This window comes from Sinohyriopsis cumingii, chromosome 17, assembly GCF_028554795.1.
Source record: "Sinohyriopsis cumingii isolate HCF-2022 chromosome 17, ASM2855479v2, whole genome shotgun sequence".
Classification (NCBI taxonomy): domain Eukaryota; kingdom Metazoa; phylum Mollusca; class Bivalvia; order Unionida; family Unionidae; genus Sinohyriopsis; species Sinohyriopsis cumingii.
Window position 1 is genome coordinate 23,242,133 of NC_142977.1, and position 72,089 is coordinate 23,314,221.

At 35.7% G+C, this 72,089-nt stretch overlaps 2 protein-coding genes across 2 annotated transcripts in view; one reads left to right on the plus strand and one right to left on the minus strand.

Annotated features, from left to right (window-relative positions):
• Window positions 1-26,014: 26,014 nt before the first annotated feature.
• LOC149777934 (uncharacterized) lies at window positions 26,015-26,410 on the minus strand. Its single transcript, XM_089940543.1, has one exon. The coding sequence runs from the start codon at window positions 26,408-26,410 to the stop codon at window positions 26,015-26,017; it is 396 nt and encodes a 131-aa protein (XP_089796669.1).
• A 42,172-nt stretch (window positions 26,411-68,582) lies between these two features.
• The window catches only part of LOC149777935 (asialoglycoprotein receptor 1-like), a 6,709-nt gene continuing 3,202 nt past the window's right edge, over window positions 68,583-72,089 (plus strand). Inside the window, exon 1 of the mRNA XM_089939047.1 lies at window positions 68,583-69,332. Within this exon, the coding sequence (XP_089795173.1) occupies window positions 68,681-69,332 (652 nt within the window). The 5' untranslated portion in view covers window positions 68,583-68,680. The remainder of the gene's footprint in view (window positions 69,333-72,089) is intronic.

The following is a 72,089-nucleotide window of genomic DNA, read 5'->3' on the forward strand; positions in this document are numbered from 1 at the left end:
CTCAGCACGAACATGATGTAGAAGAAAGAGCATAACGGAAATTTCAGTCAAAAGCCGTAAGGCAAAATAAATCAAATGGACAGAGATAACGATTATTGTATCATCTATTTATTCAAACTGTATAAAAGATACAAAAGTAGCACAAAGTCCATATTTAGCAATTATCTCGCCAATGTATCCTTCAAAATACCTCTCTTTTACATACATACATACATATTAACATAGATACATACATGCATACATTGATACATACATACATACTGTTACATATATTTTATATAATTTATATTTGATTTAAGTTGTGTTTGATTTGATTTGATTGTTTGTGGGTTTTGGAATCTTTGTATTTTCTTTACATGTCAATGTAATGCAATTTTCTTTACCAGGAATTTGATATTTTCCAGAAAATTCAGTTTTACTGAGATTTCCTAATAATGGAAACACTTGTTTTTATTTTTGACTTAGTTCCTGGCCTTGATTGAGGGTCAAGTAAAGAACTTTTTCTAGAAGTAAAATGATTAGTTCTTATCAAGGACACACAGGAGCTATGTGACTTTTACATGTAAACATGATCACGTCATCCTTTATTTCGCAATATATTTCGCATTTAGGCAGTTCCAAAATTGCTAAATACTTAGTAATAATAATGATGTTTAGAGAGAGAGAGAGAGAGAGAGAGAGAGAGAGAGAGATCAGATTCCAGGGCTTTTAAACACTTGATGTCAAATTGTTTTCTGTTGTAACCGGAATTGAAGTTTGAGTTTTTGTTAATTTTTCTTCAGAGTATTAGGAGTCTAGAAAATTAATTCGTTTCTCTAGAAATATTATTTTTTTTTCATACAGAATTTTTGAACAAGGACATTTATTGAAAATTCTGTTTCGATTTCCAAGACCGAAGGATAATTATTGTGTTTGTACAAGGAACTGTAGACGTCAACACAGTACGGGCTACAGCATACGTCATCGCATTCCATCTTGGATTCTTCTTCGTGTTTCAAACTTGAAATCATTAGAACATTTCAATATTAGGACTGCAAAACCTGTATTCTTGTATTAATGTTGGATTTGATTCTGGAAACCTTAAGTTCTCATATTTTGTCATTTTTACAGTATTTTGCCAGGGAAATAAATTATTTGTTATATTGTCCAAAGTTTGTTGTTTTTACTCTTCCTTGTGTTACTATTTATTCCAGCCTAAACATGTAAAAATAGATACATACATGCATGCATGCATACATACATACATACATACATACATACATACATACATACACACACATACATACATACATGTGCAAGCATGCATGCATAAACACATAACGACAGATAGAAAAAAAGAAAAGATGTCAAATAGGTAGGTAGTCAGTGAGAGAATAAAGACCGGAAATAAATCCATATCCAGTTTCTTGCCCTGGTGGTCCTGGGAATATCAATCTTCCGTAAATGAAGTTAGTTACTGGATAAGTGCTGAGTAACCCAAGCACTACCAAGACGATGATCGAGTATCTCATGATTTGTTGTTACCTGTATGATAAAGTAGATTTGTTTTAATCGTCTTATCTATCTATCTATCTATCTATCTATCTATCTATCTATCTATCTATCTATCTATCTATCTATCTATCGTCTTGTGGCATGATCATTGCAATGTAAAGGGATTCAGAGGAGGTGGGTACACTTCTGTTTGAAACAATTGCCTCACAATGGGTAAATTATGTAGGTTACTGGAATGTGTTTCTTTTTCCGATTTATCCACCTTGTAACTGACCGAATTTAACCACTTAAACATTCATTCTATCTCAGAGTAATATGTGGTAGTACCATCACTCTTTTTGGCTGCTATTTACATGAAGTATATCAAAAGCTTTCGAAAGTAGAAGATGAGGAGCATATTGTATGAATCATTACCATAGTTGTGTTTGCTTACTGTTGTTGATTCATTACATAGCTATCACTTATCGCAGCAGCTGTGGACGTTTAGATTACCCTTTTGGTTATCTAAACTTCATAGTAACTTAACATTCCCCCTTTTATCTCCTTGTACTCCAAACCCGTTATTTAAGGCATGGCTTAAGTTATTTTAAATGTCAAAATTTCATTCAACTTTTATGGTATTAAATCTCAGCCCTGTAATATTGTAAAATTTAGTTTGAACAATCTGGTACCATTCCTCTTCCCTCATTCCGTTTTCTTGTCTGCAATCCAAATCAAATGAGTGCCATAGTTACAGATTGCTCGTGTCAAAGTACCTATGTGGCATTGAAAAAGTGTTTTTAAAATAAATTATTCTGAAAATACTTTGTGTGCTTTATGGCCTGTTGAATATTTATGTAGTAATTGTATCTGGTTTTGTTTTGGCATTTCCATCCCTTTCCCTATTTCTATATAACTGTGCACAGATACGGTATTTAAATATAATGTCGACTTTCACAACGGAAAATTTCCTTTTCAAATGTTAAAATAGCGTATAAAATGCCATAAAAACAAGCAGACCTTACGCCGCAAATTATTGTGGAAATACGAAAACTCTACGGTTCATTCCTGCAAACGAATTCGAAATATTTTATGGATTCTGCTCAACAAAATAACATCAGATATAGAATACTCGCAAATGATAAAACCCAGCTTTCAACCAAGAAGCTATACAAACCATAATTATCAGTATTAATTTGGTAAAAACATCTTATATCGACAAAAGCGATCTACAGTCCATAAATGTAAATAGTCAGTTACCACTGCTTGAAATCGATGATGTCGAAGACAAAATATCATCGCTGGATAAAATAATATCAGCAAGATAAGCTTTCAGGGTCATGATATAAGCTTTTACTCCTTGCCACGACTTCATCAGTATCCGGACGCTTTATCGTGATATTCACAGAGTATTTTATAGAATAACATTTTACAATAAGAGGCAAACAGATGATAGAAGACATGATAAATGAAATCCGGCAAAAATGCGGGATGAGTAGGATTCATGTTTGGTCAGCAGAGCCGCGATCAGTATAACATCTAGGCGCCCGTAGGAGACAATCACAGAGATATTTTCGATCAGCGCTGTGTATGCGACCATGTTTACCTATCACGGACCTTTAATTGCATTATCTTATAATTGATCTTATACATTCCATAAGAACTGTCTTTATCTTTAATTGCATAATGCAAAGTAATATCGCAATTAAGTCATTTCAAAAGAAGCTAGTGTGACTAAGTGTGATGAAACGTAGTATGCAGAAATTAAATTAATAATATATCAACTTACCGTGCCGTATAAAAACTAACTAAATGCCAACTGATGTAATAGGCGCGTAGGATTCAACTCGAGTGAGTCAATAAGGTGCATCTGTCTTTAAATGAAAACAAAAACCGCAATGTAGGTAACTTTTCCTCTTCATTTAGGTTTTTCTTTCAAAGCGATACCTAGCTATAGGAATTTTCCGAGGAAGAATCATAAAAAGAACACTTAGGAAGAAGATAAATGCATAAAAATGGATCCAAATATCTCGAGTTTGAATTGATTTTTGAATGTTTTCTTCTTATTTAATTTTGATAACATAAGTTGAGTAACCGAATCAACATTTTGCTTCTTTCATTTAAATATGTTACTAACTTGTAACCTCTTTTATTTTAATATTGGTTGTAATTTTGATTATTCTATTTAATTTGTCGATGCGTATCCCAGGATTGCATACCTTCCATTATTCGTTGCCACGACTGTACGCTTAAGCAAATTATACTATTATCCAATGTAAACAAACATTATTGTATCATTATGAAGAGATTGTGACGATTATCCTATATTTGATAATTCTGTAATGGATTATCTGTTTGTTTAGAGAAAAGTGAGATCGTGGCAGAAAGTCTATTCTTTCCACAAACAAAAACAAAGTATTATTTGTTTCACAATGGAATGCATCTGTGCGATGTAACCTAAAAAGCAGTGTCAATGGACTCAAAATGATCTTAAAGGCACTTCAAATTCACTTTAGAATTACATTTGTGTCTAAAATCGAAAACAAACTTCTATACAAATCAAAAAGGCAACTGCAGTATAGTAAAGGCATTAGATGGATTTAATTTAAGAATATTTATTTGTTTTCTCCATGTCTTCATATATAGGGCAGAATAGTATATACCTATATTCCAATGGTTTTGTAAAGTTGCAGTTTTTCTCGCGACCTAGTCCACTGATTTAATCCCCATACAATTAACCTTAGTGATGTCTGAATACTGACAACTTATAGCTCATTCATTTTCTTCCGTGATAATAAAATGTAGGCTTTTGCACCGAGACTTGCAAGGACGTATATAATGGAGAGCAAGATGCAAAATAAATTAGTATTATCATAGATATTGATGTAACGACAGAGAACTTACTGATAGAAAAATATTCATTAAAGTGCAGGGTAGCACAATTAGACTTACCTTCTCATGCACTGACACCGAGGCACCTGACTAAGAAGAGAAGCAGTCAACCTTTATTTATAGAAATCACTATAATACAAGACGGGTGGTACCAATTGATCAGTGATTTCTCTTTATAGTCCCGCCTTCCCGATCACTAGATGGAAAATAACCAATCAATGAAAATGTTATAGTTTAAAGGCTTTGAAGTCATGCGAGAGATAAACATTTTTATTGCCAATTTTCCCTGCAGGAAAGGTGATAGATTGTAAATATCGATATAGGTCAGTATTTTAGTCACGACGTTCTGCATTTATATTGCAGTTAATTATATATATATATATAGAGAGAGAGAGAGAGAGAGAGAGAGAGAGAGAGGCAGACAGACAGACAGATAGACAGACAGAGAGGCAGACAGAGAGGCAGTCAGACAGACAGACAATGAACGAAGGGGCGAGAACATGACGTGACCATGATTATTTGAATATTAACAAGAAGGCAAAATATCTCCCCTCGAGTGATTGTAAAATGTTTAGAGAAAATAATTCCTACTTTATTATTACCGGTTACAGTGTGTGTTTTAAATATTTTACATGACTCTAAATGAAGTAATGCGATGATTTGCAGTTTGTTTCAAAATTATTAATTAATAATACAAGACTGTTCATTTTTACAAAAATAATTTTTGGCATATGGGTTATAGATTAGATTCAAAATTGTTAAGATATTGTGAATGGAATTGTTTTAGATGGACTTTTATTTTTTTTTACTGAAAGGTTGAAATTATGATGACTTTCACTGATTTGCCAGCCATAGATTAAAGGCGTTAGTGCGATGGAACTTGGTTTAAAAATCCTTTACATTGTATTGATATGCTAATTGTTTCCTTATTAGAGACCTTCTGTTTTCCAAAATTTTTTAAAACTTTATGCATGCTGCTGGTCATATGAAACAGTTGTGTTTTTCAGAAGTTGCCGAAGATGAAAGGAATAAGGTAAGTTCGAAAATATAGTTGCTTGAACTGTTTGCCCTGTATAATGAGATAAATCAGATGTTGTTCATTTTCTATGGAAACAAGAAAAGGAAAGATCGGTAAGACATCTGTGTATATTTATTTTCTGGAATGAAAACAAAATTCCAGTTTCAACAGGCCTTGGCTTAGTTTAAGTGGTAAAATGTATCGCAGAATTACTTTTAACATTTAAATAGAGGCACCATATTTAGTATGCCTTTAAAGCATGATGCACAACAAAATGTATAATACAATTATGATTTAATAATTACTTTCTGTTTTAAAATTAGTCCAGAAGAAAAATATAGGAATAATATTATTTGCAGTTTACATCCTACTCCTTCCTTATCGTCATCTATAAGTCTATACAACAAAATGAGATGCAAGAAACTCCAGATACACGATTCATAATAGGTAAGAAAGATGCCTGCAATTTTGACTTCGCACGATTTTTAAAAATCTGTTTTCATTATCTTTCATCTGAATGAGTCTGCTTAAGATTGGTTGAAAATTATTTAACATATCGAAGCTACGGGAAGAGCTACGAATGTGAAATTTGAAAGAAGAAAAACAAAAGAAAGATAACATGTACTCTGCACTTCGCAGTAAAATCTAACATCTATCAATATAATCTTCATAGAAACCGACGTAAAGGTCTTCGACGATTGATAATATACAGGTCATGAGTTTTCCTTCCAATTAATACGAAGTAGAATGGTTTACTACAGTGATGTGGAAACATGCATATATATGAGAGATAAATGCAATATAAATTATAATCATCATAGAGATGTCCTATGAGACCGACAAGTCAATGTGGTCAACAATTATTCAGTAATATGCAGGGTAGCAGAAGTAGACTTAGAGTGGTATGCTCCGACACTATCACACCTGACTAAGATGACAAGCAACCCTATATGTATTGAAAATAATGCAGTATATGACAGCCGGTACCATATTTTCACCATTGACTGCGTTTGCGCAAAATCACCACTGATATGTCTATATATCTCAGCTGTCTCCTTCCCTAATTATTGCTTACTCTAAAGTTGAAATTAACATTTTTAAAGCTTTGTTTACTTAACTCATCCTTTGGTCAATTCAATCTTGATAAACAAATGAAAAAGAGAAACGTATCTGAATAAAACACTTATTCGACATCATCATTAAATAATTGGTCTTTAGATGCTGGGGAGAGACAAAGAGGACAAATAAAACATTTAAACTTTCTTCTATGTTGGATTACAAATCAGCAATTACATATTTTACCAACACCCCGAGCATACCGACATAACACCATTACTACTATACGGCTCAAGGCAAAATATATAAATCATTTCTCTACAAACTACAGAGTTTATCTGAACACATTTCATTTAATATAACCTAATTTTCTTTATTCTAAATAATGACACCAAAAAATCTTTTTAAAGTATCTGAAAAAGGATCTGAAAAGTATTTATGTATCAGTCATATATAACATCAAACCAGTAAAAGAAGATAATGCACGGAAGTGTGAGAATGGTTAACTCAACATTAAACCTCAATATTAATGAATAAATCCAAAGGTAGCTAGGCAAAAGGGTATATGTAAATGACGTCGATTCTCATGAGCAGTCAGATACTGTTGGCATTCAGCCTAAAGGATAAGGGCTATCATGTGGATGGAAATTTGTGCCCAGAACGAGCAGTGGCAGATGCATTGCAATAGCTAATCCAGTGATATATTAACACTTGCTATAGATTCACAGATATAACCCAATTTGAAGCAGTCAAAAAAAAAAAAAAAACAAACATATACAGTCTGTATCAATTTGTGTTTTACGCAGCATCCTTTACCTGTGGAAATACATACTATAAGATAAGTCAGATGAAAATGTTCCAAATCAGACAGGTAATATTAGGTGAACACGTTGTGTATATCTGGGACGTAATAGGATTGAATATTGAGGGAACATATTACGTGACTGAGTAGTGGACAAGTATACAACTATGAAACGAATAAACGGTATATGTTGCTGACAAGGAGTTGGATGCCATCTGAAAACATTATTTTATATTGGAATAAAAAATAATATATTAAAGAAGAGATTTTATAAAATTTTGTAAATTATATTAATCCGTTAAAACAACGTATTAAAGATTGCGAGTACAACAATAAAATTTCGATGATGCATACAATTTTCAGCTATCGCCAATAGCGAAATAACGATAATTCTGCTAACACGTTGATAAATTGGAAAAGGACGTAATGAATACTGTTCTAAAGAGACTAACATCTTTGTAGTTTATTTCTTTAACAAATCTGAACAGACCCAAAACAATGGAACCATGAATGACTTCAAACCTGGCGTGTTGTGTATAGCACAATGTTTAGGTACCAAATACACCATCAGAGTCGTGTATTACAAAATGCATGCAGAGAATAAATAGGTAATATTGCACGTTATAAATGCAAGAAAGCAATTCAATCAACCATATTCAATGGATCAACACAAAACGTAATTGCTTTGTACTAGATAAAAATATTCCCAAACTGTAATCCGAATGTTTTGACAGTGTAATGATAGATGATAGATCGAACGTCTTAGAGCGGAACAAACAGATAAAATGGACAATAATATGTAAGTGACTGGGAGTCAGGTGGTATTCTATATTTATTTCCTTACAATATAGACTATAAGTTTTGCGCTTGTTTTGTGCTTATTATCATTTCATGATCTCCATTTTATGAATTCATCATTCAATATACCTTGCTCTGGTATCGTTCTCTCACAAAAGGTAAGAAAATGACAAAAAGACACCGGTTGAAAGGATCGAACTAAAATGGTTAATTCATTTTCACCTCTACATCAAGCGCTATATAAAGGATCCGGTTACAATAAAAACATCCGGCCGAAAAAAATAGATTTCCTTTTACAAATTTTATGATGGCTTAATATTACTGGACGTGTTTGTAATAATATATTTAATAATATATTCCTGTATCAGGTCACGTTGGTCAACAGCCAATGCGGCTTGCTCTTCAATGTGATGAACTATAAAGAAACGTTTTATCAACAAAAACACAAGCACTCTTTACAAATGGCAATAAAAATAAATTCAGATTTAACCGGTTCTTCAAGTGAATGGTATTCGTACGTAAGGAGTAAGGTTCTTTAAAGCCTCCATTGCAAAATTAATATTGGGTAGTGATTCTTGCTTTTTTTTTTTTGTTGTTTTTTTTTTGTTTTCTGTTGTTTTTTTTGTTTTTTTTTTGGGGGGGGGGTGCATTTTCTGTTGTTGTTTCTTTTACCATTAATTATGGTAAAGCTCAATGCATTCCCTATAAGCAATGTATCAGTTAATATAAAACTCTTCACAAAACTTTTTGTTTGTTTTATTTTTCATTTTCATACCGCAACTTTGAATGGACAAGTAAAACTTATATGAAGGTTCTTGACTGACCAAAGTTAAAATAATTTCAACTAATCTGCATTGAAGTTTCCAACATTAAAACATTCCTCAACCAATGTTTAAGTAAACTGCAAGTCCATCTGACAGACAATATATCTCTGCTTAATCCTCATAGCGATACAATTTGGAAACTCGAAACTAGGTTGTTTAGCAAGATTCAAATGGCGCTATGCAGCCAAATATTAGCTTCATTTTCTCTTCAAAGTCACACACAACACACGCACAAATACACGCACAGAGATTATCTTTCCACTGTTAATATAACCGCTGTTTATTAGTTATAGATTTGTCTCGCTTTCATGCACAAAAATCACGCTTAATGATGAACAAGTCAAGCCTCTGCCTCACATGTATATCGCAAAATCTAATTTCCTACCACCTAAGGTAATTCAGGTGAGTTACACGGAAGTAATTATCAATTGGCAGTTAAAATCATACATACATACATGCATACATACATACATACATACATACATACATACATACATACATACGTAGGTATGTACGTACGTACGTCCGTCCGTTCGTACATACATACATACATACATACATGCATACATACTCAGGATTTTCCGAATGATCTTGAACACGAGCCGTCTATCGGTTGTTTACACAGGTAAATATGTAAAGCCGTATCCAGAGAGGATGCAAATCTGTCAGATCAAAATTACCTAAAAGATGTCAGAATTTTGGGTAATTATACATTGAAAAGCAATGAACATCATTTCTTTGTAAACTACATGCGATTATACTGTTCATCGTATAAAAAGCTCGATTAAGAAATATACTCAGTGTATTGTCTGCAGTTTGATGATTATAGGTCATATACAGGACTTAGAGTACATTTAATTCCAAGGCTGCGCTTGGAATTGCATTCCAGAGTAGCCAATATGGACCTAAACTGATTAAATGTTGCTTATGATCCTACTTATTCTACATACATATGAAAGCAATAATAGTTTAAAAAATTGAAAATCAGTCATATGTCAGTAATAATAATAATACATTCATTTACATAGATTTATTTGTCCACATTGCCCTTAAAATTCAGGCAATTACGTGACATTAGTGTATTCAAATCGATGTTTTACAAGATTCAAATGGCGCTATGCAGCCAAATATTAGCTTCATTTTCTCTTCAAAGTCACACACAACACACGCACAAATACACGCACAGAGATTATCTTTCCACTGTTAATATAACCGCTGTTTATTAGTTATAGATTTGTCTCGATTTCAAGCACAAAAAATCACGCTTAATGATGAACAAGGCTAGCCTCTGCCTCACATGTATATCGCAAAATCTAATTTTCTACCACCTAAGGTAATTCAGGTGAGTTACACGGAAGTAATTATCAATTGGCAGTTAAAATCATACATACATACATACATGCATACATACATACATCCATACATACATACGTACGTACGTACATACGTCCTTCCGTCCGTCCGTACATACATGCATGCATACATACATACATACATACATACATACATACACAGGATTTTCTGAATGATCTTGAACACGTGCCGTCTATCTGTTAAACTGACTAAATGTTGCTTATGATCCTACTTATTCTACGTACATATGAAAACAATAATAGTTAAAACAGTTGAAAATCAGTCATATGTCAGTAATAATAATAATACATTCATTTACATAGATTTATTTGTCCACATTCCACTTAAAATTCAGACAATTACGTGACATTAGTCTATTCAAATTGATGATTGGATCTTTTAGTTTTGTGGAACTATTCAATCAGTGCAAGCGTTGACATTCCATCTTATCGGAACGTTGAAACAAAGAGGCTCACAATATTTGCTTTGCTTATTCTGTTGTTTTTTTTTTTAAAGACTATTTCTCTCAGGTGATAACAACGGCGATTTATTGTCTTCCTTCCAAACCTATTTCATTCCTCCAGGTCTCATTTCTTTGCATAATTTGTTGATAGTAACTGCAACGATAAAACTGGATTTAAATAAGCTGTATTCTATACTTTACGTTTTGTACTAATTCAACCGTTTTCAGGATTAAATTTCTACAACGGACTTAGATTTATTTGGTAAGTTTCCAATTTTGGCTAAAATTACGTTGTTATAATTTAACCGACACATCGATTGGATTCCACAGCAGACGCCTCGCGGAAGACTTGATCTAGTAACATTTACAGTTAGTAATGGCAAATAACAGAACCCCTTAAACATAAGCTTTGCAAAGTAGATATAGGCATGGTGCCATATAAATACTTAATAACATTGCGACGGAAAGAAAACTAAAACTAGTTGTGTATGTATGTATCTATGTAGTGACGATAGGCTACTCAACTCCTACGTGATACTCAGTGTTTTTTGTTATTTTGTTACTTCCGTAAAATGTGAATGACATATTTAAATTCACCTGCTTAATAACCAAGGTTATCAGATTTCCTCTTTCATTCCATTTTTACATTAAACATGTTTTATCCCGATTTCATACGAGCGATTTAAGGATGAGCAAAATTAAAATCATACAAATCAGACAAAATTCTGGACACATACATGTATATTTGTTTCCGTAATAATATTTAAACATTTCATTACAATATATTTTAGATTCCGTTTTAAAACTATTTAGTTAAGCTAGGAACAACTCGATAACTGCCTGCGTTCATTGCTTGACAAGCATGCACCAGCTACCAAGTGCAGAGTATCAATTCAAAAGTGTTCTCCATGGCATAGCAGTGTTAGGGACCAGCTTCGCACTGCTAAAAGAGACCGCCGTAAAGCTGAGAGGCTTTGGCGTTCCGCCAGACTCACTATTATAAACAAATGTATGAAGCCGCTAAGAAGAATGTCACAAATATAGTCCATGCAGCGAAATCAGCCCACTACACTACTAACATCACAGAAAGTTCCAGCTGCAAAGAGCTCTTCGAGATTAATAACAAGCTAATGTCAAGGAACAAATCTACACCACTTCCAACTACTTTCTCTCCAGTCGACCTTCCGGACATGTTTGCAAATGTCTTCAGTGACAAAGTACAAACCATTAGAGATAAGCTTGACACCACAATTTCAATTGACTCGTCGTCACCATGCAATTGGGATACAGAATTTGAGCGACAACCATTAGCAGCATTTGAACCTGTCTCTATGGATTTCGTACGTACAATCCTGATGAAGAGTGCACCAAAGTCATATGAACTAGATCCAATTCCAACATCTCTGCAGCTTGAGTGCTTAGATCCAGTATTGCCTTCACTAACTGATGTTATTAATACCTCTCTCTCATCCGGGGAATTCCCATCATTTTTCAAAACTGCCATTGTAAAGCCTTTGCTGAAGAAACCAACACTAGACCATAACGATTTAAAGAACTACCTCCCAGTTTCTAATCTCCCATTCATATAAAAAATCTTAGGAAAGGTTGTTCTATCCCAGCTTGTATCTCATCAAAATTCAAACAGTCTTTTTAGCAATGTACAATCTGCATATCGCCTTGCCACAGTACTGAAACTACTCTTCTAAAAATAGTTAATAACATTCTTTCTGCGTAGGATTGCGAAAAGATTACAGTCCTCACCCTCCATGACTTGTCTGCAACATTTGACACAATAGACCATGATATATTACTTCACCGTCTCCAGCATGTATTTGTCATACATGATACAGCCTTACTGTGGTTCAAGTCCTACTTGGTCAACAGGACACAAATTGTATCTGTAAATGGAATACACTCCTACCCAGTTGATCTATGTTGTGGTGTTCCACAAGGGTCTGTTCTTGGACCTGTTCTCTTCATTCTGTACACTCAGTCGCTCTCAAGTGTCATAGATCATCATCCAGTGTCTCACCAATTGTACGCTGATGACACCCAAAGATACAAATCTAGCCACCCAACTGAAGTTGATGCTACCATCCAATGTGTAGAGAGGCGCATTTCTGATGTGAAATCATGGATGACATGTAACAAGCTGCAGATGAATGATGATAAAACTGGGGCCATTCTGATTACAACGCAAAGACTTTCTCATTCACATCCTTTACCTCAAACAATAAATATCAGCAACACCAACATTAAATTCACACAATCAGTACGACACCTATGTGTTACTCTGGACAGTCCTCTCACATTGCACCAAAATGACATGAACATATGCAAGGCTGCATATCTTGAGCTGAGACGCATCAGCTCCATTCGCAAATATCATTCAGTTGATGCCACTAAAACACTTGTGTGTTTATTAATACTTTCAAGGCTGGACTATTGTAACTCAGTTCTGTATGGTTCATCTCAATATCTGCTCCAGAAACATCAAAAAGTTCAAAAGACAGCTGCTCGGATCATACTTAGAGTACCACGATCAGACCACAGCTCCCCCTTGCTCTGTACCCTACACTGGCTATCCATTCGATCTAGAATCAAACACAAAATTTGTTCTCTGTGCTACGTTTCACTGTCGGACTCTAATCCAACATACCTATCCGACCTCACCCATGTGTACACACCAGCAAGATATTTATGCTCCTCTTCTGACAAACGTATACTCATTATTCCCACTATGAATACAAAGTCATATGGACAGCGTTCTTTTGCATACCAGGGCCCAGCAACGTAGAATGAATTGCCCACTGAACTTAGACACAAAGACAGTGATCACATTCTAGAGGGCTCTCAAAACTCATTTATTTCGACTGCAAGAACAAACTTAAGGACTGAATAAGTTTCCTACCTTAAATATTCTCAGCATATTTTTTGATGTTTTCTAATTTCATGCTGTTTTCGTAATCATATTATTATGGGTTTTTTATCTTATAGGTGTTGTCTAATGTTGTAAAGAGCTTAGAGATTCTAAAGATTAGGCGCTATACAAAGTCATCATCATTATTATTATTATTATTATTATTATTATTTTTCTAAAGAAATTTTGGAAAAGTTAGGTATCGGGTATATTCTCTATTTCTCTGCCAACAAACTTTAACTTTTTTAATTGAAATAATAGGGCAATACTCAATTTGCATAAGGTAATGTTTATCAACAATGACAATTTAATAATAAACACCGTGGATTAATTTAAATATAAAACACTATTCATTGTTTAAATATCAAACACTGTGTATCTATTTAGATGTCTGCAAACAAGTATTGAAAATAAAGACGAAACAAAATTGTTTCATATTGATACATATTTCTCTCTCGCTCTCTCTCTGATTTGCTCCTAATGTTTTGCATGTTAGGACTTAATTTAAAAAATAAACAAACGTTGAAGGTCTTCATTTTAGAAACTTTCGACAATTCATCGCTTGGTTTCAGCAAAATGACATTATAGGCAAGATTGACACCAGTCATTTTAACGTTAGAAAGGAGCATATAGAACAGTGAGGGGGCCTGTGTGTGCATGTAGGAGAAATGTCTCCCTCCCCTATCTCAATATCTCTAAGTTTCGAAGTTTTTAACACCTGTGGTTGTTGCATTCACGCATTGGTGTTGCTTTTAAGACATGCGGTTGCTGTATATATATATATATATATATATATATATATATATATATATATATATATATATATATATATATATATATATATATTTGCACGTTACAACCATTTGCCTTTGGACTAAGCTACACATCTTTCTTAGCGCATGCTCACTGTCACCTATGTTTAAGTAGCATGTTTTTGTGAGTCGTACATAAATTAATCAGCAGACAGCTTTGTATGAGTTAAAAAGACATTCCTAGTGTGGTTATGGTTTCTTTATTCTAAATAATATTTGTTCGTTTGCATGAAGGCACACACTGTTATTCATCCAACGGTAGAGACGTCAACAGCTGTAAATAAATCTGAGACACGCGACTTTCATTCGTCACGTATCATACAGACGAAGGTACATCGGATTTAAAGTAATTCAGCAGTACAATGATACAAATTCAAAACTATGTCTTATTTACCCATGGGCAAGCATAAAGAAATATAATTGGTACCTTGACTGAGGCAATAAACTTTAGGCTTAGGTATCGACTTTGTTTTTATATTATGACTGAGAGAAAAGAATACTTATTTTATAAACATCTTCATAGGCTTCTTCGTTATTCGATCAACTCATTATTCACATTTTCATTTGCGAACTCTTTACGATAATGATACCCGGAAAACAAGAATCTTATAGAAGGTCGGTTTATAAAAGTATATGCTAAAACCGTTTACTTCTTTGATCTTTTCTCACCGTGAAGTTGTTAACATCTGCAACGAACGGAATGTGGTTATTATTTCCAAACAAACTCGTTTTTCTGGAATGATACAACCAATCAGTTTACCAAAGTAAAGTGATTCGTTAAATTTCAGCGTAACGATCATTTTGTTAATGTGTCCATGAATGAATTTGTCTCCGCTACCTTCAAAATTTAGACTACCAAGTTAATTTTTATACTATTTATATAGCGCAAATTATTTCAAATAAAATTATTTCGTCTCTTTTGTCCACTATTTTCCAGCAATATAACTACTGTGAAATTCATTGTTTATATAGGTCCTTCAGCCTCTTGTCAAAGTTTGTCCACATATAGCATAAAGGTGGTTCACTTTTATATAATGTCAATTTTTACATATGAGTAATATGACAAGAGTGATGCTTCATTTGCTCCAGGCTGCCAACCACTAAAAGTTGTATTATATCCTTTCCATTTTAAATTTCTGTCCTCTATTTTTTGTGTCTTTGTTTTTGAACAATCTTGAAGACGTTATCTTGTTTGCCATGTTGAGACAACTCTACCGTGTAAAATAGTATCTCGATATGCTCTAAAAATAACCAAACAGGTGCGTATCCAAAAATAATGTTCGGAGATGGGGAGGCGCGTAAGAAGGCAGGTGGTCTTTGGGATGGATCCTGCTTAACAATGGGTTTGATCAGCTTATTCAAGATCACTCATACTTACGGTAGATGTGTTAACTATGGTTTGAATAAATGACAAAGAAAATTTCGGAATTCGCAACTCCAGCCGTAATTGACTGTTATGACGTCGGAGTTGAAAGGTTCGTCTTCTACTTTACATCTTTAAATGAACATGGTCCAGATAAATTTGACGCTTACATCGATTGCGTCATCATTTACAACGACACCTGCAAATATCACCTTGAAACGAGTCGGTAATTCTTTGATGAAATCAGTGATGCAAATTTAACCATTAATTTAAGTAAATGTAAGTTTCGCATGCTCAAGAAACAACAATCAGCTTTTTAGAAAACACAATAATGTCTAACCTTTATTAAGATCCACACCAGAGTGTCCCGCACCATCTACTTGTGCAAATCTGAAACAGTAATCAATTCTAGACCCTTTGCATCACGACGATGGATTTTATCGATCTGATCCACAATATTTGCCCTTGGGGACCCAGGAAAATATACTCATCAAGATTGTCTATAACACAATTAGTAACGGAAGTTTTGTTGATACCTTCCCATTTTAGAATCTGATGTACTTTCTTACTCAAAAATAAAACGAATCAGTATGTTGCGTATAAAAATGATTTCATAGTGTTGAAACCTTCAGCTCATGCAAACTGATATTATTGAATATCGCTGTAATTCATGTCAAATGAAGAAAAGAGAAGAGAAGCAGCCAACCTATGTTCATCCGATCACAGCAATTCATCACGTTCCGTACCAAACTGACCAATGATTTTTATTTATAGTCTTAGAATCGTTGGGTATGCGATAGGTTAGAAAGTAAACAGATTTTTATTGGCAATTTTCCATGCAGACATGGCAACGCCTAGTGAGTCTAAAGTAGGTCAAAGGCTTAAATACATTCCACTCGTCACTATCACGCATATCAGGAAGTACTACATATTTATTGGAATGAAATCGCTAATGATGTGTATACATTAGAGTCACCTTTTCGAAAATGGAACAATCCATACTTATTTCCTTCATATGCTTATATATATATATATATATATATATATATATATATATATATATATATATATATATATATATATATATATATATATATATCTGTGTGTGTGTGTGTGTGTGTGTGTGTGTAGATAGATAAATATGTAGAGAAAGACAGAAAGAGAAAAAGGGAGGATGGGAGGGCAGGAAGAAAAAACTAGCCGGAGTTAAGGATGGAGAATGAAAAAAAAGACGGAGAGAACAAATATGAGAATGCATGTGTGCATGTAAGTATGTTGCCTTAATATATTTGTTTTCTAAATGCTGCTTTCGGTTGAAATGAAAGCCGAGATGCTTTTCCTTTTTCTAACAAAAGTAAAACTATGATTACTTTTTAGTAGCATTGATTGGCTGTCATACGCAAAAGTACATTGTCCGTATGACTTCGTTGATAACAGTGGGATCTAAGAGAATACAAGTATCGGAATAGAAGCATAAGTGTTTAGGTGTAGTATATACATGGATAAGGTCAGGCACGTATATTGGCCTATAGCCAATCAACCTAATTCACTGATTTTATGACTGAATCTGGATAGAACTGTTAGCTAGTAGAGGTTACAGAGCACGGAAGTGTGCTCAGCTCTTCGCATTCTATGGATAATCTGGGATGCAGTGTTTTGAACTTTCTGAAAGTTCTATAGTATATACTGAGACAAACTAAACAGAAGTGAATTACCATAGACCAGTCTTAAAAGAACTAAGAAGAACATATGTGATCAGTTGCAACAATGGAAATAAAATTGCGAATGGAGGTGATGAGTCTCAGATCAAGATATGCCGCCTTGTATATGTCCATGACATGTTGCTGTAGTGAAAGTACTGTAGAGAGAGACACCTAGGTTTCGAACTGGTTGATTGAAGTTACTGTTGATGAACATATTTTTGAGGTAAACTATGTAATGAGAAAGTCTTTGCGTTGTGATCAGGTAGGCTTCAATGTAATCATTATTCATCTGCAATTTGTCTTTCATACGTTCCCATGAGAAATACACCTCTCTACGTCTTTGATGCTAGTCTCAACTTTAGTTGGGCAACTCGATTTGCATATCTCAGTGTGATAAGCGTAAAAATGGTAAGACACTATATGTCGATCTATGACAATTGAGATCGGCGAAGTGTATACGGTTACTTGCGAGTCAATATATACTACATTTCACATTACCGTAAGATCGAACTAAACCCATCTTTTACAAATGTTGAAAGTGACAATTGCCAAGTTTGCATGCTGAAACTTAATTGAAAACGAAACATAATATATAAATGTTGGATACGATGACAAATGTGAAGAAGAGAATAGTCTTATGATAGATGAAAATTGCAAGATGAATTAAGCAGCAAGGAATACAAAATCAAGTACAATCTTAAACTATTCTAAATCTTGAACACTTTATTTGCAAAGAAACAGTTCATCAATAAAACGACAGCATCTGCATGGTTTTGGTTTCTTTATTCTAAATCATATCTGTTCAGCTGCATGCAGGTATGCAAGTTTATTCATCTTACATGGAGATGTCAGACATTGTACGTAAATCTAAGGCAAGAAGATTTCACGACCGTAATTAACTCTGGTCAACAAAAATCTAATAAAAGGAAAAATTGCATTTCTTGTATATGTAGATCAATGACTGAATTGTATGTATGTATGTATGTATGTATGTATGTATGTATGTATGTATGTATGCATGCATGCATGCATGCATGCGTGTGTGTGTGTGTGTGTGTGTGTGTGTGTGTATGTATGTCTGACTGACTGACTGACTGAAATGCTACTTGAGGAACGAAACGTTTTCTTTGAGAGAGTGATTGACTCTTTAGAGGTGAGAGACGGGGTTAACTTATTCAATCAAGAAGACGATATATTGTTGGAGACACTTCTTCGAAGCAGGGTTGACTGCATGTTGTCTATTGACGATGATGTGTGGGATAGACTCAGGGTGGTGACGGCGAACAGCATAGCTTCATTCTACAATAAAATGTATGCCCTACTATCAACCAGAGTGTCCAAACATAACAGCAATAATAAGTAGTAAATTATCATTAAAAATATTAAAGACCAACGTCTTCTTGTATATGTATGTGTATATGTATATTTGTGAGTGTTTTTGCGTTTACGTATTTGTTTATGTATTTGGTTATGCATATTTCCTAGAAATTTCTGTATGGCTTTTTGTATTTATATATCTCATCTTGTAAATGCAACAATTGACGATGTATTTCTCTTGCTTGTCTTCTCGTCTATGCTGTGTCTCATACTCTTATGATATGTATAATCCGTAGCTTCTTAACCTGACATATTCTTTGTTGAAGAGGTAACGAAGTCCTTTAGACAGTCAGTCATAGATAAATGCATCACGCACGCATACGCGCAAACAAGTATATATATGCATAAATACATGTGGCATATCATTTGTATCGTTTATATATAAAAACTGTTTATCAGCCAATGGGTTTACTTTATAAATCTTTCTATCAGGCATAACGCCTTGTCTCAGCAAGCAATTGGAAACACTAGGCGATCCTGGAGGAGATTTTAGTGGCATAATCAAGGTTTCTACAAGTTTGCGAATGTTAGAAAGTAAATAATAGTAACTTGGTGCTCAATTATTTTAAAACAATTAATCTACTTTCCTTTTGTCCAAAAACCATCTTCACGTACTTGCCCATGTTCATGCCAAAGGTCCAATGTTATATCACTATAAATTATTTTTCAAAAGAGAGGATAATGTACAAAATTAATTGCTTATCGTTCCGCTTCAAAAACGTACACATCGTGGTCCATGACATCATAGGCTGACTGATTTATTTTTAAAGTTTGATTCGTTAGTGTTGCTTATTCAGTTTCGTAGTTTCCGAAAAGGCGGAATGCAGTTGTTATCAACAAACACTGGTCAAAATCAGTTTTCCCGGTTTCTTTCTCCACCATTAATACTGGCCGCCATATATAGCCTATCGTGTGCTTAAAAATGGCGTTAAACCCCACAAGAATAACAACAACCAAGTGGCATTGTCCTTGTCGTCTTAAGTGTTAAGTGCGAATTATTAATCGCCACTACGTTAATTTAGACAGGGGTCATTATTTACATTTTTGCTGTGGTTTAATGTGCGTCCTCAATGTTGTGTTGTTGCTTGCTCTAATTCTAGTAATTGGATGGATAGGTCCAGTAATGTCGCCATTCAGTTGAAATGGGTGCTTGGGTGCATACATATGATTTGTCATATCTCTGAGACTTAGAAGTACTATGCGTCGGTTCTGTCAACGGAAACGCGCAAGGGGAGGTAACAACAACAGACGGACTAGCTTTCGGAGAGGAGTTCCTTATACATTTACTTCTTGCCGAGTAGTAAGAAAATGATTCCTTAGTAACATACCTCGCCAAGGAAAATGCAGATGGGTCGGTAAATGAAACGTGGTTGGACATTATAGGCGGTGGCTAGTAAGTCTGGTAAAATATCTTTCTATCGGTGTTTGCATGGCCGTTTGAGGAGGAGAGAACGCTGCGTCTGTTCCCGAGTACATTATGTTCAGATGTATGTATGTATGTATGTATGTATGTATGTATGTATGTATGCATGTATGTATGTCATTGTCTGTACACACACACACACACACACACACACGAGCACGTAACCAGCATTAGGGCTACATAAGTTACAGAGCAGCATTATGGTGACAGAATGACATTATGTTGTGTTATGAAACAGTAGCACATATTTGTATATCAATTCATCAAAATAAATTATAAATCCTATTATCATGCTTCAATATTCATGTTCAAAACAACAAAATTTATTTTTGAACATAAACACACATTTGTCTCCTTATTACTGCGTCGCCTTAATGCCTACACATAACTGTGATAGTAAAAACATCCTTATGGCGACAGCCTCTTCACACACATATTCTGTCTATCCCAGCATTAAGGCGGCAGTGTTTATAATGTCCCTATCGCCATACCAAGCACAAGAAATTAGAATTATATTTTAGGATGATCAGAATCTTAAAGATATGCATTTTAAAACTATTACGTATGTGCATCCATATCCTTAAGGCGACATAATCTTCACACACATATTTTGTCTAACCCAGCATTAAGGCAACAGTGTTTCTAAGGGACCTATTGCCATACCAAACAAAACAAAGAAATAAAATTATATTTGTAAGGTGATCAAAATCATAAATATATTCCTTTTAAAACTGTATTACAACGTCTGCTTATGCATTTGCAAAAATTTTTATGTTTAACTTTTTGAAATGTTGTTGTTTTGCCCCCGCCCTTGCCGAAAAATAAGAAAAGGCTTTTATATGTATGTGTGAGGTGCCTAGGCGGGTTCCTCTATCTAATGGGGGTTGTTCATCCGACTAAATACCATTGCCTATGGCGGATTCCCTCCCCCTGTTGTTTATGTGATTGCTTATGTCTTATGTCCCCTGGTTTTATACTTGTTGTTTTTTTAACAAATAGGAACATTTTCGTTATTGTGGTTATTTTTGGTTCTTTGCTGCTTTTAAATTTCTTTAAGAATGAGAGACGTTTATGTATTGTATCAAAAGGTACAAGATACAAACGAAAATCTAAACTGAATGTTTCTGTTTTCATGTTGTAAGTTTCTCGCTCATTCTTTTAATATTATTCGAGGGCACTTTGCCTAGCCTGATATAAAGGGCTACACTACCTTTATTTGATAATCATGCTGCTTCTTATTTTGGGGCATAGTCTGTGGTGCCCCGAGTTTTCCTAAAGCTGGAAAAGATGTTAATTAAGAAAATCAAAACGAAAAGTAAAAAAAATGTGATAAACTTGTCCATGTGCGTCTGTATGTTTATTTGTGTGTGTGTGTTTGTTATTGTGAGGGAAACCATGCTGTTAGTGTTGTGTTCGTGTATCCCTTATGTTTTTGTGTATATGTCCATGTGATGTGTCCGGGTTTTCATGAACTACCCCACAGCCCTGTTCACTTTGTGCTATCTACGCTCATTCCTTCCTCCGGTACACTGGTTCCCTGTTCCCTGTCTGAAGGGCCTGGTGTACCTATCTAAAGAGATTGTTAATGTTATGTTAGGTTGGTGGGTTTCCCTTTTTCTAATGTGTGTTTAAATGCTAGATTATGCTAATGAGCGAAAATAAAAAGAACAAATTAGGGAGATACCGTTAAAAAAGGAAAAAATAATCAAGGATTTAAAAATTCCATTCCAGCACCCCTGTGTACTTGTGACATGTGAGACAGGAGACCCAGCCCGCGCACGGGCGGGAACCGCCCCCTAAGCGGGGCGATGAACTGGGGCCGATCCCCCACAGTGGTCGTGTACAAGGGTGCAGGAAAAATGTTATTTTAGTCAAGCACTTATAGATTAATATTAACTACATGATAACATTTTAAGATTGTTTTAAAATTATGATCAGTTATATTTTGTACACTTTTTATCATATATTCCGTCTAGATAAATTAAATTATTTCTTCGGTATCTCCCTTGTTTGAAAATCTGCATTATGAAATTAATTCTTTCTACTTTATTATTCGCACATTGAGCTATTGCATGGTAGTTTGCAAAGTGTTTGCTTCTTTATCTTAGGCATTTGGGTTTTCCATTTACAATATGGTGTTTGAAAGCCACTTTGCCGGTATGCCATACACCTAAATCTAAAGATCATACTTTGAACTTGTGAGGACTTTAATTTCCGCCTGTGTCTTCCACACATTTTACCAGTTATTCTTCCTAAGTTCTAATTTACATTTGACAGTTTTCGTTGTTTTCCTCCGATCCATTTAAATGTTCTCTCTCTCTCTCTCTTTGTTCACCATAGTTCCTTTTTCTCTCTATATTTTAAATCTATTTCTTTAATATATCTATATTTCCGTGGAACTTCAAGCTTTTTATATATATATATATATATATATATATATATATATATATATATATATATATATATATATATATATATATATATTTGTGTATGTGTGTGTGTGTGTGTGTGTGTGTGTGTGTGTGTGTGTGTGTGCATTACGTGTTTAGGCTCTCATAAACAGTAACAAAAAAAAGTGAAGTCAACAAGCTTTGTATAATTTAACAAATAATTTATATCTCTACAAAAACAATGTAAAATTACAAAATAGACCTTACGGTTTTATGAATCAAATCCAAAAAGAATGAAAGAATTAAAATTTAGAAGTCCTAGTAATACAATGTTCTAGTGAAGTTGAGTACGAGTCCCGATGAAAATCCAAAATGGAAGGCGAAAACGTATACTGTAGCCAGTATAGGACTTCTATGTCAACAGTACTTTGTTGAACTACAGAATATAATATTCCGGTGTTTGAATTCCGAATAAAATTTCAATAAATGTCTTTGTCCAAGAATTATGTATGAGCACTTAAATATTCCAGGGCAAAGAATTAATTTCTTCGAATCCAAATAATTTGAATAAAAGTTAAAATTCAACTCCAACTGGTCACAGCAGAAAAAACACCTTGATATGTAAGTGTTTATAGGCCAAACTCAGAGTATTTCTCAAAACATTGGTATTAAACCTGGCCACTGCGCAAAACAGATGAACGGATTAGGGTCATGTGCTCACTTCCTAGAAGCTTTACATCAAGTACTCCAGTACAGCCTCGATTTCACTCTTTAAATCACACATTAAGAATGAACAATAAAAGAAGTTGTTTACTCCAGCTGCTACTAATTTTCAGTCAAGGTCAGGGACTAGGTCAGCATAAAGATAAAAGGTTATGTTGTTAATTTCTTGAAGATGTTGAATTCTAGTAAACAAAATTACATTATTATAACATAAAATGGAATATAAAAAATTTAAAACTAATAAACAAACAATTAAATTAAATCATATATAAATTAAATCTAATATACATAACACTTCCCCCATAAGAAAAAGAAATATTTATATGATAAGCTTTCTTTTTACCAAAGATTAATTATACATGAGGTAAAAGAAAAACATAAGAACTCTTATGAATCATACACAGTGTACATGAAATAATGCATTTCTATACACGGGAAAGTGCATATGCTATTAAATTATCTATTATTCTACATTGATGTTCCCTCTCTTTATTCTCTCTTCGCATTTGCATTTGTATCTCTCTCTCTCTGTTGCACTCTTCCTTCCTTTTGTAACATCATTGGTTTATTTTTCTACCTGCATTTGTCTTTCTTTCTCTCTTTCTTCCAATTGCATTTGTTTTTCTTTCTCTCTTTCTTGTCTCTTTATCTCCTCTTTCTTAAAATGTAACTGCGTTTGTTTTTCTTTCTCTCTTTCCTGTCTCTCTATCTCCTCTTCCTCAAATTGTAACTGCATTTGTTTTTCTTCTTTCTGAAGTTCCAGCTTTCTCAACTCCAATTATATCTCGTATTTTAATTTTAATTCCTTTACTTTTATGTCAGAGTCTGATACAGACTTATTGATCGAAACAAAATCACTTTTATTCAAATCATTCTTTTCTACCAAATACTGGACCAACATATTTTTTTTATTTCTTGCTTCGTTAAGCAAGCTTTTGCCTCAGAAAGATCATATTTTCTGGCAAGTTGAATCGATTAATCTTTTATTCAATCGATTTAATTGTTCCTGGGTGGGACTTGAAAGAACGATTTCCACTTTTTATGACATTGTAGTAAAAGCTTGCTGATTTCACTAAGGATTTCAAAATTGTAAAAATAATACTTGGCGTTTAAAAAAAATTTTAAAAAACTAGGGGAATTCAAATTTCAAACAACAACGTTTCCTGAAAGAGTTTAGCAAAAATTCACGAATCCAAGGACAAGCAACCCCAATTTTCTTTGTTACCTGTTTAGGCTCTTATAAACAGTAACAAGAAAAAAGTGAAGACAACAAGCTTTGTAAAACTTAACAAATAATTTAATTCCATAGCAAAATAGGGTAAAAATGAAAACAAAGAACATTCGGTTTTAAAAATCAAATCCAAAAATAATCCAAGAATAATCCAAGAATTACAATTTAGAAATCCTACTAATAAAATGTTCTAATAAATTTGAGTTCGAGTCCCGACAAAAATCCAAACTGGAAGGCGATGACGTATAATGTAGCCAGCATCGGACTGATGTGTCCACAGATTATGTATGAGCACTTAAATATTCCAAGGATAAGAATTAATTTCTTAGAATCCAAATAATTTGAAAAAAATTTAAACTGCAACTCCAATTGGTCACAACATAAAAAACACCGTGATATCTAAGTGTTCAAAAGCCCAACTCAGAATATTTCTCAAAACATCGGTATTAAACCTGGCCACTGCGCAAAACAGATGCCCGGATTGGGGTCACGCGATCTCTAGAAGCTTTACATCACGTACTCCAGTACAGTCTCTATTTCACTCTTTAAATCACACATTAAGAATGAATAATAAAAGAAGTTGTTTACTCCAACTGTTACTAATTTTCAATCAAGGTCAGGGACTAGGTCAGCATAAAGATACAAAGTTATGTTGTAAAATGTTTACGAAAAAAAACAGTCCGGTCAAACTAATTGTCAAATTCCAGTCAAACACAATAACATTACTATAACATGTAATGGAATAAAAGAAACAAAACTAACAAACAAAACCCAGGCAGTATGTCTACAAAGCTTCTCATGCTAATGTCCGATTTTGTAAATTTATTATAAATCTATTTAATATAATAGTTACCTTAACTATGATAATGAGGTGGTGATATTCGTCCATCGGTGTCGATGAGGACCACTCACTGTCATCGATTTACTAGGGGTGGGTCCGGAGACGGCTGATAATTCCGATCCGGGATCCGAAGAGTCTGTTGCAGTGCGGACATGGATGTACATGTTGCTGACTGGGAGTTGTGGAACTGCTGTTCCTGGATTTGCGCAGATCACGTTTCTCAGCTGCGTCCACCAGTATTTTCTGCTCAAAGGCTGCCGCACCGGCATTGACATAAATGCGCCAAGCAGATTAGCAGCGACACTCTCCAAGCTGTCAGGATCAATGCCCAAGTTCTTCAGTGAGGCCATGAGAGTATCCTTGTACCACTTTTTTGACCAACGTGAGATCTCTTGCCTTGCTGTAGCTCTCCATAAAAGACCTTCTTAGGTAGGCAACCCTGGAGTTGACCACATCGTCTATGTGGACTGCTTGTGAGAGGATGCTGCCGAGATATGTGAACCTGTCTACATTTTTGATCTTTTGGCCATTAACAGTGATGGATGGTTCCAGTTAATTTTCTCCAGGAGCTGGCTGATGCTGAACCTCTGTCTTGCTGGCAGGTATGGTGAGTCCCAAGTTGGTGCACGCTGTGGAAAAAAGGTCCATGCTCCGTTGCATTCCTGCCTCCGTACTGGAGTTGAGGGCAAAGTCATCTGCAAACATAAGATCGCGACTGTTCTCAACTTGGACTTTGGTTTTGGCTTGAAGCCAAGTCAGGGTGAACAACTTCCCATCCAGACGGTAGCGGAGACCTACTCCCATATCATTGTCCTTAAAATCATCCATCATCATTGCGGAGAACTTGAAGCTGAAGAGAATGGGGGCTAAGACGCATCCTTGTTTCACGCCATTCGTTACTGCAAAGGGTTTGGTATTGTCACTTTGGTCCTGGACTCTGTCAAGCATGCCGTCATGAAAATGCATTACCATTGCAATGAAGACTTCCGGGCATCCAAATTGTTGCCATGATCTTCCAAAGGCCTTCCCAACTAACAGTGTCGAATGCCGTAGTCAGGTCCACGAAGGTGGTGTATAGCTGGATATTTTGTTCAAGACACTTTTCTTGCATCTACCAGGCAGCAAAGATCATGTCGATGGTGCCTCTCTCCTTTCTGAAGCCACGTTGATATTCTGCCAGAAGGTCACAATCAAGGTGCTCTGTGAGTCTGTTCAGCAGTAGCGTGCCAAGAACCTTGCCTGAGATGCAGAGCAGAGAGATACCTCTATGGTTGTCACAGGATTTGCGATTGTCTTTGAGTTTGTAAATGTGGATGATGGATGCATCTTTGAATTCGTGGGGTATACGTTTCTGCTATCACATCCCACAGAACATCTATATTAGTCTTTCCACTAGCGTAGGCCCACCAGACTTGTAGATCTCAACTGGGATGGAGTCTGCTCCTGCAGCTTTCCCACTTGAAAGGAGCTCAATGGATTTATGAGTTTCCAGCACTGTTGGAGGGTAGGCCAATTTCGCGTTGATCTTCATCTGGGGTAGACGGTTGATCGCTGCATCGTTGATGGAAGAGGGTCTGTTGAGGACACCGTCAAAATGTTCCGCCCCGCGATCCAGTATCTTTTCCTTCTCGGTTATGAGAGTGCTACCATCTGAGCTCAAGAATGGGGCTGTGCCTCATGTTACTGGGCCATAAACATCACGAAGAGCACTATATACATTTTTCATGTCGTGTCTGTCGGCAAAGGAGTGAATATCATCAGCCTTTCGACTCAGCCATGTGTCTTGCATCTCGAGCAATTTCTTCTGCACAGCTGAAAGCATATTTCGTTACAGCAAACTTGTGCTCGATGTTGCACGCACGATAGAGACGATGCTTCTCCTCTAGCAGGGACTGTATTTCTTCACAGTTCTCGTCGAACTAGTCTTGGTACTTTCGCGCAGTGACGCTAAGGGTTTCAGATGCAGTACAGTACACCAGATGTTTGAAGGCCGCCCAGCATTTCTTTACGTCGTTTGTATCAGAGTCTGTTGTTTGCATCTGGTTTGTCAGACCTTTAGACAGATCTTGCTCAGTGTTTCAGACTTTTAGCCTGGAGATGTTGAGTCGCTTTGGGACTTTAATTCCCCGTGGACGTCTAGAAGGTTGAATTCTAAGATTCATCCTGGAAATCAGTAGCCTGTGCTCTGTCCAGCAATCAGCAACACACATGACATTGGTCACACGACATCCTACCTGTCTTTCCTACGGACTAAGATGTAATGGATCATATGCCAATGTTTAGACTGTGGGCACATCCGAGTTGATTTATTACGGTTAGGCAGACGGAAGACGGTGTTTGTGATTAGGAGATCATATGTCTCGCACATCCTCAAGAGCAGATGTCCATTGTTGTTGCAGTTGCCATTGCCATGTCTACCAATAACTTCCTCCCAAGAGATGTGGTCCCCGCGATGTGGTCCCCGCCAACCCTGGCGTTAAAATCACCAAGAATGATTGTCTGACTTTGGTACTGAAGCAATCGGCGCTTCCAGATCCTGGAAGAACTTGTGTTTGGCTTCCTCCGAGTTGTCATAATTGGTGCATAAGCACTAATTACTGTGGCTCGCTTTTTTCCATGTGAGGGTAGCTTCATCATTATAAGCCGGTCATTAACCCCCTTTGGTAAGATGGAGAGCTTATTCGCCAAACTTGACTTGACAGCGAAACCAAGTCCATACTCACGACGTTCATCGGTGTCAGGTCCACTCCAGAAAAGCCAGCTCCAATTTCAGTCTAGTGGCCCTAGTCGGCCAAGCGAGTTTCACTTAGGGCTGCTATCTCTATCTTGTAGCGAGCAAGTTTTCTTGCAAACAGGGCAGGTTTTCTCTCCGGTCTGTCAGCCTCTGCACGATCCAATAGAGTGCGTATGTTTCACGCACCAAGAGTGAGTGAAACCTTTCGGGGTTCCTTTGTGTTTCAACGGCAAAAATGGGCTTCCCTCCTGCCACGGTAAGCTGGTACCGTAGTTAAGGAAGGCTTAATTTAGGGCACCTTTTCTAACCCCTTCCTCAGGCTACGGAGGTAAGCAGCGCCATCCTGAAGAGGTCTGCCAAGTCGCTTAGACGGTTGCAGAGATCCATTTCTGCTTCAGGTTAATGGAAAACTACCAAGTGGCCTGAGTTGCCTGCGTACAGGTCCGCCACATCGGCTGCGAGTGCATCCATACATGCCGCGTCGCAGCTTGCTAATCGCTACAGGATTTGGGCATGGGTGACGACATAAATGACTTGCGCGTGAGTTGGATTAAAGTGATGGAGAGTTGCGCTGCGTCAGCCTAACTCTCTCGCACAGACCCCACTTTGTCCAGTTGCAAGACTTAGTCAATATGACTGGGATGGAGACTGTATGCAGTGGATGACCAAGGCATCCTATGAGTCTTGCAGTGATCTTAGCACTCCACATTGCTTTGATGGGTCCGCCTTCCTACCCATTGACCAGCTGGTGGTTCCTCCGCGCAGTCTGCCGGGTCCAGTCTTCACATGCAATGGGTGACAATCCCTAATTCACCGAGGGTTTGAGACCCGTAGGTTACCGTCAACCTGGTTTAGCCAGCCATTAAAACTGTTGCTCGTAGTGTGGACTCTGCGCATACTACAGCTTCTTGGAGAGACAGGTGAGAACTGACCGCCAAGCAGGGACCAATGGTGGACTATCTATCCCTAAAGGGGTATGACTGATACGCCTACTAGAGGTACTACCCCTCCATGAGCACCCCTTACACTACACCTTTACTATAATTGGATTGGGAAGACTTAATCACCCCCTAGTATTTGTCCTATCTAGTGTTTCGTTGGGCAGATAGTGCGTTTTACTGTTCCATATATAATTTACGATTTGTTTGCCTAATTCATTTTTTTTTCAGGTCAACGGATTTTAAGATAGAATTCATATTGATATAGTCCTATATGTACGTTTTGGCTACATTATATACAGTAGCGTAAGCATCCATATATCTGTAATCTCTTTTATCTTTGATACTATGTATTTGTAGTTGTCTATTTTTGCTTTATGGCCAAGGTCACTCATAAGTCCTTGACCTTATCTTTTCTTAGGTGAGGTGGTTGTCCCGGGTGATTCCCCCTCCGGTCTCCTATCTTTAAAATGTTTTTCTTGTCGTGGTTGATCTTGGAGTCTGAGGCTTTACCGAAAATTTGAAACTCGTTTTGCAGGTGCATATAAATTTTGCATCCTTGATTAAGTTCGTGCAATCATCTGCGTGTTGGATCTTTATTAACTCATGTTTCAAGTTTGGAATGCGTATGCCTTCTATTTTCGAGTTGTTTCTTATTTTGTGTCTCAAGATCTCAATTGCTATGACGTATAATAGCATTTAGAGTGGCCATCCTTGCCTTACTGACCTTTGAATTTCAAACTATTCCATGACTGCTGTTTACCTGTACTCTCGATTTAATTCCAGTGTACATGATTTCGACCCATTCCTGACATTTCTTTCCAAAGCCAATTTTTGTTAGTACCTGTTGGATGTAGCTGTGTTCTAATCCGTCAAAAGCTTTTTCTTGGTCAAAGAGTATCATGTCACCCTTTTGACTAAATTGATTAATATAGGCTATCACGGTTTGTATGTTTAAAATATTAGTCTGAATATCCATGCCTTTTTCACCACAACTTTAGTTTTTATTAATTATTTTCCTCATACAACTCTTTATTCTATTTGATAAAATCCTATTCAATATTTTATAATAGACACTTAGAAGAAAGATAATCCTACTATTTTTAAGGTCTTCCCTATCTCTCTTACATTTTTACAATATCTTGTTCATTCCACCCTCATGGATTTAGAAAATTTGTCCTTTCCTAAAAATATGGTATCATATAGTGATTCTAAATTCTGCTTAATTCTTTTCAAATTTCTGATAGAATTCCGTGGTGAGCCCATCCATACCTGGCGATTTTCTTTTCGCCAGGGATGAAATTGTTTTCTTTATTTCCTTTTTTGAGATGAAATCATCACACGTCTTTGTGTTCTGATGACATCACCTCACATTCTACTTCTTGCAAGTATTCACTTATTATCTAGTTCTGTATTTTTTACGAAGTATGTACATCTTGATAGTATTTTCATACACTTCAGTATATCATCTTTTTGTGCATAAATATTATTTCCATCCCTTAATACTTTCCAGATTCTAATCCCCCCCATCCCTTTCTCATTTCTTCCGTCTTAAATAACCCCTGTGCATTTTTGTAAAGCATTGTAAATTTCCATGCTCTTGTTTCCCTCCAGCATTTTGCTTCCTCTAAAATTTCATTTAGAAGTTTATGTGCTATTTGTTTTTCCTCATCTATCTATGTCAAGTTTAAAAATCCTTTAAGTTCCTGTTTTTTATCTTTTCTTTTCTCTCTCCTTATTTAACATTAATTTAGAGTTTTCTTTTTAATTTTCCGTTTTAAGATATCCCAATCAATTTCAATATCTTGGTTGTCTTTCTCTGCAAAACTCTTCAATCCTTCTGTTATAAGTTCTTCATTTTCATTTTCCCCATATATTTTATTATTTAATTTCAATTGCCCCGCCTCTCCAAACGTTTTCCATTTCTCCATTATTATTTCTTTATTAACCATTTTATGGTCTGATATTTTACACTCACTTATTCTAAAATATTTTATGTATCCCAAGCCTACTGGCTTGGTCTACACCATATTCATACGTATAGACGTCCTTAATTGTTTAATCGTCTATATGCATCGAATAATTTTTTTTTTTTTTTTATAAATCTTTCATATCCTCCCAAACTACTTTATCGTTTGGTGTTAAATATGTTTTCCTTTCCACATCGTCTTCCACCCAGTTAAAATCCCCTCCCATTATAAAGATCTCCATTGTAATGTCCTGTAAATATGTGCTTAGGTTTTCTATAAAAGAAAAATCTTTTCTTAATTCTTTGTGCAGGAAAGTAAACGTTGACGAAATGCCTGTCATTCATTTTTATACGGATTAAACGTACTTAAAAATAATCCCCTCATGTAGTTGCTTTCATGATATACCTTTATTGTATTGAATTATTGTTGCTACCATACCCCTAATATCTTCTTGATTATCAATAGTGATTAAAACTTTTGTTTCCTTTGTTATATTACTGTGCGTTTCTTGTATTATCATTGTTTCATAGTCCTTAGATTCCTCTGTTAATTTCCCTAATTTTTGTTCGTTAACTCCATTAATATTAATTTAGTTTGTCTGCCGATTATGTCTTGCTAAAAGTTTTAAAATTTTTTCTTATTTTATTAATTCAAATTACAATTGTTAGCACATTATTCAGTACATTGTTATATTTGAATCTGGTCGTTTTCGGCTAGAGCATCTTGTTGAGATGTTTAATTTGATTCGTCAGTCTCCATGTTTGTTTCCTCCGTTGTATCCGTCACTACTTTTCCTGATTCTGTTGATCTTTCTGTCTTATTGTCCCTTGATCCCATGTCTATTTCAAAACTTTGTTTTTTCCCAGTCTATTGTCTTAATTAATTCAGAGTGGCTTGAATCCGTCAGATTTTCTACCTGTCCGTCTGTTTAATCCGTTTGCGTTTGTTTTCCGTCAGTCCAAACTTATCATTTGTTTTCTTTTTATAACTTAGAATGTCAATTTGTTATGGGGAATCACTGTTTTGGGGTTTTTCTTTTTGTGACTCCCTTCTGAAATGGGAGGGGGTCACCCAATTGCATTGATTCTCCTGAGTTCAACATTTTTACATTTATTCTCTTTTTGGGCGTGAGTAGATGTCAGGGGTTTGAGACCTATCTCTATGACCCCTTCTTCCTCTGTGATTTCCTCTGTGTACATCTCCCACCATTCTTATCCTCAACGCCTTCTACCACGTTGATGAAGTTATTAAATATTGAATTATCGTAAGTAATCTGGGCTGGCTGATTTGAGCATTCTTTTGAGCCATGCCCCGTCTGCTTAGACCAGAGGCATAGTCGGTGATTCTTACAGCCCCTGTATCAGGCTTCTAAGAGAAATCCCATCACATAGAAAAACGGAGATCTTAGCTGCATCTTCTTTTTCTAGAGTAAGTACTCTTATATCAGTCTTTATAGTATGATAACCCCACACTGTTGCCCTCTGGCTCTTTCTGACCTTGATTTTCAGCTTTTATTCCAATTCATTTTCTATCTCTCCATTTTCAATTTACAAGTGGAGGCCTGATACTTAGATATATGTTACCTCGGCCTCAACCTCCCGAACTATCGGACTGGATTTACATGTTTAAAATGGGTCCATCGTACTTTTTGGGGTATAAAATGAACTTATTCTTATGTGTGCATGTGGTTAGTAAAGGGTATTTACCAGTTAATACCAGTGATCTTGTGTGAAGTTTGCTTAGTTCTCACCATAGCTAAAATATTTTAATACTTTCCTGCTCAAGAATTAGTGTCACAGGCAGCCATTGCGATGGAACATAAGCTGCAATATCATTTTCAAACCATAATACGTTATTTAACTCCTTCTAAAACGGTGTAGTCATATTAATTTTTGGACTCATTAGTAGATGAAAACAACCCCTATTCCATTCCACATATTTGAAGTGTCATCAATAAGAAATATTTTAGTGAAATACATCCATTGTTCACTCAAAGCAAGCAAATTTTAATTTTTATTTTCTGTTCTAAACATTGACTAGCACTATTTATAATAGGCTGAAGGAGCACATTTCTTGCTGTATCAAGACAAGACTTCTAACGATATATTGCTGGTCTCAAATGACAAAGTGTCGAGCTTGTATCCAATTTAGCTGCTGTGACAGCCATCTTGAAACTATTGCTATAACTGAGGAATATCAGAGATAGTTGCAACACTAAGGAATTGAAAGAAAAAAAAAACTTAGAAACTTGGGAGAGACTAAATTGGCCAATAGAACATCATTTCCTTTAGAGTGATTACTGGTTTTGTTATAATCAAAGAAACAAATAGCAATTTCAAGTATGCGAAGCAACGAAATTACTATTTTTCAAACATCAATATGGGTAAAACGATACACCTGTGTCGCGTATGAATACGATTCACGATACACGTGGTACGAAACGATATATGATCGATACCCATGAATTTGAGAGTGATTTATGGTGCCTTTGTACGTGATTTACTGGTTGTATTGTCAATATGCATATTACAGACGTAAACTTATCACATATTGTGTTATGCCATTCTCATCCATGACATATCAACTAAAATGCTTTCAGACTACCTCTTAATTGTCAGTGATTTTTAATGAATATTTTAGGCCATTTAAGGGTGATCCATTTGAACAGAAACAAGACTTACTTTATCCACCAGACAGAGGCATTCTGATCCAATAAATATATCCACATCTTAATTTTATTTTTTGTTCATCCTTATTTATTCAGATTGTCTAAACTTTGATAGGATTATATAGTTTTGCAATGCAAGATCCCACAAGGATAAGTACCACTTCTTCAGTCGTTGGTATTGTTATTAGTCTATGCTCTTTAAATAAGTAACAGGAAAGAGTGAAGACAACAAGCTTTGTAAAATTTAACAAATAATTTATTTCTTAAGAATACAAAGTGACAAATGAGAAGAAAAACTTACGGTATTGCAAATAAAATTTAAAAAAATAATCAAAGAATTAAAGACAAAAGTCCTAGTAATAAAAAGTCCTGAATAAAACACAGCTCAAGAACCAAAGAGATGAAGGCGATGACGTGTCTGTCATAGCCTGCGAAATACTGATGTGTGAACAATCTCTTGTTGAAACAGAAATATTATTCCAGGATTGAATTCAGTATAAATTCCAATGAATAACTATATCCAAGAATTTTGTCAGAGCACGTTTGTATTTCCAGAGAAGATAATCACTTGAATTTAATAATTTGAAGAAAATAAAATTCAGCCGAAACTGGTCACAACATAATACAACTTTAATTGCTAGATGTTAAAGCACGACTGGTAAATACATCATACTCACAAGATAATATAGTTCTCTGCTTGACCTCAGATCACAATTGGCATTTTCTAAAAACAACCATTACCTATAGGAAAATAATCTTCTAGAATGATATAATGAGCCTTGTTTATTTACAACACAATAGCCTACAAAAATCACCTAGGAATCTCCAAAACCCTGACCCTGATCAACATATTTAATCCCTATTTTTACCTAAATAATAATCCTGATAATAAGCTCACACACATATAGAACAATGAAGCTATTACTACTTGTTTACATAAATGAAATAAATTTTAAAAAGTCAATCAGGTCAAATAGAAATGAACTGAGTTTTGGACAAGGTCAAGTCCAGCAAACAATGTTACGTTACAATAATGTGCAGTGAAATAAATCAAAATTTAAACCTAACAGACAAACAATTTATATTAAATATGCATACAGTATGACTCGGCCGCGGTTCGAACCCGGGACCTCCCGCATCGGAGACAAAAGCCGTAATCACTAGGCCACCAGAGAGGTCAACAATACAATAAGTAAAGTATTTGATTGAACACGTGAAATACTTTTGGACTCTTTCTTTTATGCTTTCCTTTCCGCCTGGATAAAATTATTAGCACGGAATTGACATTTGAGGTGGGGGAGGGCAATATTAAAAATCATGTCATTTGGCGTTAATATGTATTTGGCAGGCAACCTGCAAATCGTGTTCATTTTTACTAACAAAAAAAAAATAGTGCATGTTCTTCAACAGCTGTCTCAGATAAATTCTCAACTTAAAGATTAGCTTGGTATATTTTACTAATACTCATTGACGACAGCTGAAGATTAAAAAAGGTTGCATACGGTTAAGTATCGTTTAATATCAATTTCCACCTCTTGTAGTGATACGTGTATCGGTACAGCAGTATTGAAGCATCGATATATCTGTGAATCAAGCCACATCAAGTTACAACATAACTAAACTAGGCAGTGACCTGAGGGGACTAAACAACCTGAGCAGATGCGAAGAAAAGACTCCATCAGGTAGTACTTTTCTCCTCGATAACTGCAAATATACCGTATCAAAGAGCCATTATCCTTATCTTGTAATATAAGGGCAACTTAATCAATTCCTATTATATTAATATTCAACTTTATTCACAATGATCCGTTTCTGTCAAATATTCCAACTCACTTTTTAACTGTCATAAATATATACCATAAACAATCATATAGGCATGAAATACAATTAGAGCTTAATTGTCGAGGTCATTACATTTTAATAAAAATGTTATCCAATGAAGCGAATTTATATTATTATGATAACTGCCGATAAACTTATTCCAAATGAGCTATCTACATTTATTCTCATTTATGTTGATAGAAAGCGTTGGAAAAGCACAAACTTTCAATTTATTGAAGTTCTCTAATGGAAGTATGGCAGGAACCTTTATTCAGCAAATCACCGGACTTAAAACATGTTAACGATAAGACAAAAACGCCCACCATTTGATTCACAATTACACGAATATATCAGAATGGCTAAGGAGGAATTTAGGCGTGATGGTGCAGGTCTTGTTGGGTCAACGTTCCGTATAGATCATGGTGTTACTTTTATTGATGTTACAATGAATGACCATGGGGTGAGGACGATTATTGATTGTCTGGTGGGTAATAAAAGTATTTATTGAGAATTAAAATTATTATCGAACACAACAGTGTGGATGGCCAAACATGGATTTTTTGGGATAAACTCGACCCTGTTAAAGAATCACGTGGACAGCGTGTTATTACGGTAGACGCAAATTCTACACCTAGAGCGCTCACTGGCCATATTATGCGCGAGCATATCATGTAACTGATGTAGTTCACTCACTTTATCCACTAAAAGAGCCTGATATTAATGCTCTTCAACGGATGTGAACTGGCATCTTAAATAGTCTGGCTCAGCGGGTCACATAACATTTTATAAACGCCCGACGAGGAAATGGATTAACAATCACGAATCAAAAAAATAAACGAATGCGCAGAATGTTTTAGAGCGCATGAAGCTAAAATAATAGATGTCGCCGCGTTGTAAAAGTTATTGGAGTGCCCGACGGTAGTAAACACAATAAGCGACGAGGTTTTGTATAATTCTGGCAACTATAAAACAAGAAGCACCCCTGTAGAAATAGTTTACCAAAACATTCATTCATGGACGGCAAGCGTAACAAAATTTCAACCTAGGATAACTGCTAGATTTTACCACAGTAATAATATTGAGGAAATGGATAACATTAGTAAGCACGATCCTGTTTCAGTCTGGCTCTTCAGAGTCATCCTGTATACATTGTTGATGATCAGATCCAATTATCGGTTTGATCAGTTCGTGCTACCTTGAGGTAAAATTTATCGCAAAGAATCTCTCCATGATGAAACCGTATCGCTAAAATACACCATCGTCGATTCACAAATTGACATAGATGAACTGTTGAATAATTGTCTTAAAAACTCCTCTGTGGTTGCTCGAATCGCCCAGCAAAATATTTCATGGCGTCCAACACCAAAGGAATTTCTCGATGATATATCGCGTTCATGTGTTGAATTTGGATATGGTGGTCTTAGGAACACAAAATATAATCGCATTCATTGATATGGTGGCTTGTTAACCTGTTAGTTGTCTTGGAGTGGGTGAATGTGAGCCTTATTTCTCACGATTTGGTCATGCAGCACACAAAACAATGAGCGTTGCAATAAACGATCCTCTGCGAGAGGATTTCCATGGAAATACCATTGATCTAACTGGATTTCTTGAGACTGTAATATTGCAGCAAACATTCACCTGGTTATTGTTGCTTGTTTTGGTCATCATTTTATAAACTAAATACTTGGATAAATCTCATAGTCTGTTGTGCAAAGATGGACATGAGATAATTGCATGATGCGGGGATATTGACGAGGATGACGATACATCGTTTGCAAAAGATATGACGACCACGATGTGTTTAAACATCGAGAGTGGCAAGGTCACTTCCGGCTGCTTCTTCAGATGGCGATTTGGGATGTGGTTCCAGCGCGTGCTGCTGGAGTGACTATGACTCGGCTTTTTCTTTTTCTTTCGTTGTTTTAGACCTATCTTTTATGCCTAATCTTCTTTTGTCTGCTTCTTTAAGTTTGTGATTCATTTCTTCCTGTGTTCTTCCCTTTTCTGTTTAAGAGTTGCAGCATGTCCCTTTACTGCCTGGTTAAAGATTTAAAATATATTAATATCTTCATCAGATTTGATCTGTTTAGTATTATAGCGACGCGATATACATCTTTAACCTATTTGGCACTTTTTAATGTTTCGATATATTTGGGTTTTTTATACCACCAAACGCAGCAATATCAAGTATTTGGTCTTTATCCCTGATAGCGGCAACACCTTCCTTGGTAAATTTATATACTATGTTACTAGTAACTTTTGGTGGTGGTTGAAGAGAGGTGGCTGAGATTGTTGAACTAGTGGTTGTGGTTAAAACGGTTGATGGGGCGTTGGAGTGGGTTGGAGATGACCAGTTATATCCACTGGTAATATCTCAAGAGCTTTATTATTGTCTCAGCTGTACCAATTGTTTTGATTGGTTCGAAAATGACACGAATGTTTCTGATTTGCTAGTGCATTGCTAGTATCCCATGCATGACATAAAATCGTCTGATTTCTGTAGCATTAATCTCAGGAATCAGTTTGATATCTGCGTTTTAACTACATTTCAAAGTTTATCGTGTAAGCTCTAGCTACATGTCCAGACTTTGTATTCTGTTACTTTAACTTTACTAATGGTTAACTATCAAACACCTTATTATTGTTTCCACGCGAATGTTAGGAAAACAATCAGCCATATGTATTGGTGTAGTTAGAGAACTTTACCCTCAGGCTAAGCCGCGTTTCAGGCCACGTTTATTTCAGCGTATCTGTGTCAGGAGAACAAAAAAATTGGAATAAATAGACAGCTCAAACATTTTCATTTCCTTGATCTCTCCAATTTATTGTTGTGTCAATAAATAATGTCTTTATAACAAAAGTTCTTATTTAGATTATACTAGCACAAAAATATCAAATGAACATTAAACACACTTTCTTTACTTCCAGTCATTTATTTGCTTTTTAATTAAAGTTTAGTGCTCAAAATATCGAATTATGAAATTTGCAAATATGTAGAATGATGCATATAACCACGGGTGTGATAATCAAAGCTTGTTGGCATGACTAAAATTGTGTCATTATTAAAGAGCAGGTAAAAACCAGCATGACAGCTACATTGAAAACGAGTCAGATAAACTCTAGTTAAAATAATCCTAATTCTAACTACCAAACTTGCACAGAAAATGATTTAGCGGTTACCAGGAATCATTCATGTAACGTACAGAAGTGGTACGGGACAAATCAAAGTTCAGGAAAGAATTTGAAACTTATGATTTCAAAGTGATCAATGTAACTGAGTCGGATATTTAATAATGTCAATCGAAATGCTGATTTTCTAGTGAATTGGACAGTGGACAGCAAACATCCATGTTGATACCGATACAGTGACAGTGTCGTCAGTAATATCGCTGTGTGGAAATTTTCGATATGACATGAAAAGGGAAATAGACGTTGAAATAAAATGAGAGAAGTATTGTTATCAGCATTGTTATCGGATCTCAACGGCTAAGTTTCTCTTGGAAAAATGACAAAGGAAACACCGTAGTCTCAGCTGGTCGCCAGCAGTGAGTGGATGTGATGGCACACTCGGACGAACAGAATTATAGATTGGAATATGATGATGATATGTTTCATAATTTAATAACTCTGAAGAAGCTAGTCTGTGTTGCTGTTACACTCGAATAAATGTTTGTAATGAACATTTGGATAGAGTTTTGTTTGTTTGGCCTGTAGACTGGAACCCAGCTGAAACCGTCCTGACAAACTCGGGAAATTCAGGTACATAATTTTCACAAATATTATCAGATATGGAAAGACTTGGAAACAGATTAACCTGAGTGCTGTCTAATGGAAAGCCGAATGGCCGATAATCGCAGTAGTCAAAATGGCACCCTAATATAAACGACCAGAACGGTACATATTTCACAACGAATTTAAACAAATTAAAAGTTGAACATGAACAATTTTAACGCACTGAAGAAAATACAATGCAAATATATGAGAATTACCTTAACTTTTCAGAAAATCGGATATAACTGCGTTTTCCTCTCCTCAAAGTTGTTCGTGAGTTAGGACAGTTTACAAGACTATCGTGTGCGAACCTGGCGGAAAATATATTACCCAGATGATAAATATTTGACCAATTATACATATATGATACTCCCGTGCACGCGTCGCATTTCCTGTATAAAAACTCATCGTTTAAGATCTGCTACTGACATTTAATAATATTAGCATTTGAAACAGAGGTGCAAACATTCAAACATGACGGTATGAAAACATGAAATGAGATTATCTATTATCTCGATACGTAATGATAAAAGCAAATGCACTTAATAGGAAAACTATTTGAAAGGTAGTCAGATAGGTTTCCTTATGAGCCCCTTAGATGGGATTTTCCAATTCAGCATTAATACATTGTGGTAGGTTTTGCTAATCCGAAGACAGTCAAGAATAATTAAAAGACCGACCATAAACAGAATTCACATCTTGGTTTCTACATATCAGAATACTTATTATGTTCATTGAAAGGACAAGAACATATAGGTGTGGTAGGAAAGGACAGAGATATGCATTTTATTGAAGAAGACACTTGTTTAATGAATTAGAATGTATACACAGTCCACAACAGTCATATAGTTTATCATATTTCACATCAGGAGTTTAAGTTGTCGAATTCGTCTATCTATGGAATTCAGTGTTGCAGAGAAATGATGGAATAATAAATGGAGAAATGATGGAATAATAAATCAAGGAATTCAATTCTTATAATGTAAAAACATGACATATACTAGTAACTACGTTAATTAAGAAAGCATTCACTCCACGGAGGCGAATACAAATTATATTTGTGTTTCGTACAATTGATTTGCACCTTTTGATGAACTCTTTATCTTAAACAACTAGGCAACTTGCAAAACTATTATTTTCTATACATTTATGATACATTATAAAGTAAATTGATACAACCAACCTGTAATATATGTTTCTTGATTTGATTGATAAAAAGATTTGCAAGTGACTACCTGTCAAGAAAAAAAAATCCAAACACACAAACAAATATGTAAGTCAAAAAAATATTAGCCTATGAAGTACTAACATATTTGTTTCCTTAATTTGTTTGTAATTACAATTGTTTCCGGCTACAACCAATCAAGTACTGACAGCATGGGTTTCACAGAGCTTAGACGGGAAGATGATGTCTCCATTATTCCAGAAGACAAATATGATCTCTGCACATAGATAGGCATTGGGACAATGGAAGGTCAAGGAATACTCCATGCTGGATGATGCCATTATCACAGTCAAGAAGCGTAGTCCACCATAGAAAGTGTTGAATATTATCTCATCATCATGGAATGCCACCTACAAATATCAAATGTTGCATATCGGGCTCTTATGCTTCATAGCTAGCAGAAATTATTTCATAAGACCTACATATGATACTGAAAAATAGTCAATAGCTAATTCAGATAAGGTGTTTAAAGATTACTCGATTTAGCCTTCTACGGGCAGCCAGTTCATGAAACCAATTTTCGTTCATTATGTTATAATGGGTCAGAGTAATCGACTTATCAATTGAATCATGGCGGCGCAAATATTTTGTATCACCTTTTTTAAGGTGCTTCAAACATGTTAGAATATCTAACACAGAGTGAAATCCAGTCGCAAATTCTTTTCATAAAGTGAATATCATGGCAGTATTATCAACGTTCGAGGGATTAGTAATTATGTAAAGAAAGCTATTCGTGAAGGTCTGTGGACAAACTATTCGTGAAGGCCTCACAGAAATAAAGATTAAGAATACAATTTACAGTTCTAATGACTATGAATGTTTCTAAACCAGCTCAATAGTATAGGAATACGACAACACTAAAACAATACAATTAAACTCGTCCAGCGCAGTAAGACTCTAGTGAATTTAAAAGCTCAGAGTCGATTGCAGAACCATGGCAATATTTGAACACAGATACGCTTCACCTAAATAGATTGTATAACTTTGACATTTGACCTTTTGAAAATTGTTTCATATAGTGTACTTTAAAAGTTTATAATCTTTCAATCGTCACTACTCACATTATACATACTTCCCTATCATATATCCGATCAACAAAGCACATCTATTGCATTACCATATAATACAAAACACTGAGAGTCAAGTCGCAAACGATTTGTCAGAAATATGTATTGCCATTATGTAATTATTACCAGTTTGAAGTTATTCATAATATGTTTATCCTCAAAATAGGATCGTATTTAGAGACATTTCTAGACACTGAGTGAGGAATTTCTAAATCTAGCTTGACTATTAGCGTCCAACGGTATGTCATTTTTCAAATAAGTAATGGTTTTTATGGCCACGTAACCATTTGTATGTTCTTATTATTCCCATGAACGTTAAGTAAAATATCAGTTAATGAAAATCCTAAGACAATCAATAGCTTTAAACCTGTAATCTGAGCAGTAATATAACATTCAGATAGCTGTATGCATCATAAGGTTGAAGGTCAACGTTTTTGGGCGACATAAACAACATACTGCATAGGCCAACCGACAAACAGAACCGAGAACAGTTGTATTTTATACGTCATAAACGTCAAAGCGTTTTGCTTTGTTGTTGAACGAAAATATAAACAGCAGAGACTAGTCAGCGAGCAGTACTGAAAACAGTTGCACTTCCTATAACATAGGTTTACAAGGTACCCGTTCTTTTTGAACAAGAATAATCCTAGTGAATAACCTAGCAGGTAAACAGTTCGACTTGCACTGTGTAGGTCATTAAATGTCATTATTTTATCATTGTGATAGTATTTGCATTACGCGAATATTTCTTTAAGTTTTACTACATGAAGAAAAAGGTTAGTATATATGAATTTGGATATTGCTTGGGAATCAATTGGTCTTGGACGAACACATTGGAATGAAACAATATTAATGCAGAAAGGTGCCATGTTCCAAGAAGCAAGATCAAGGGAATAAGCTGACCATAGATAAAGTGGCTAATACGTTTCTTCAGAAACACAAAAATAAAAACAATTAAAGAAATAATTAACAGAAAGGACAACAATAGGATTATTATTGCATGTTTAAAACAAAGCAGTGTTTAGGGATCATTAAGATTTGAGACTATATTATGAGAGTTAATTTTCTTGATCTGATAGTCCCTTTCGTTGGGCAGTAGTTTTGATCACGTGACATATAATAAAAATGTATCAGTTATGCTAAACTTGCATCATTTACGAATGTAGCTTAACTAAATTCTGAAGATCTATTAGACCTGAAAATAGTTAAAGTCTTAAACACGCATTAGCAACGGTGTTAGGTGGTGTATTGATTAAAGAAAATAAAAACTGTGTGGATCATCTAGAGTGTTAAGATTTCTAAATGACTACACCACTACTTTGTGATTATTGAGAATTCATTCAAAACATTTTTGGAGATTATAGTATTTTCGGACATCAATACATTTAGGACTCTTGCTACATCAGCTAATTCAAGATTATTGCAATTTATTTGGAATATTCTATAATTACGTTCATGCGATAGAACATGTGGGATTCATTGGATGCAAATCACAATACTATAAGTTTCTATTCCATTTACACTTTGTAACTTAGAGCAATAAATTATTTCTTGGTTTTACTAACTTTTGATTTTGCCTCTTTTTCTGTTACATATGCTAAGACGGTACAGTCGTAAGATGTATTTTACAGGCCGTGCAAAATACTTGACAGTAATCTTTCCTTCAAGTGACAGATTTCCCGTCGAGACCTGCAAATTCTTTAACTGCCTCATATTTAAATATATGTCTAATAAGTATTTCTACTCGCCTGCTATTCTTTATTTTTTTACAACGAGCATTGATAAAAATATTGATTTCATTTTTACCAAACACGTTAACTATATCTCGTCTGAAATCAGTCCTTTGTAAATTAAGAAACCAATTGTTCGATTTCTCGTACAACAATCGAAAATTCTCAACCATTAAAAATTTCATAATTGCTCGTCAGTATTGATTGGCCAAACTGTTTCCAAACCCTAGAAAGACTCCACTCTTGACCCAACAATCAAAAGCTTCCAAGATATGTAGTGTACCGTTATTTTATGTCTTTCTATCATTTCCTTTTCAAGAGTATGGCACAGAAACCATTAAAGGTATTTCAACCTAATTTTGTGCAACAGTAAGGTACATTAACATACTTTGATTCCTTATGTTACCAATCAAAATATGCTACACGTAGTATATCCATTGAATAGTCTGATCATAGGGTACCAGTCTCATGAAAAGTGACTATGTTACACCACCGGGTACAACCAGAAGGAGTTGCCTCTTAAGCAGGGGATCGGGGAATGTGACACTTCTAAATGACATTTACTAACATATATTTTCTAGTATTTTCAAGCACAAATGATGTAGATATCAGCGTATAACTACAATTCCTGAGCATTAGTTCGGCAGTAAACTCTCTCATTACGCACAGAAGGTACATGTTCAGCTTGAGAATAATAAAACAGTGCTAATATTTTATTTGCGAAGAAAAGTCATTGCTGATAGACAATGCGTGTCAGCTGATATATTGTGCCCCTGTCGAATACCTCCAATGCATAAAATTGATCGCATATTGTCCGATCTATCAAATAATTAAATCTTCAAGTCTTTCTAGCATTTTATCATATGATTAAGAAAAAGCAATACAGGTATAGATACTGATGTAGATAATGAATAATAACGATCGGTTATAGTGTTCTAGAAGTTGTCAGAATATTTTCCTATAGCAAATATTTTATTTGGGTATATAATTGATAGTTTCCTCTCTTAATGCCTACCCTAAATGCTTGATATGACTGTTTCTTTATAATATCGGGTGTGGATAAATAAAACATCAAAATATAAGACACTAAGACCTGAAACATGCTACAGCTTCATATTGGCGCTGTTGATGCCACGTCCAAAAAGACGAACTGGCACTCATATTTTATCAATAGTTGTCTCAGACAAAATCCTATATGCAAAACTTAAATAAGATGTACTGAACATAAGAATTAGTACAAGTAGGTTTCAGAGTTATCGGGACCGAGAAAAGATTTATTTGAACTTACCACATTTGACGTTAGAAACCCAATGGCATTATCAAGAACACAAAGCCCCACAACATTTAATAATCAAACGGATTGCATGCTAGTAACCGAAGTAGACGCTGATCTTTTTGTTGGAATCTCTGTTCTAGTAGCAGTACCTGAAGTCAGCATTCTTTTAGTAGGACGTTCAGCAGAAGTAGTAACGAGAGTATTTGCTCCTACTGTCGCAAGCTGAATGTCAATTGATGTAGTGATGCAGTACGAGACCTTGGCGTACTTGAAGCTTTATTACTAGTGGTTGTTGCAGTTGTTGTAGACGGGCATGCAGTAGTTAACGCTGATACAGTTGGTGCATCAGTTGAGTTTTCGTAGTTGGAGCTTCAGTAGATGTAATAACTGTAGGAGCTGCACTCTCTAATTTTATAGTAGTTGCAGCAAAAGTAGAAGAAACTGGTGCTGTTGTAGTTGACGTTGGCGTAATTTGAGCTTCACAACAAGTATGTATCGTGGAGACTGCCAAAGATAGAGTTTGTGATGATTGGAGCTTCCGTAGAAGTAGCAGTTGTAAGGGTTGTAGTTGTAGACGCTGCCGTAGTTTCCGAATTGTTTGAAGTCGTAATGGTAGGAATTACATTAGAAGTGGTTGTCGCAGTTAGAGACTGGTTATAAATCAATGCGAAATAAGCTGTGGTAGAACAAGTCGTACTAGTTGAATGATGATTAGAAAAAGTGGTCACCGGAACTATAATAGTAGATGTTATAGTATTCTGGTAGTAGACTTTATTGCTGACAGAGCTTCAGCTTTGTTGTTCGACCTGCAGTAGTATACATTTACGTGGTTATAGCGTCAATAGAGTAGCAGAGATGAGATTCGCAAAGGTATACGTTGTCCTATTTCAAAGTTCATTCACACTGTATTGATAACAGCCGCTGTTGAAAACGTTGATACAGTTCCGGCATCTAAAGTAGTAGTATCGGTAGGAGTTTCTGTGGTAGACGTTGCAGTAGTAGTAGCTATGGTTGCGGCAATAGACCTTGTGGATCAGGAATCGTCTAAGGAATTGGTATTGGTAGGTGCACTGTTGTCAAAGTTGGAGCTACGAGTGAAGTGTTCTTCTAAGACAATATACTAAAAGACGTTGTCGTAGTTGCCGAGGCAGTTGATTTTGCAATGGGATAAGATACGATAACAAACGTTGTTGCAGCTAAATATTCAGCATAAATAGCAGCTGAAGTTATTGTAATTATCATACTTTCGGTTACAAAAGTGGTTCAAACTGCAGGAGTAGATGATATTTTTGTTGAAGATTTAATAGAAGTGGTAGTATTGCAATAGTAGTAGTAGTAGCTGTAGAACTTGATGGTATAGAACTTTCAACTTAGTTAGAAATCGTAGTGGATTGGCACTATAGTAATAAACGTCCTCACAGTTAGAGTGTTGACAGCAATCACAGTGGGAGAAGCTGCAGTAATATAAATCGTACCAGTTCAATCACGATTAGACAAAGTGTTTAGGGGAGTTGCATTAGTAAACGATGTTGTTGTTGGAGCTTCTGTTGAAGTTGTAAGCGCTGTAGTAGATGTAGTCGCTGGAACTTTAAGAGAAGTAAAATGCATAAAGCTTGTTGCAGTGGTTGGAACTTCAGTATGCCGTAGACGAAGGACGTATTGTAGTAGAAGCTATGAAAGTAGAAGTCATAGTCACTGGAATTGCATAGACATATGTTGTCATTTTTCTGATCTTCGAGAGTAGAAACAGTGACAGATTCTCCAATGGTAGACATAGCAGCAGTCGTGGGTTGGCTGTGGATATCAAAGCTTCGAACGAAATAGTCATGGTATGTGCAGCAATAGTAGATGTTGTATCAGCTGGAGTTTCAGTTGAACTAACTCTGGAGGAAATGGCGGTATTAGAGGTTATTGTTCTAGGAAGTTCAATAGATGTGGTAATGTTAGGTGCAGAGGAAGTATATATTGTGGTAGTTCGAGATTAAGTAATAGTAGATGAAGCAGTTGCAGTTACTTTGTACTATTGTTGCAGTAGCCTTTACAGCTACAGTAGTTGAAGGTGTACTAGCTTGAGCGTAAGTAGAAGTAATGTTATAGTAGCTGTAGCAGGTGTCGTAGTTAAGGCATCATTTCTAGTAGCTGTTGTGGCAGTAGAATTCGTAATGGAAGCAGTTGCAGCAGTAGAAGCTGTACTATTTGAAGTGTCATTAGAATAGGTGGTTGTTGGAGCTGTCACAGTCTGACCTGTTGTAGACGTCTTTGGTGTTCCAGCAGTATTTGTGTTTGTTGACGGAGCTTTGGGCGATGTAGTAGGTGATATAGAAGTTGTCGTAGTCAGAGGGTTAGGGTTAGGGTTTAGGGTTAGGGTTAGGGTTAGGTAGATGTCGCATTTATATAAACTGTTGTCGTCGTTGTCTGGAAAGTAGTAGCGGTCGAGGCCGTTACAGTAGCTGAAGACCCAGTAGAAGCTGCAGTGGTAGATGTCGTACTTGGAGATTCTTGCGAAGTAGAGGTGGCTGATACATATTTAGTAGACGATGTGGTAGTCGATGATTCGGTTGTAGCTGTTGATGCAACGGTTATGGTAGTAGACGTTGTCGTAGTTTGAGTTTGAACAGAAGCGGTAGATGAAGGTATTTCGATGGAAGATGCAGTAATTGAAGAATCAATAGCACTGGTTATCGGTGCAGCAGTAGACATTATGGTTAGTGCTTCAGTTGTAGACATGGTTGTAATTTTAGAAGTCGCAGTGGTAGGTTTCATTGTTGTAGTAGACTGGATCCTTATTATTATTTGATCTTTGCTTAGTAAGATGATAATCATTATATATATATATATATATATATATATATATATATATATATATATATATATATATATATATATATATATATATATATCTATAGTTATCCGTAATGTATCTTACTGGAGTTATCTGTTTTATCCACCTATAGAAACTAATTATTTAAAAATTGAAACAAAATTACTATAGAAGAATGAGACAGAACGAAACCTGTATTAACAACTCAGGACTAACAATAGATATATGAGATTAAGCATAAGTACACATTTTAATGGTGGTATAACAGATATATATTATTACATTGGAACAGACTTATTTCAGTATTAGTGCCATCAAGACCCTTAATCCTAACAACCCGTTACCATTTCTGATTTAGTAACTCATTAAAGCGTATGTACATTTTGAGAGACTTCCTATTGATATAGTTGTATTATTTTCCATATGAGCAAGAGTTGAAATTGACAAAGGTAGAAAAAGTCACCGCTAATTCCTTGTGAGGAAAATAATGTACCATTGATTACTGAAATAGTAAGAAATTTAAAATTTAATTTGAAATACATCTATCAGTAAACATTATAAGTAGTCACCGATCCCATCTGGTGGCCAGGAGAATCGCATGCTACTCACATCATGTCTTTGAGTTTAATTTAGGAGCAGAATTAAATATCAAACTATTTTCCTATCCATTCAGAAAAACTACCCATGATGATCTGAGGACAAAATGACAAAGTAGGGATACAATATATCTGTTAAGTGCATGATTGTGGGGCAAAATAGGATGAAAACAACTTTATTAGAATCCCTCGACTCGTCAATATTCCGTTTGTCTCGTAGGATGAATATCGCTCGATATTTGTTGTTAAAAGACCCATTCATTTTAATGTATTTCCTGTGGCATCAACGTCATGTTTTGTTACAATAGGATTAATAGTTTAACACTGGCTAATGGATAGATAATATTTATTATCATAAATACAATTTGCGTATCAGCATGAACGCTGTTAGACGAATGCATGCGAATATGTTTGAATCATTGAATCTTTAACTGATGGTATAGCTTCCGCGCTCTCGTTTGGACTAATGTGTTTTTGTGATTTCATATATGCAACTCGTTTCTTCAAATATTTAGACTTTTGGTCTTTTCATTATTTACATTTTAGCCAGGCGTTGGGTAGATTTTACCATATTGTTATCTACCAAACTAATTATCCTTCAATTATTTGTTTGTCTCCAATTATGAACAACACACTATACTAGATAAACCTAATTTTCATTACTGTTTTGTGTGACTTTTATCTCTTTATAATAGTTGTATTTAGCAAATACTTTTAATGAACAGACGGCTATAAAAACCAGAAAACTATGAATTAGCAGTGATATCTAGTATAAATATTTCAATTTTCTATATATAATGTATTTTGTGTGTTTACATATCAAACATAACAAGCAATCTGATATACCAATACAACTGTGATCCGTCCAAGGCTATTGCTTCTATACTCTCTAGATCGGTGATAAATATCCACTTATTCATCACTACTGACATAAGAAAATATCAGATAATACTATTTATAATACTAGTTGTTGTTGATGTTGTTCTTGGGTTTATTGCCAATTTTCAGCACACGATATACATGGCGGCCAGTATTAATGGTGGAGGAAGAACCCGGGAAAATCCTCGGAAAGAACAACCGACCTACGAGAAGCTACTGGCAAGCTTTCTCACATACCCACATTGGCTGAATCCGAGACTCGAACCCACGCAGACAGAGGGGAGATGGCAGTGATCCGTAACGGAGAGCGATTTAGACCACTCGGCCACTCGAGGCCCCTTTTGTTGTGGTAACGACAAATCTGAATTTGTCAGAAACTAAAATGCGCCGCTGATACAGAATAGTGCGTCACTACTGTGAAGAGTAGAGTAACTTTCCATTGAGAAATTTATAACATTTATTTAAAGGTTGTAGTTGAAACATTGCTACGTTCCCTATTCATGTATGAATGGATTTACTACTTTATACCGATCTTTGTCTCCAAAGGATTCGTCAGGCCATAAATGAGATCCGACCCAGATATATGTGCCGTGCAGATCGTTTGCAATGATGCAGGCAGTGTTAGTATCCTCCATCGCTCCCATTTTCGCTCAAAACTACTATTAATGATTTCGCAGGGATGTACTTAGTTATTCAAGGCAAGGGTGAGTATGTGTGCTAGATGTTTACCCGCCGTTTCTCAGAGAGTTCTAAAATGCATAATACGAACATAGGCACCAATTTGAGAGTCAATGCTTGCAAAGACTATATATATATATATATATATATATATATATATATATATATATATATATATATATACCACATATATTTAAAAAAGCATGGTTTTTAAAGAGTTGGTCTAAAACAATTTAATATACTAACAATAAGAGTATATCAAATTATGATCCAGCCACGGCGCAATAATACGTACATATAAACATTCTTGCAACAGTGTGCTGTCGGTTTTATTTTGATAGATTAATGATAAATTTCCATTCATTAATCATTACCAATGTATGAAATTAACGAAATATAGTAATAATAATCCCCATTTTCCAAATGGTACATTATTTCATCGCAATTCTTGTTTTCCCGATTCCCCTTCCTTTTCATGCATAAGGGATAAAATATGCAGGAATCTCGAGTGAGAGAGAAAAATAATTTGGGGTGTGTGTGTGTGTGTGTGTGTGTGTGTGTGTCTGCAATAAAGAACGACATTGGAAAGGGGTTTATTGTTAATATCACATGACTATTAGATATCTGATGTCATAGGTATGTAGGTTGGGAGACGTATGTGGTCGTGTGATTAGCAATGCAACTGGCGAGTACCAGGTTAAATTTTATCAACACTGTAGTTTGGTCTCATCTATTAGTGGAATAAAAATATAATGAGAATGATACTCGCAATTTCGTGTGATATAACTCATTTTTCTATCGACTTAATACAGGTATGATTCGCTGTAAGATCTTTAAGGTTTGATGGCTCGCTGTTAAGCGGCTACCATATGCCAGCAAATGGTAGCGACGAATTCCAACTGTTCTACGTGCAATTGTCTCTGACCCTTCATCCTAACATAAATATCCAAATAGCAAACATACTGTGTCCAGTTTCAGAGGAAACTCGAGCTATTATTATAGCTGAGTAAATAATGAGCCAAATGGATTAATTCTGTAAATGAAGGGCGGCATATCTAGTAAGATTCCTCTCATTCCTGCTTTCCTGTTGTGTAGCTAACGAAGGCCTTAATCTTACTGGTGATCGCAAATAGTACATACTCTGGTTTGCACGTTCTGTTTGGACCATGTATGTTCTATTTGTCGCTTTTTGACGTACTAGAGAATGTGCTGGTCTCGATCATATGTTAATGCGTTTTATACCCTTTTATTATCTTAGTACCCAGGATGATCCTGGTTTGTGAATGGCTTGCGTTTCACACCTATTGGGATGTCTTTTGAGATTTTTTGGTCTGCGGTAGGCTATTAATGGTTTCTTCGGAATAATTAACTTTAGTGTGTCAAAAGATTCCATGATTGATCAATGTTACTGGACTATTTTACATACATTAAGGTTGACTGGATGGTAGATCAGAATTAACTTTATTATTTACCTTTTCTCTGATTAAAGTAGGCAATTGGGTTTAATTTGCTTCGTCCTTTCTGTTTATCAAACAGTCAGAGAATCCTTCAGGCTTTTAATGGAATGTATTATTCTCGGAGTGAATTCTGTGCATCCCAGGTGCAGCAGCAGGGAAGTCGTACAGACCAGGTGGCTCAGATAAATTTAAGCCTCCCACACAACATTTCTCCGTAGAAGCCTCAGATTGCAAAAATAAACCTTCCTGCGCAAATTAATCCGCAAAATTTCGACCCAAAGTGCATTTTCAGACATAAAAAAAAACAGCATTTTTTGGGGGGGGGGTATTGTAAAATTTGTTTGTGATTGCAAATTCGGGCTGCAATTTTATGAGTAAATTTGATCAAGACCAACACGATACCTACTACGCGGATCATGAAGATTAATCGTGACAAATCCGTGTGGTGTTGCCTGAGCGTGACTGAAGAAATTTTTAAACTTATTTATGTCCATGTCGCCGTTGCACCAAGTCTGATGAATATTTCTCAGCGTGTGAGTATCGACGCCGTTAAATACCGATAAAATATTACAATTATCTCTAATCACCTTTGGAATTTGTGTATATCGCTGCGTCACGTAAATCACATCGGTGTTCTTATGTCGGCCACGCGAGAATATCCTAGCTGGGTTAGTTTGCTTATCCAGCATCACATCATCGAAAACGACAAGATTATTAGCATCACCGTCTAAACTTTCCACTGATGGAGCTTCATTGATATCCGTTATAAATTCTATTGTGCCATCTTCAGTATTATCACTAAATTCTTTTAATACCTGATAACATCGCTGATCATCAACAGACGGTGCAACCAAATATAATTTATCCCATTTTAACCATCTCATTATCAAATTCAACAACAATTGCGTTTTTCCAGAACCAGATGGTCCAATGATTATCATTCTAATCGAATTTGGTAATGCCTCGGTGTGTTTTACTTGCTCGCGTTTTTTCGTGGCTGAAAAATCAATTACATTCATGTTATTAGAATATTATGGATTCATATTGTGTTAAGTGTCGCACTCGAACTGCTACGCTAAATCCAATCGAAGTCGTTACACGCAACAACAGGAATGTAATCAAAGGTGAATGTGAAGTTTGTAAGACAATTAAGTTTAGATTTGTAAAAAAAAAGTAGAACCGGAGGAGACATCGCAACCTCCTTAACAAATCTACCTGGAGCTCCCTGGGCGAAATATCCCGGAGAGAAACATTTACCAGGATATAATTACTGCGGACCTGGTACAAGGCTAGATATAAGACTTAACGATAATAATCAACCAAATCCTGGCGAGGATCCAGTAAACGCTATCGATAACGCATGCTACTATCACGATCTTGCATATCGCAGCGGAGATTTACAACAAAGACATCTCGCTGATATTAAATTAATTCACGCAATAGATGCTATTCCTGATAAAAATTTCAAAGAGAAATTGGCAACTTGGTTGATAAAAGGAGCAATGAAAGGTAAATTAGTACTAGGTGCTGGTAATTTATAATGGAGCAAATATATTATTCTCCGCGAGGATTTTGGCGAGGAAAATCAGCAATAGCCAAACTTGCTAAGGCAGCAAAAGTAAAGCAATCTGTCGCTGAATCGTGGCTATCGAGACAAGCAGTCTGGCAAATTTATCTTCCTCCGCCTAAGAAAATATCATATGCGAGTTTCTCTGTCAGCGTCCCTAATGAAGTCCATCAGGCTGATCTTATGTTTCTTCCTTACGATACCGTCGACGGAGTCACATATAAATACGTGTTGACGGTTGTTGATATCGCTAGCAGATACAAGGAAGCGGAACCGTTATCGAATAAAACAGCAACGGAAATAGCAAAAGCATTTGAGAAAATTTATTCACGATCTCCATTAACATGGCCGAAGCTTCTCCAGGTTGATCCAGGTCGAGAATTTCTTGGCGCGGTTACTTCACTGATGAAAAAGAATAATGTTAAAATCCGTCGCGGTATTGTAGGTGTTCATCACAATCAAGCTATCGTTGAGAGATTCAATAAAACTCTTGCAGAACGATTATTCGGATATCAGTACGCGAGAGAATTTATCCAGGATAAACGATCTCACGATTGGGTAACAAGATTACCTCACGTGATTAATGCGCTAAATAACGAAGTAACACGAACAATATCAATGAAACCCGCAATTGCAATTACAAAGACAAAAATACCACTAAAGCGAGATTCTACTATTCCACCTGTGCTAGGTAGCGTTATTGTAAGGTATTTGTATAAGGAAGGAGAAGCCGAGGGTGGCAGAAAAAGAGCAACCGATCCAAACTGGAGTGTTACGACACATAAAATATCAGCTGTAACAAGATCATCAGGAAGGCCAGCGATTTATTTTCTAGATTCACTAGCGCCACAACGCGGATTTACCAAAGAAGAATTACAAATAATACCAAAGGATACTCAATTACCACCATCGTCGTTAATGTGAAATTTAATTCTACCTAACTGAGATAATTTTCTTACTCGAGACACGGCCAGATAAACTAAATTTGACCAGGAAATTCTATCATCGACAATCCAGACTTGACCATCTACTGTTAATCCTTGTGATGAATGTATCGTTGCTGCGTATCCGAGTTTCCATGGTGATTTTTCGGCATTTATCGCATCATTGACAAGATTAATATCAACGAAAATAATATCATTTAAAACCATTATTTTTTCTTCTCCACATGGCAAAGTAACATTAATATTTTGTTTCCTAGTATCAGCTGGCCTGTAGCACAACGGAACCTGCAATGTTGGAAATTTCTCACAATGAAGTTTGAATAGTATTTCCTGAATAGTATCGCGAATAATTTTTCTGCTAGCAACAATCAAATGATCTGGACGCCACAAAGTTAGAAAATTATCCATCGGAGTCTCATCAATTATTTTTCTCATCACATCACATTGAAACTTATTAGGTTGCAACCGAATCATTTTTTTAAACTCGGTCAGTAAAATATCATTAGATCTATAATCAGCATCAATCTCTTCATAATAATCCACAAAATTTCTAAGCCATCTATGAGGAGATTCGCCATCAATAGGATCAGGTTGGCCGTGATCGCCGCACATTATTACTGCGGTGTTTTTCTCTTCCAACCAACTTAGGAATGATTTTAGTATAACTAAATTTACTGTGCAAATTTCATCAAATATTATAATCTTATTAACGTACTTGTTTCCCATTCGAGCCGGATCCCACAATCCACCACTATATTTGAAATAACTGTGATAAGTACAAGAATTAACACCACGCTGCTTTATTTCTCTTGCTAGTCTGTGAGTTGGAGTTAACACGATCATATCAGAATTTGAAAATAAGTTTATTGCTCGTGTTGTTTTACCACTACCGCCAGGACCATTCATGTAAACAAATTTATTTCGTGAAATCGGATCGAATGCGGATGCTGCTGTTGATATTTCATCATATTGGTTTTTATGAAACTTATTGCAATCTTCCACATCAGCGTCTTCACAATAATCCAGAATATCCTCATTCTTTATTCTCCAGGTTCCCCATGAACCATCGGCGATTAAATTCTCCAACCTACATTGGAATTTTTTATCGATATAAAATGAATCCGTTGCAACTCTTACCGCGATATCAGCAAATTTATTTATCATCGACAGTAAATTAATACTGACATAAGCTAGCATTGACGATCTCAAATGCGTATATTGTGCTGACTCTCCATCAAGATAACTAATCACGGTACCTAACTTTTCTCCATCAATAATAATATTTTCTCTGTTGCAGAATATTCCGCGCGATACTGTATCAGCAATAATAAAATCCATCTCGGCATCATTGATAAATAACCTAGCATGGCGATGTTTATGATCAACTGATCCTCCTTGAGTAAATTTACCAATTATTTTTCTTCCAATATCTTTCGCGTTTTCACAGTCCGTGGGTAACCACACTTCAGTTTGTTTCCTATACGATATAATCGCTTCACTTACCGTCAACGATATTAACATCGACGAATCCAACATATATCTCAACAATACCGTAGGGACCCATCTTCGCTGAGATAAATGCCGACCAAACCAAATATAGCAAATCTTATGTAAATTCTCAGCAAGTTCGAATGAAGTAACATGAGCGAATCCGGTCATAACAAAATCGGGTAATGGTCCGTTGATTGCAACTCTCGTCATCTCGTTGGTAGGATGGCCGAATTTAGCAAAGTAATCTGCACAATCACCATACCCAAGAAAACTTCCAGGATAGCAAGCGCTCATATCAACAGAAATCATATCTTCGAAATAATATTTGGTATTCCACAATCCTCCATGGCCATATTCGATACAACTAAGTTGAATATCATTAAGGAACTCATTCCTTGTAGGTTTCCACGAATTTCTCTCTCTAGCAGCGTGAGCCGCAACAGACGGAACAGTAAAGCAGTTTGTTAATAATCGATCTGGATCTGACGAATATTTCTCCGCGATATTTTTCATCGATTCGTGTAATATTTCATCTCGGTAAATATCTCCGCGTGGCAATATAAATTGATCATATCTTTCTTCGCTAGAAAATAACCAAACCGATATTGGATCGGACTTGGTTAATAATTTGATATACCTGAACATTGCATCAGAATTGTCTTTGGATTCTTCCACGGGATAAAATTTAACAACACGATCTCGTGGAAATATCATCACTGACTGAGTCCACGCATGTGAATTATGATCAACAATTTCGATTGGTGTTCCTCGAGAATTATACGGTGACGAATATAATATTTCACCCGATAACGTTTTAACCGTAATAGGAAATTTAAGTTTCTTGCTCAGCGCAGCAACATCATCAATCGATGCACCATCAGTAACCGTCCTTGCCCATAAATTAATTTTATCCAGTCTTAATTGAGTCAGACCAGATCCACGACGAGCGTTTTTCATATGCTCGATAACGCGTTCAGCCACGCAATTTATCATCGGAGATTCTTTCATCGCAGGTAAATTTTTCGCATCAGGATTATTATTCAGCCGATAAATTCCATACACTACAGCACTAGAAGGATAAGCTCTAACGTAATAAGGACCATCAATCCCCAGTAACAATCCCGGATTCGAATTTTTATCAAGAACAACATTTTTCTTACCGCCGCGCACTGGATCTCGTTTATCACGAATGATCCAAGTATCATCAGGCATTTGTGCAATAAATTTTATTCCAAAGATAAATCGTTCTTCTTTATGTGAATTTTTTATATGCTCAATTATCTTTTTCGCTCGCTCCAGATTCATCGTAGCATCAACGAAATTAGTTTTCCAAGTTGACCAGGTATGAATCGCTCCATCATCAAAGAATTCCTTCTTAGCACGATCTACTTCAGGAACAATAAATTCTGCCTCATCAAGATCAAATAAATCCATTATTATATTTTAGACAAATATCTAATTATAATATGCAATGCAAATGGATAATAGTCGGATCAACAAAGTCATGTGACAAATCCTGCAGAGGTGAATATTGCGGCGCTCATATATACGAAGTTCGACGAGGTAACAAAGGACCACAACGATGCTTAGTTTGCCAAGTTGGCATTCGAGGAAAGACTCGATTGTGTTTTTCTTGTGGTGGAAAGAAATATCGTGAGTTACGAAGATATTATGAAAAGAAATCTTTATCAGTAATTTCTTGTGAAGAAGATTATATTAATCGTTTCAAAGCAAATTATGATTTAGACTTATAAAATATTATATATGGAAATGAAATCAACGATTCCCATGAGTGAATATAAATCACATCCCATCATTGATGGTTACGAAGCATCCAAGGATGGAAATGTCAGACACATCAGAACAAAGAATCTTGTTGGTTTTGTTGATATGAATGGATATCTCAGATTTACAATCAATAAAAATAATATACGAAGAAGCACACATTACTTCGTTCATCGATTTACATTCGAATGTTTTCATGGACTCATCAATGATAATTTGGTTATAGATCATATCGATGGAAATAAACTCAACAACAAACTTTCCAATCTTCGAGCTGTGACTCAAAGTGAAAATTGTTCCTCAGGTAATTCTGGAAGGCATCCGAAATATGCCAAATCAGTTGAGTCGATAAATCTAGAAACAAATGAAAAAATTATATTTGAGTCGATAAATGCTGCTGCAAAGTATTATGAAATTAATGTAATATCGGTGTGGCGAGCAGCGGAGGGAATAATTCACAGAACATTTTCCTACAATCTCGGCGAGTGGATCAGATTCTCTTATGTACCAATAATATTCAATGATGACGAAGATCATTATGACGAAGATCATGATGATGACGACGACGAAGAATAATTAAATACTACAAAATTAATATAATGGACGAAGAAATAATAAACGACATCATTGCAGCGATTGATGATCTGAAGAAAAAGATAAATCTTCCATCGGAGTTAGACACAAATAAAATTCGATCTGAATTTGAAACGATTGTTCAAGGAAAACTTGAATATAAATATACGCTGCCGTCGGAATATAAATTAATAAAGAAAATCCAAATCGCGATATATCAATCACTTGCGACAGTCAGCGATGATCGCATCGAGGATTTTGTTAAATTATCGATGCTAGTAGAAAATGCTAGATTGATTTTATCAGACGCTTATGAATCACGAAAAATTACAAGTTCGCGTGTCAGGCAACTGAAAAAACTTGTCGATGAAAGTAAAATTAGGGAATCATCCAATTCCTGAATAATTTCTGCAAAACAAAAAAAAAAGATTAATTTTGAAATTTCCCCTGGTTTTTATTTATTTTTTTCGCCCATTTTTCTTACGGAGACAGATTTAAAAATTTCTGACACTCATTTATGATTTCACCAAAAGATTGATACTCACAGTTTCCCCGCGTATATCAAGTAAATTTCCTTTCTGATCCGTTAGTTTGAAATTTATTCTTGACAAAAATCGATTATGACATCGCAGGTAAAACGGATTCATTGGTTCCTTGATTATCAAATAACCAGGAGATGCGCTAGGTGAAAATGAATACAATATAAAACCCTGATGGGCTTGATTTGACTCTGACGCATCAACATTGTAACTACCCTCGACAACATCCGCGTGAAGATAAATCGCGATAACTTCCGTTATATTAACGATACCCGGCGAGATATGCCGTCCGCCACCAGTCGGATCATTATTGTGTTTAAGAATCAATTCCGATTGTATTTTTTTAGTCCATGTGGCATGTAATTTCGGAAATAAATCATCAATGGTATCAGTGACGGATTTTCTCATCGCATCAAAATCAGAATTGGGGAATTTGAAATTTGGTAGCGTTTCCTCGCTTAAGTCGAATACTCTCATGAATTTTTGTTTTTCTCCTGAGTTTTTGATCAACTCGAATTTGCTAATAGGAAGAACATACTCGGCAATTGATATATCGTCGACTATCGCCCGAATAAACATATCATGATAATATTCAATATCATTCGCAAGCTGATTTAAAATCTTCACGTGCTTTATAATTTCGCTACATGAACCAGATTTATTTAGGATGCATTCATGAAATGATCCTCGCAATAAATTTAATTGTGATTCGTGCTCCAGAATAAACTCGTCTAGTGTTCTTCTTACCAAGATACCGTCTATGGGGGCTATTATCCTGTTAATGTGGGTAGCGTCGAAGATTTTCACATCTGGGGGGATTTTAGGAAGAGGCAGCCATGAGAGAATTCTTTCGTTAATAAAAGTGAAAGCGAACATTACTAGGTTAAATTTGTGGTTATTCATGAGATTGATGGCGCTGTGGATCAAGGGTTTGTGTTTGATATCTCCATACCATCCTTCGTTGGTTGTAAAATCTTCCTTTTTTGGTTCCGGTAGTTCTGGAAGGGCTTCCTCATACCAACCTGGAATAATAACATCCGATTTTTTTGGTTTTATCAGAGGTGCGACCTCGGGCCAACCTAATATGTTTCTAATCGTTGATTGGTAAATATCTACCACGTACGGTGATTTCACTTCTATCATTGACGATAATGTTGGATCATGTGAAGATATCTTTATTCCCGGAGTAGCATCGCCGGTTAAATTTGATATTCTAGTGGTAAATTCATTATTCAGTTGATCAATTTCGTAACTACCGGTTGGTATACCAACGACGATCCAATCAGGTGTTCCATCGGGTTTATTTTTATTTGCAAAAACAAGTGAATTATTTGACATCAAATTACCGAATGATTTCGATCTAACATTAGGCCAGCTGTTGTAGACGCGCAATTGTGTTAATGCAATTTCGTTGACGTTGATTGGTGTTGAAAAATTAATGCTAAATTCTGGTTTCGTTGAACTTAGCGATATTAACGTTGTTGTCGGCGGCGTCGTGTTTGTCACGATCTGGGCTAGCTCGGACATTATTAATATTCATTTGTTCAATCTCCGAGTAAATACTGATAATCGAAGAAAATTCTAGATCGGATATAATACCGTCATTAAGACTCTCCGAAAGTAACGATGATAATTTTGAGTACGCGTCATTGATTTTAGTAAGTTTGTTCTTGTACGAAGATAATTTCTCACTTGTGCACGATGATATTTTCTTCGCGATGATATTTAGAACGCCCGCGATTGTTGTTGTTGACGATATTATTATTGTTGCTACGATTGGCGCTATCATTGTTACCGCGGATAGAATTATTCCTGCACCAGCGACCACAGCTGATACTGCGTAAACAGCAACGTCAATGGTAACTAACCTTCGTTGATATTTCTTTATTTTTGTCTGATAATCATCGAGAAGTTTTTTTAATGAATCCTGCCATGATCGCGCCTGATTGTATCGGTAATTCGATGCGGTCATTTATTAGTTATTTATCATTCCAAATCAAAAGGGAAATATAACTCTTCATAATCCTGGGGTAGTTCGGATAAATATTCTAAAATTGCAAAAAAATGAATTGGTTGTGTTATGGTTCTATTTGGTGGTTCCAGATTGATGATAATCCTGTCTCCGTGCTCTGCGGGTGTAATAATAAAACCGGGATAATTTTCAGTGAAAAATTTAGAATGAGTTTTTACACTAAATTTTATCCTGGAGATAATATATATTCGATACATACCCATAATTGGCACTTGAAAGAAAAATGGGTCAACCCCAGGTGTCCATATACCTTTATGTGTATTTACCACAAATGGTACACTACAGGTAACATTATTTGTTTCTGCTTCTTCTGGTATCGAAATTCGCGATAATCTTCCAAGGTTCATTGACGATATTTTTGTGTTGATATTGTTAATTTTTGTGGTTGTTTCGATAATTTCTCTACCTAATTGTTTTACGTCAGTGGCGTGACCAGTTTTATCGGCGGATTGATCAATTTTTGCTGTTGCAGCAAGAAGTTTCGTGTTTAAATCTCGAATTTCTCCGTCGTACGTTGATGTATCGACTTTTTGACGCGCTAATTCACGTACCACGTTAATTTCATCGTTGATGGATTTTATTTGTCCTTGCATCACGTTAATCCCCTTGGTAAATTCAGGAACAACAACATCGCCGAGTTTAATAATTTCCTCGCTGATTTTTTTGTTGAGATCGTCGATTGATGGTTTCTGACCCATCGAGATATTTACTTCGTTAATTTCGGCAAGAATATTAGTAATTTCCTCGTTGATTTTTTTTATTTTTTTGTTGAGATCGTCGATTGATGTTTTATCGATTTTCTGACTCATCGAGATATTTACTTCGTTAATTTCGGCAAGAATATTAGTAATTTCCTCGTTGATTTTTTTTATTTTCTCGCTGAGATCGTCATGTGATGCTTGATCGGCTTTTTTATTTGATGCGGAGGAAGAATCGCTGGATGATTTTATGTCCTCGTCAAATTTTTTGCTAAATTTAGCTAAAGCATCGTCAAGTTTTTTAAGGTCGTTATTTAGCCTGTTAAGTCTTTTTGTCATTCTGTCCTGAAGATCGTCGTGTAATGCTTTATCGGCCTTCAGGGGTAACTTTGCTATAATATCGGCGATATCAGCAATAGATTTTAATACCATCTCCGATTGGCGAGTAAATTGACTAATGTGATCGCGGTATTCGTCTCGCTTGATTATATCAGTTATTTTAACGTTGCTAGTTTGTAATCGCCCTTCGGTATTTTGAAAAACAGCAACTTCGCCAGGATCCACCTCTGACAGCGATAAAAGATTGTTAATATCGCTCTTGGTTGCAAACTTTGATGTATCGATGTCGACTGCGTCTTTTTTTTCTTTCCTAAAGAGAGACCTACCGTAAATGTCAACCATGATATTTATCTACGGTATATTCAAATAAAATTTTGCGATAAGGTTTGGATGATTTTGAAATTGCATCAAGGACATTAATTGACTCCGGGCCGCATATTGGTGGATCCGCTAATGTTTGTGTTGGAAGTGTTGAATACCAAACCGGAAGTTTTAGTTTTGACACATATTTGATAAATTCATTTGGCGGTGCTAATCCATATGAGTCGAAGTAAATAACTTCGCGAGGATTAATCGCGTAAGCAACCCAGTGAGTGCCAGGACCAGAATTTTTATCAAGATTTATTATTCCTGTCTCGGTGAGATTTGGTTTATCTGGTAGTTGATCTCGCATAAATACGCCCCTGAAAAATTTTATTTTCTTTTTTTTTGCTTCACTGATTAAATCTAAATTTGAGGCTGGTAGGCTCGACTTAGACCGGATCCGTACGGGGGTCGTCTTAGGTAAAGTCCTGATCCTTGTTGCGGTTGCATCAATTTTGTGAGAAGGGGGAGAAGAGGGAATATCCCTCCCTTTTTTTTGCGATATCTTCCTCCGACGATCTTTTTTCCTAATACGGTACCCATCCCACCAAGTGCACCTAATCCTACTGCCTTTGCAATCATGGGGGCCGCTGCAGCTATTAATCCTGGAATAGCTGCGAATAGCGGGAAAATACCACCTACTTTGATCATATCTCTGATTGCACCTATCGAGAGATTCAAGCGAATACCAGTATTTGCTGATCTGGCTCTGGTGAAATGTCCGTGTTGATTTTTAGTTAACGATAGTTTGTTAGGTCCACCGTGAAGTTGATTACTTTTTAAGGTTAAACTTAAGCCGTGTCGCGCTGTTGTTGCTGCATGAAGTTTTTTCACCTGACCGGGAGTCAGAGTTACGCTGACGTGATCGTATGGCATATTAATAATCACTTAATCTAAATTTAGAATTTATTACATGTTTTCTACGGGTGCATCGATGACTCTCATTCTACCACTGATGCCTTCCAGGATCATTGTTCTATCACTAAGAATAACTGCAATTGCTCTTGCGTTTCCTCCTGTGTTAATTCTGGCTTTGAAATGAATATCGACAACCGACTGCTTTACTAAATCGAGATGTTCCAGGGAAAAGTAATAGATAGGATATAATGTATTAAAATCTAGTTGTGATATTTGCAATCCGGTATCAATATTTTGATCGCGTCCCATAAAACTTAGTAATCGATGATACGCGCGTGCAGTGGAATATTGGACAAAATTGATAGCTATTTCTTCGGTTGGCTCTTGTTGGCCATTTATTCTCAACGATACGTTTGTTGCCTCGAATTGATCAAATATCATGTGACTGTGTAATTGATCGTATCTAGTTATGCTTTGGAGAGCAACAAAGATATGTCTTGGTGCAGAGGAGCCCTGTTGTGAAGCAATTCGCCAGGTAAAAATTCCGTTCATATTAATATCGAGGGAGTCGGTCATAGTTGTCAGCCAAGACATAATGGATTTTCCTCCTTGATTCATAAATGACAATAATTTTTCTTCTATAATCATCGATGGTGTTATTGCTGGCATCCACAAGGTAATTCTTTCAAGGACAACTTTTCCAGCGTCTGGACCAGCTTCTCGCCATAAGGCTCTATTATCATCGGCGTCTCGAACAAAAGATATCGTATGCTTCGCTCCGTAAATAACTTTTCTAAAATGTCTGCAAAATCCAAAAATATGAGATAATGGAATTGCACAGGAAAATCTTCGATCAAGCTCAACTAGCATTTTCTTTCGCGTGGCAAATCCAAGGTTGTAACCTTCAGTGGAATTAATTATCATATCTTCGAAAGGAGTAGGACCATCGGCTTGAGCAACAACAGGAGGAACAGCACGATTATTCGGTTGTCTGATAATAAATGGATTGCTTTCAGGTTGATTAGAGTTATCCTTGGCGAACATCATACTAGGACCGGCCGATCTGGTAAAATCATCAGAGTATCTTGCTAGTCCTATGATCGTCGTTGCTATATCAACATTATTCGTGATTGACTCAATCTCTTTTCCATCGATCATGTAAGTGGCACTCTTGAATAATGACATAATGCCGTTATTGACAAATCCTATCTTATAATCCGCCGCAAAGTTGGTATTGTCGGTTTTTACAATTCTCCCAACAAATTCGATATACGCCTCAGATGGGAGAAAATATCTTGTTGTATCGTGGACTTGAATTTCCTTCCGATTTCTTGAATCTGGCTCAACTACATCGTACGAGAAATACTGAAAATCTCGCACTGATGTATCCCTACCTACTGGTTCATCCATGTCAAATACTTCATTTGACACTTGTGCGAACATTTATTATTAATAATATCGTCTAAAACGAAGACCATCACCTGAAACAAAACTTGTATTTGCTAAATTTGTATTAGCAACATTCTGCGCTAGATTTGTATTAGCAACTTCCTGCGCTAGATTTGTTATAGCAGCTTCCTGTGCTAGATCATTTATTTTTTTATTTGCCGCATCATTTATGGCCTTGCTGACTTCAGGTGGCATTTCGCTGGTAATGGGTAATTTGACGGGTTGCTTTTTACGTACTAAACTTAATATTTTATTTTTGATAGCGTTGAAGCCTTTACTGGCCAAATTACCGATACCAGAAACAGCAGTCTCACCTATCTTTCCTATCGCTTTCAATCCTAGTTGTTTTACCATTGGTCCAATTTTAGGTATTACTCGCGTGACAAGACTTCCAATGATATCGCCAAATCCATTACCGTGAATATATTTGTATACTGGCAATCGAGAGTTTATTATGCGGACCTGATTAGGTCTGCGTTGATGTTTATGAACAATCATATTATTTCAATTGTGTTGATTTAATCGATGAGTTCATCGACAAACTCTTTATAAATGTGAGAATTAATGATACCACCACGAAATAATCGCTGACAAATATCTGATGCTTCGTTGACTATCTCACGGGAGTTATTTCCGGCTCGTTTTCCTCCGATTAATACTTCGAGGCGAGATACATCATTGACAACACTGTCAGGGCAAACTGAATATCCGCTTCCTGTTTTTTTTTCTGGATCCTCAAATACTTCTCCTGACGAACTAGACGACGACGTCAGTGGTAAATATATTTCTGGTGGAGGTGAAGGAGAACCGCCCCTAAGTGTTTTACCCTCCCCGGGGTCGATTCCCCATCTTGTTGGTTTTTCAGTGGGACCCCTGTAGTTTGACGCTGTTGGTTCCACAGGTGGGGGTCGCCAAGAGGGGAATGCAGAAGGTTCCCTTGGATATAATGTGGGAGAGAGAAGAGGAGAGTGGTGAGGTTCAAAGGAAAATGATTCAGGACTATCACTTTTAGGTGGTGAACCTTTATCTTTGGGTGACGAACTTTTACTTTTGGGTGGCGAACTTTTACTTCTAGGTGGCGAAATTGCCTTTTTCGCACTCGAAAATCTGTATTTAATAACATCTGATGAAAATTTTCCAAAATTTTCATCATCATATATTATTGGTTTTTCTAAACTACCAAAATACATTATTGCTAGCCAATCAATTTCTTCAATTTTATCAACATCAATATCTTTTCGCAAAAGTAATCTTTTATTTTCCGGAGAATTATCCGCAGCCATCTGAACTACTGAATCATAGTTGCGGGTTAAATGCAGCATTTTTTCATCCAAATAATTTCTAGCAGATATTTTAGGATTAATTGTAAACAAACTACTAGCCGGTGATAATATATGTTCGGGAACAATTATCGGTTCATCACTCTGATCTTTTTTCTTTTTCGATTTTCTTTCTTTTTTCTGTGGTGGAATATCTTCCTTTGGTCTAGCTCCTAATTCCTCTGGTTGAATTATTGGTTCCTGCGGTTGAATATCTTCCTGTGGTGCTGCTTTTCTTCCTCGTTTTTTAGTTTTTTCCTTCTTCTCCTGTTGTTTTCTTTCTTTCTCTAGATTTTTTTCTTCCTTCTCCTGTTGTTTTCTTTCTTCCGCCACTTGCTTATTAAATCTTTGTGTATCTCTTGCCGCTTCTAAAAATCTTCTGTAACGTGGATCCGTTACTACACTCACATGTGTTTTTCCCGTATAAACTTTATATACCATGCTGTACCAATTATCACGAGTCCCATATCTTTTTTTTCCTATTGGAGTCAAATATTCATTTCGATCGCTAAAATAATTTTCCGCAAAATCACCAATTTGTTCTATAGTATACAGTGCCGAGAGAGGTCGCGATATCATCTCCCATCCCTCCTCGGTAAAATTTTCTCTTAAATTCTCAATATTAAACTTTCCTTTTATCATTAAAGGTTTTCCTCCTCCAGGTTTTTTTCCTCCAGGTTGTCCTCCATCAGCAATTGCAAGTTGTTGCGCCGCTGCTGCTATTGCTAATCGCTCGGGTAATGTTCGTGATTGCTCCTCAATACCTTTCAACATAGGAAAGATTCCGCGTTTCCTGGTATCTGGATCTTTTTCGTCGCCATATACAACTTGTTCAATTGTTCCGGTCACTGGCTTCAACCATTTTGCCGAAGTTTCGGAAATTCCATGTTGCATATCTTCGTAACCACGAACATTTCTCTTAAATAATCGCTTCGTCGGAATGAACTTCTTTAATGCCGCTAATTGCTCTCGCGCTAATCTAGCAGAATGAGGTTCTCCAACTGTGCTAGTTTTCCGGCTCATCTTATTTTCAAAGATATTGTTTTATTGTGAAATAAAATTAATATCCGCAGTCCGAATTTGCAATCACAAACAAATTTTACAATACCCCCCCCCCCAAAAAATGCTGTTTTTTTTTACGCCTAAAAATGCACTTTGGGTCGAAATTTTGCGGATTAATTTGCGCAGGAAGGTTTATTTTTGCAATCTGAGGCTTCTACGGAGAAATGTTGTGTGGGAGGCTTAAATTTATCTGAGCCACCTGGTCTGTACGACTTCCCTGCTGCTCAGGTGCAAATTATGCGGCATGTTCTGATTTAAATGGTTTGGAGGACAGGTGGATGAGAGAAGATGCTGATGTTTTGAGTACATATCTTTGTGGTCCTGTGTTCTACAAGCTTGTTTGTTGTGTCCGCCTTTGGAAATGAATCGGTGAGATTCACAGTCGCTGAGACTAGTAAAAGATGGGGTAGCACCGATTTCAATTTTTTGCATTTACTTTAAAAATGGCCAGCTAATTGGTACTTGAAGTGCGAGCTTAATTGGATATAATAAAGTGTCAGCTACATTGTAGTTAGACATTCGCAATATGGGCAAGGTGCTACTTCATTTACACATACCCATCTTCAAGCTCGGTGGATAGTCATGACTTGCAGACGTCGTGAGCTCAATTCTGAAAAAAAAAAAAACATTTTCATATACTATGTGATTAGATAATCATGTCACTCTGTGGGTGTATAATCCATATAGTTCTAAAGTCGTATACAATATAGTCGAGTCTTCCAATATTTATCTTATAAGGCGAACAAGCCGAATATTCACTTCTCTGAATTCTTCGGTGACATTAAGCATAGTACCTTTTTGTCCATACATATGATATATATGAACACAAAAAGGTGTAACGTACTACTTCTTTAGCTTGTTTTCGTTCCTGTCAAGTAACTTTAGCTAACCTGGTAGTAAATCCTAGTTTCTAATTATATATATATATATATATATATATATATATATATATATATATATATATATATATATATATATATATATATATATATATATATATATATATATATATATGTGTGTGTGTGTGTGTGTGTGTGTGTGTATGCTTATATCCATTTTCGATATTTAAATCTAATACGAAATTCACTCTGTAAAATTATTTATGATTTGTTTCACTTTTGTCTCTTGTTATATCATGTAACGTTATATGACCAATACATTGAAATGCTCAGTCAATTTTAAAGTTCAATCCATTGTAATGTTAAGTCCATTGTAAAGCTAAATACATCGTAATGTCCAATCAATTATAATGTTCAATCCATCGTAATGTTCAATCCATTATAATGTTAAGTCTTTTGTAAAGCTAAATACATCGTAATGTCCAATCAATTATAATGTTCAATCCATCGTAATGTTCAATCCATTGTAATGTTAAGTCCATTGTAAAGCTAAATACATTGTAATGTCCAATCAATTATAATGTTCAATCCATCGTAATGTTCAATCCATTGTAATGTTCAATCCATCGTAATGTTCAATCCATTGTAATGTTCAATCCATCGTAATGTTCAAGCCATCGTAATGTTCAATCCATCGTAATGTTCAATCCATTGTAATGTTAAGTCCATTGTAAAGCTAAATACATCGTAATGTCCAGTCAATTATAATGTTCAATCCATTGTAATGTTCAATCCATTGTAATGTTCAATCCATCGTAATGTTCAATCCATTGTAATGTTCAATCCATCGTAATGTTCAATCCATTGTAATGTTAAGTCCATTGTAAAGCTAAATACATCGTAATGTCCAGTCAATTATAATGTTCAATCCATCGTAATGTTCAATCCATTGTAATGTTCAATCCATTGTAATGTTCAATCCATCGTAATGTTCAATCCATTGTAATGTTCAATCCATCGTAATGTTCAATCCATCGTAATGTTCAATCCATCGTAATGTTCAATCCGTTGTGGTCAATATCTTCATACTGAATAGATTTTGCTTTGTAAAATGATGTCGAAACGCCAGTTTGTGGCAGGTCTTCTATACTGCCGAGAAAAAAATAAAGGAATCTTTAAAATAGTTATATTGTACATTTCTCTTGTACTCCATTTTCTCTCATTTTTGTGCACAAAAAAACCCGGAAATAGTTACGACATTCCAGCAAACGTTTGAATTACATCTCGGGCAAAATATAATATTCACCACTGCATAGACGTCCACTGGCAAGCTTTCTCACATACCCACATTGGCTGAATCCTAGACTCGAACCGCCGCAGACAGAGGTGAGATGGCAGTGATCCGTAACGGAGAGCGCTTTAGACCACTCGGCCACTCGGGGCCCCGGTGGCAGAAGTAAGTTTTTCTCTACAGGAATGACAACGCTGTTTTCATACACTCTGTGCATAAGAAAATGGATTTGAGCGATAATAAAACAAGTGTGTACACTACAGAGTAGTTTCCTCAAAACAGAAAAGAATTATTACAAGCTGTGAATTTGCACTTGAAAGTCGTTTCAAGAGGTCCTTAACATGTTAACTGTATAAAATACCAAGGCATTCTGTAAGTGTCACACAATTGACAAATTGTCGAATATAGTACAGTCGTTATTTCATCAATTGAAAAATGCAGTATATTCCGCAGATATGTGTCTTTTTAGCAAACATATCGCTCTTTGATAACGGACATGTTTTAGGGAATAATCTCCAAATGCAAGTGTCTCGGATGATGGAAGAAATGCTTGATCTGAAAGAAGATTTTACGGATTTACAGAAGGACATTGTATACGTGCGTAGAGAGTTGAACCAGGATCGTTTGGAAAAACAAACACTAATTGGAAAAATAAATGAAACCGTTTACCATTGCCATAAGGAATATGTTGCTGGGCATCAAAATCAACTATTAAGCCCCGATGCAGATCAAAACTTTCTAAAATCATCCGTTTTAAGCTACGAAGACCATAAGAAACGCGACATGTTCCTAAAGGGGCTGGCGAAAGAAAAAGCCATTCGTATCATGTTAGGAAAGAAATTAGACGCCATAGAAGAGACATATGGGCTAAATCTATCAGATTTAGCGACAAAACATGGTAATGTAAAAGTACATACTGAACATAGACTTAATGCGAAGATTAATGATACTGAAGTGGCTTTTGGGATTAAACTAGAATCAAAGGTCAGCACGATTGAACTGAAGTTGAAAGAAAGTATGTCAAAACTAAACCAGACTATTAACAGTCTATATACACAGATGGAGAAGTGGCGTCTTGAACAGGAAGGTAAGTAAGACATGTGCGTCCGTCACATTCAAAAAGACTTATCAGTACACGTGCCCTTTGTAATTTTGCTTTGTTTTATAAAAGTGACTAAACATCTTAAATGTTTTTAGATTTTAACAGCAAAGTTTAAGATATAATGGCGTGGTTTAATGCAGGTTATGTATGTTTTCTTCATGATGACTTCGGATTAGTAAAGATATAGAACATGTTCAATATCTCGTACTATTCTTTTATACTATTAGGTATTGATGTGAAGATATGGATAGCATTACACTTTGTCCAAAACTAGATAAAAGCAAAATAAAAACGAATATAAAATCAACGGAATAATGTTACAAGAAAACATAGCCAGCAGCATTTCTGGTGCGGTAAGGATCTTTTCAAATCAGAATTTGTGCAAATATTCTGCAGGTTTATCAAATAACCCTATAAATGCTAACATCATGCGCTATCATTATACTAATTGATGCATTTAATGGAAGAATGATGTAATTGCTGAAATGGATTGTTTGGATAGCTATGGGAAAAACTCTATAGATACGTCACCGATGGCCAGCCTACTTTCCACTTATCCACTTAGAATATCCCCGATGTGTCCCATTAATCATACAAATGTTACTTTAGTATTACACCTATATAGTTATTTTTGAATATATCGGCATTTACTGTTAGTTAAGAGACGAAAATACAATATTCTGATACGTATATAATTTGTGTAGCCCTAAAAGATCACGATGTTTATTTTTTACATATACACCTTTGTTACATGATACTGAATATAATATTTTTGACTGCACAGTGTTTATTTCTTCATTTAAAGAATGTTTGCACAATGTTTTTCTTGTCAATGGAAACACCAAGGACTTGCTGACTGTGTCTTTCGTTAATTGGTAACCCGATATTTACATAATTAAATTCTATATACCTTTGAATTTACCTTTGATAATCCCTGATCGTTTAGCTGAGTGTTACCATTTTGTTTCGCAGGACTGATTTTATCACAGTCGCTTGGTTGCAATATACGTTTTACAACGTAGAACAACAATGAGAGCATTGTAGATGATTATTAGCGGACCTGTACGACCTAACCCTATAGCATTTCAAAAGAATATAATTATTAGGCTGTAAACCTATTATAATACTAAGGTTGTTTTATACTTGCTACCGTGCAGTATGAGCAATATCGGCCATCTCTAACATGCTGTATGAGCTTATGCCTCTATACATTTCTCTGAAGTGATCAAAGCCATATTCTGTGTCTAATTCTTTGTGAACACTAATAACAGTTGTATAGGCCACTTTTTCCTTGGAGGCAAGCAAGTCAGGTTGAACGAGACTAATACTACAAGAAGTAAATAGAAAATGGTTACATTTTGAACTAAATATCATGAAATAGTTCACGAGCGAATTACAAACATTGAATTATCATGAATGGTAAACAAATGTACACAGTTCGCTAGTAAAATGTGTCCTTATGTCTGATAAAAACATATATTTTCTTTTTATTATACGTTTTTTTCGGACCTTTCAGACAGCGAATGTTTACAAATTTATATTGAACATATAATACTTCAATTTGCGCATCTTGTAAGATCATTGAATGCTTGTGTCTTGCGCGGATTGATACAGTAAATATTGCAGAGATGGGTTTTATATCAATATCATACGCTCTAACCGGCTTCAACGCGTAACATTATGGAACATCATATATAAGGATTGTGAGTTTGCTTCTAGGCTTTGTGGCTCCCGCGTTTGTTTATTTCGGATCTAAGACCTGTCATTTGTATGGTGGCTGGCTTGCAGTTAATTTTGTTTTTAGTTTTTGTTTTGTTTTTGGAGAGGAGCTCTCCTTTGATCTTTCCAGACCATTTGGAGAGACCCTCCTGTCCTATTGTTATAGTGTGTGTGTTATGGTTTTCCTGTATAGTCTTTTTATTAAGATATATTATTTATATGTTTTTGTGCGATTCTGTATTTTATATAATTTGTGTATTGTTGTTTTTGTATTTTTTTTATATAAATTGTGTTTTTTTGTTCGTTTTAAATGATTTAAAAAAAATTTTTTTAGTCACTTTTCCATTCATCAGTTCATTTCGGAACGAGGCGCTTCATTTTCATTTCAATTGTCACTTAATTTCGGGGTGGAATGTACACTAATTAATGCTTAATTTCTGAATCGGGTTCAGAATTGATTATCATTATGATGAGTGTTAAAATCGCCACCTAAAGTTTTATTACTATATGTGATCAAGCATTTTTCTTAAATATATTTTTCCCTTTTTCATCGAATTAGAGATGTAACAAATACACAATACTGTGAGGAAGACACAGACGTTATAGCAAGAAGTTGATTAAGTTGTGTCACAGACAATTTGAATGATCATGTGGAAAAATAATTACAAAAATGTAACAAATGAAGCCTACATTTTGTTATTCGGGGCTCATTATTACGCATTTCTGATGCCCCCTTTACATTGATTACATGTATATATCATATCGGTTTAACAGTATTTCCATTTTTAAGTATATATTTATTCTGGCGGGGTCAGAAAGAGGAAAGCTAGAAGAAAGAAATATAAAAGGGACAGAAGCTGACAAAATAAAATAGGCCTAAATATGGAAATACAGGTCTAACAAAGATAAGGGCCCATATACTTCCGAAATGAAAACAAGACAGTAGTTTCAAACGTGGTATTGATATATATATATATATATATATATATATATATATATATATATATATATATATATATATAT

Bases quoted from the DNA above. Each gene is read 5' to 3' on its own strand.
- LOC149777934 (XM_089940543.1), bottom strand. From the start codon at position 26,410: ATGCTTGACAGAGTCCAGGACCAAAGTGACAATACCAAACCCTTTGCA.